We start from the raw sequence: 60,948 nt of genomic DNA on the forward strand, positions 1-60,948 counted from the left end.
TCCTTTGCTTAAATATGAGGCGACTTATTCTTTCGTAATAAAATGCCATGATTGCCAGTAAAAGCTATCAAATTTTGAAAATATTCCTCAATATTACCCAAATAATGATTCTGAAACAAAGTAAGTCTAATGGTACAAAATTATTAGCAGATTTCGTAAGAATTTGAAAATCGCTACTGCGCCAGTCATGTTTATATACATATGTATGTGTGTAGAAAGAATCTTTCGTTCGCTCTACCGGACACAAATCTTTAACGATTTTGACGAAACCTGGGTGACGTTAAACCATATTGGGGATAGAGCCCTATTGATTTCCAAGCGAATGAATTTACAGAAACTGGAGTTACAGCTAAAAAAACGAGGTTTTTGGAACATTTTCAGCTTTCTGTCGTTCTACTAGGCTAAATTTTTAACCGATTTTAATGAAACTTGGTAGGAAGGTGTAAATCTAGTAGAAATAGAATCGTCTTGGTTTTTTAAGCGAATCCGTTTACAGGAACCAGAGTTAGTAGCAAAAAACTGAGTTTTTTTATACGTTTTCAAGGTTAATCAAATAGGAATTTTACCCTCCTGACGCACTTACTGTCACAGAGTTTTTTATTATTTTTAAAAATTAACAAGAATGGAAATGTTATTTTTCTTCGTTTTTTTGTTTTTTTTTTAAATATAATATTGTCATTTAAATGATTAAATAAACCAGAAAAGTATAGGTTTAAATCTAGTATATTAACATTTTTTGTTTTAACTTTCTACTAAAAAAAATGCCACAACTCAAATTAACTGTTTTTTTTTTCAAAATCTGAAAACTAAAACAGAAATAACGATATCAATCAATAAATAAAAATGTATGATAAAAATATGTGGATTGTGTGTATGTGTGCGTATTATGCTCGCGTTAAAAAAATAAATAATTTTATAGTTTACAGCTATATTAATTATTTCTTCATTTTTTATCCTATTGGCATCCGGTAAACTAAGGAAACAATTACGAAATTAAAACCGATCTTTATAGAGGAATAGTAGCGTCTTAGCCTTTCATACGGAAGGTCTCAGTTAGTCATGGTGTTTTTCATACATTATAAATGTCTACTCCATATTCCTACGCACTAGCTTCAAGTTTATATGATAATTAATCGTAAAAAAAAAGTTCAACAGCCAGAAAAAATAATTTTTGACAAAAATTTACGAAACAGCACAAATCGAAAAATTTGTTTAAAAACAAATTATTGAAGAAAATTTCAAGAATTAGATGAATTTTTGTCAAAATTAGAATTAAGTATAAAGAGAGAATACATCAGATGACGTAGATATCGCAGTAGGCATGTATTAAAAAAAAACTTCAGACTCGCTACGAACCTCTAAGCCGTATAATAAACGTACATTAAAGAATTATCGTGTTTAGCTTTATGTTTTTAAACCTGTAATAGTATGTAAATATAGTTGTGGTAATATGTAAATTCTAAGAGTAATCCATCAGCGCTTAGTTAGTGGCCCTTTTATCTAGAATGCACAGCTGCGCTCGTGGTTTTTAGTAAAAAGAAGTACAAAATGCTAACTAGTATGAAAAAGATAATACGACAGTTTAATAGTTGTATAAATAATACATTAAGCTTCAACAATTAACTTCAACGATTTTTTTTTTGTCAAACTTAATAGAAGTGGGTTATTATTTAAGAATAAGCGACTCTTTCTTTCAATAAAGACTGTACATTCATAAATAAAAACACATAACTAAATTCTTATAAGTAATTAAAAATTTAAAACAACTCATCACATTGGAATTACTAGAACATGTTTTTTTAGACAAAATACATCTTCCAATGTATGAAAATGCTAACATCGAGTTATATTAGAATCATGCTTTTGGTTCCAGTTTGATAAATCACCTCCTTGGTTATGTCTTTTATCTTTTCCTGATACACCAAGATCTTCATAAAAAAAAATTTTTATTGTTTATTTTACCTATATATGGAAACTTATGGGACAGTCTGTAGAAAAAAACACATTGGTCCGGAAAAGCTTCATTTACATGGTATTTCTCGCAAAAAAATTTTGCCTTAACGTCTGGTTCAATGGTAAAATGAAGTGCTTAAGTTCACATGCTAAAGTTCTTAGAACTGAAGTTAACCGGTAATGTTGATGGTTTTATCAGTAAATACTAGTAAATGGCGCGTGATGATAATAATAAAAAACGAAAATAGTTTTGAAAAATTGTGATTTCACAACTTCACTATTTAAAAATACGCGGTTCGAAAACTACAACTTACCACACGAAAAAATATGTCGGTTTGCAGGGTTTTAAATCACCTCCACAGGATCTTCTGTCCAGAAAATTAAAAATATCGAGTAGACGAAAATAGGCTCGAGTTCTTATTTACACCAAGTTTGCATCCACAGCGTTATTCAAAATAGTGTAAAATTGGGAAGTCCCATTAAGATAGTTCAGATCTATGAGGCAAAAATCGTGAGAAAAGGTATAATGAGGGATGAATTATTCAGAATAAATGCATATCGACATTCCGAGGTATTACTTAGCATTATCAAGAAACATATTGGCACCGCAATAAATAGTGAATGTTCGCGTTCATATAATTGCCTAAATACGGAAGATTTCGTTCAATCGACATCGTGACCCCGTAGGGGAAGACACTTACCATGTGACAGTTGCGGTCGCCATGCCACCCCTCAGTACCTAGCCCTTATGGGCTTTACCGGAGGTCATCTTCAAAACCTCGGCGAAAGGCATCAATCAGCCGGGTTCTTGCGTCGATGCCAACAATGTAAACATCTGACGTTAGTCTCAAACAAGACTGAGAAAATAAGAAAAGGGAACTGAAATCCACTACCTACCCGAAGGTAAAAGAAATGAGTTCAACACGCAGCACAATAAAACAAAACGAAAACAATGAAACTACAGAAAAGAAATAGTTGATCGCACTTAAAATTTCGTCGATCCGCAGATGATTAAGGATTTACGGTCTGAAGTAGGTCAAAACTGTCTCGAGTTGGTAACCGGAGACATCATTTTACCGGGCACCTCGATATTTCAACCACTATGCTAGTATACATAAAATTTTCGTCGCAATTTCTTAACTATACAATTCCGAAACGACTGCCGCACAGCAGGCCAGGCAAGGTCATTTACTTTTCGCCAGACACCGACGTCTCATCTCATCAGACTAACCAATAAGTACAAATTTTTGGGTCCACTCCGTTATATCCCAACCATTAGTAACTTGAATTTAATAGCTGTTATACGTTTTATAGTGTGTAATTAATCGATTAAATTGTTCGTTTTTAAAATCTTTTTTTTACTAAAATTTTCTTGTTATCTGTTACTGTTACAATATACTAGAGCAAAGACCATGTTTACAATGCATTCTAATTTCCTATTCCTTCTAGTCTGGTGATCGCATTAGTTACTGTACCGATCGATATTTTTAATTATGGCCAATTTCAAAAACACTTTTGAAGTTATGTTTTTTATGAGCAGAACTCAATTTAGCCAATACAAAAATATAATAGCATACACCGCACGAGATGGGGTCCGCATAAACAAAATATGGCGTTAGCATTTTCTGATAGAACAACTGCACGTTGGAGATTCTGTGTACGTCAGTGTAATTATTTTGAGGTTGGTGTTGACGAAATACGCGGCTTCATCAATCTCGAATCGCGTTCGACAAATTACTTTTGTTCAAATATCAGTTAGTCCGTTGAAATGTCATCAATACTATTTTGCTAACGCGAACTTGGCCTAAATCACATCACTGCGATCGATTGGAATAATTATCTTTCTGAGGTTTGGGGGTGGACAAAGAACAAGAAGACCCTTTAATAGGCCGGGTCAAAAAGTTGAAACTGATGAATCGATGTTTATGCGACGAGAGTACGATGTAGGTAGGTCTAATGCCTAAACATCAGTGGTTTTTTGGCGATACTTGCCGTAAAACAAAAAGAAACCGTTTTCTGGTAGTCGTTGAAGATAGAAAACACGCAACTTTTACGTTTATAATTAATTACAAATCTAACAGAACAAAGTGAGAAGAAATGTAATCAAATAGAAAGGATGTGGGCAAGTGCGAAAAAATTTTTCAGGAAACATCAAACATTCATTTCACCATCATTCGAAACCTAACTATGTGAATTTATGCGACATGCTAGACACCCATCTCCAATTAACCAACATGAAATTCTTCACGATAATACTACGTTTTCACTGCTCTAATCGTTAACTCACTACAGATAAGGTTTAATATTTTTATTTTCGTTGAAAACCCTACTATTGTATTATATTATCGAACAATTTAATATTTTCTATACACAGCAACATTTTATAAAAACGAGAAAATAATGGACTGGACCCAAATTTTGTTATTATTCTTTTCGACCACCAAAATTGTACTAAATAACGAAAAAAGATTATGTTTTCAAAATATATTTAAATTTGAAAAGTATCGTATTTAAGGTACGTAATAACAATTACCTTAACTTTAAATAGCATACATTCTGGTATTAAGAAATAAACGAAATGTTAATATTAAATACAGTAAATATTTACAGTACTTAAAAGAAACCGACGATTTTAGGGCATTGTAACCGATAGTCACAATAACCAGGTAGCTTAGTGGTAGTACTTTAATATGCCATCTACACGGGTATTGTAATACAGTAAAATAATAATCATTAAAATTAATAAGGTACTTACCTGGTCGACCTGAGATTGTTCAAGACTACACTTCACTTACACTCAGTCATACCTAACGGTGATTCCCAGAGACTTCACAGGAATAAAAAAATAGTGAACTCAATTAGAAAGCTGTAACAATATTTCACTATGAATTAACCCCGCAGATAAATAAAATTAACTAATAAAACCAATAACTATTATTCAATACAAGACTTCGCTGAAAAAAAAAATTAAGTCATACTTGGTAATGTTGCTATAAAGTCACTGCAACAAACACAAAAAAAACAGTCATACAAATAATTTTATAACCTCTATCGTGTTTGTTATTTAATAAACAAAGATATACAAATTTGCTTTAACATTAACGATTCCATAAAATAGAAACAATAAAATTAAATGTTTATACTTTTAACATAAATAAAAATCATATAAAACAATCGAAATAATCTATCGACATCAGATGTCGAACAAACAACATATTAAACGTACGTAACTAATCCACTACTGTTGACTAATAAAGGCTGTCGTTTTGTATATTCTCGCACAGCCTGTAGCTACTAGGTTAACTACGCGTCGTCGAGATGCATCAGGTGAATGCAGTATGACGTTTTACATGTAATCCAGGCAGCATCGCTACGGAAAGCAGTCAACTACAAATAATGTTTAAACTGTAAAATAAAATATGTACTGAAGAGACATGTTTTCTCTTTCATCATAAACAAGCTTATATTTAAGTTAAATTGGATTAATCTATAAAATAATTATTTGACCTACGTTATATTTAATCGTAATAGATATTTTAACAGATTTTTACCGAATTAAATCATAAAATGAATTTAATTCTACTAAACTGGCAAACATATCGGCTCTGTTTATGCATCTGGTAACAATTTACGTAATTTCACTCTAAAGTAGTAATGTATATATAAAAAATAAATTTTCACACCAGTAAGGGATACATAAATTGGTTATTTTTTTTTTCACGAACTATCCCAAATTTTCTTGTAGGTGCAATATTTTTAAAGGATTTGAAATACAAATATAACTAGTTACAGTTCCTTTACATGAGACGAATGATATTCACTAGGATTATATATCCTATATATATATATATATATAATCCCTGTGTTGAAAAGATTAAAGGTACCTTTGATAAAATTGAATTCTCCTGTATTTCAATAGGCTTGACAGTGATATGCAACAGAATATTCATCATGGTACTAGGACAATAGAAAACCTTATCATTTTCCCTATTTTGCCATAGGATGCTTGTTTTTAATGAGAACAGCTATGCCAATTTTTATGAGTAATTTTGTTATCCACAATGAGTCATCTATAACTGTAAGGTTTTTTGAATGATCAGTCATTTGGATGATACTTTTCCCTAATTACTTCTGTCCCGTGAAAATCTTTTAACTCAAACATAGTTACTACATTCCACATACTATTCGATTAAATGTTTTAAATATTCTAATTTTTGTTTTATTCTGCAGTTTTTACCTTCTACAATTCTTTACTACCCAAATTATCTTCAACTCTTTACTAGATTCTCCCATAAATTTCTCTTCTGTTAACCTGCCCTCTTCATTTTATATCTTATCTATCCGCCTAATTTTAAGCATCATATAACACCATATGTCAAAGGCCTTTATTTTATTTTCCTTTCTGCTTTTGCTATGATTCATATTTCATTACCATAAAAAGCCTAATTCTATACAAATATTTTTTTTTTGATTCTCCAATTCTTAGATTTATATATGATACTAGCAGGCTTTTTTTCACAAAAACACTCTTTCTTGTGTTAATTTGCTTTTGATTTTCATCAAGCATTGTTCATCCTTTCTAATTTTACTACCTAAATAACAAACTTTTCTCAAGTCTTGGTATTTTGTGTTATCTTACCGTACTATCCGGTTCCTCATCATCCTCACTCCTCTAATATTATAATCTTTGCTTTACTTATTTACAAACTTAATTTTTCTTCTTACAATGAACCCGTGCTTTCAAAATTTCTTTTACTTAATTTTTTGTTACTGCTTAAATAACAATGTAAATCTCAATATATTTATTTTTATTCTTGGATAGAATTTACTTCAAGCTCAAATTTACCCTCCAATTCCTGCATTACTTCTTCTGTACACAAGTTAGAAAGCAATGGAAGCAGAAGATTTAGTCTAATATATAATCGCCCGTCACTCCTTTCTGAATTACAGCCTGTCTTCCTCATTTTCTATTATTATCACTGCTCTTTTACAGATTGCATAACAATCTTTCTCTCTCTAAAATTTAGCCTTACTTTCTTTAGAATGTTAAACAATTCATTCAATTCTATATTACTAAATGCTTTCTCTACATATAGAATGTAGATCTACCCTTCTTAATTCTGTGTTTTAAGATCATTTGGAACGCCAAAACTGCCTACCTTTTATCCATGTGTAACCTTATGGTAAATACTTGACTTACATCAGTTACAACTTTTGTAAATCTAGATTTAATAAAATAAATCTTTTAGTAAAATCCTTTGATTCAAGACAAAAATCAAAGAATAGTTTTACTTTAACATGATACCTTCTCGTATCATAAAAGTAAAACAATTTCTTTAGATTTGCTATAAAACTAGTCAAAATTTGCAGAAGATGTTACTGCAATTTCCCTGAATATGATAAAGCTTAAATTTTAATCCTTTCCATAATAACAAAATTTTAAATTCTCATTACCTTTCCTTTCTTATGAATATTTTCTTATAAAAAAAATTCAGCATTTAAAAGAAACAAAATTTAGAAAAAATGTAATTCTTTGTTAACATTCTGTCTTGAACTAGTGCATAACATAGTTTAAAATATCAATATTAATTATTATTTAGATAGATATTAATTTTTAAGTGATTAATTTGTAAAAATTTAATTAAAAAAAACTAATATGATACAATCGTATTCATACTCAATTTTTTAATGTTTTTTTTTTTTTTAAGTACATCTATTGAATGAATAAATAAATTATTTTTATTATAAAGAGAGTAATTAAAAATTCAATTTAACAATAAAATTTTCTATAATAATTTTATCAAGCATGGCCCGTTGGTACGATTATACAATTCATAATTAAAAAATCCATTTGCCAACAATTTTTTTTATGTGTTAAAGCACTTTTGGAATCAAATTCCATCAACAGGAACTTAAAAATGTATATTATATTCTTAATAAAACTAAAAATTTGTTGTCATATGTAAAGTATATAAAACATAACAGTGGTCATCATGTGTTATATTACTTTACATAAACAACTTTACATATGACAATTAAGTTTTAATTTTATTAAGAATATAATATACATTTCTAAGTTCCTGATGATGGAATTCTATTCTGAAAGCGCTTGAACGCATAAAAAAAATTGTTGGTAAGTGGGTTCTTTTAGTTATTAATAAAATTTTCATTGTTACTATTCCTTTTGCTTCCAGAAATCTGATAACAGATAATCAATAAAATCCTGAGAATAGATTCTCTCGTCTAGAAATGACTAGCCTTAAATTAAATTATGTCTTAAAGTATCATTAGTTTTAAAGTATTAAATTATGTTGCATTAAGTTTTTTTTTTATTGGCGTGTACCCATTGAACTCAAAGTTCTTAGAAGAAGAGTTTAATATCTTATAAAAGAAAGTTATTTGTAAAAAATCAATCAACTAATAACTTGTTTTTTGATTTTTGCTTTATTTTCATATCAATTTATATCAGTCATTTCAAAATATCCCCTTTGGGTTGCTATTATTAAGGGAACACAGTACAGCAAAGGAGAATGGTGGCTGCCTTCAAACTTATTTGAGACAGTACTTTTAACTTAAATATTCAGATAAATAAATTAATGTATTGAAATTAAATCAACAATTTATCAGTTCATATTCAAACAGTTCTATAATAAAATCAGCATTTCAGATATATAAATTCATATGGCAAAATATGAAAGGTTGTGAACTTTGAATTGTTCTAATCAAACTTGTCTAAATACGCTTGACATAGGAATGATATGAGTAATCATATAAAATTTTAATTTAATACTTCTGTTTATAATTAAACACAAGTATTAATTATTCTTGTTATGAAAACATTACATTCTTTCAATAAGTCTAAAGCTTAATAAATAACACACTTCATAAAAATTCAAAAATTATCCTGAATCTTTAATCAGTTAACTACACAATTTCACTTTCATTACTAATTTTTTTATTTTTAAATCAGAAAAAACTAACAATAATCTTTAACTTAACACCACTTTACATCCATAAAGTGCACAAAAGGTTTTTTTAAATATTTCCTACTATGTGCTTAGTAACTTAATATTTTCTTAATGTCCCTAAATACTTCAGATCAGTGGTTTTCCAGTTATAAGCATCAGTTATGAATGGTTATTTATCATTTATCTAAATTAAAAAAACCTGTACGTTCATTTCAACAATTAAAAACCCTCAATAATCAAAATAATGGTTGTTTTAAAACGGAAAACACACATTATGATAAAACATTTTATTACAGTTATTTGACAGAAACTGGTCAGCTAGCACCTTGTTTATAAGAAGCAACTAACAATAGCAAAGAAGTCTACATTTGTTAAATGATCATTACAGTAGTTTCTGCTCTGCAAAAATTTTTAAAAGAAGTTTTTTAATTCAGACTCACTGATTAATAATTATTACTTTCAATTAACATGGTTGTTCAGAAGGTTCTTGGTCTGATACATAAATGACCATATAACTACCATGTTTGTCAACTGTGATCCTTTAGATAGTGTGTTGCAAAGTTTCAGACACATGTGTTTAGTTCTTTTTATTTTGTGCTAATTATAATTATAATCATTTTTGTGCTAAGTTTTGACTTTTTCTGGAAAATGAATAAAACTGAAGTTGGAGCTGTTATAAAGCGTTTATTTTAAAAGGTTTACCTAGTGGATTTACAAAAATTTTCCACTTTAAAGGATTCTTCTCCTTTTCGATGGTAAAAAAGTGGGCTGCTGAATTTAAATGTAATCAAACATCCACTCAAGAAGATAATGTCCAAAAACCATTAAGACCGATGAAATTATCTCAAAATCCATAATGCAGTATTAAATGATCAAGTTAAGTAAAAAGATATTGCTTAAAATGTATGTATTGGAAAAAATCATTCAATTAGACTTAACAAACTGAAAAAACAAAAACATGCAAAAAATAGGAACAAGACTTATTGGCTCAAAAAGACCTTGATTCATCACTATGAGAATGAAATCTAAATGACAAAGCATAGAGTGGAAGCTTCCCAATTTTGTCCAATCAGGAAACAATTCCAGACCCAACCAGTAAAAATGATACTATTGATCAATCAAATTGCTAGAAGTTCAATTTTCTGTAATTTTGGATAGGCTAACCAATTACCCTCCTGTTGGCTATTAGTAGTGAACTGCTAACAACATGCTTTGAAAATTATGTGATACCCATGACACAGGAAACAGTGTGAATTTTCAACTGGTTAATCCACACAATGCACAATCAACACTTTTTTCAAGAGCCTTCCATTACATCCACCTTACAGTCTTAAGGTGGATTTAAAAAAACAAATTATGTTGAGACTGTTTCTGGACTGTTTTTTTATTCCTCAAGGAATCACTACAATCAAGGAATCAAGTATAACATCAACTAAGATTTGAATATGCATACTGACACAAAATTCAAGACAAAGAAATTTTGTTGCTGGTATAAAATAATAAACAAGAAAAGTAATGGGAGAGGTAAATGTAGATGAAGATTATTTCAAAAAATAACTTTGTAGCTAAATTATTTAAAAAACGTTTGTCTCTGTATGTATTGAATGGTTGTATAAGTAACGCATTTTATCAGTAATATGCACCGACCTAATCCATCAGATGTCTCCCATCACTGCAGTGAAGATCCAAATGAAATTTTGAGAAGAAGTTGTAGATATTTTTGTCAACTGCAGACAAACCAAAATACTTCTTTTTAGAACAAAAAGATTGAAACTAATCATCCAACTCTAGCTGCCTAATTAAGGCCAAAGCAGTTCTTTAAAGAACCACTACAGATTAAAGATCTGAAACCTGCCTCAGTCATCACTGCTGATCTCTCTTTAACTGATCTACTTAACAACCCTTTATTGGGTCATCAATATTCAAAATGCCTAGTCACTCATTTAAAGAAATAATACACAAATCATGCTAATAAATCTTTTTAAACATAACAACACATGACAATGTAATATAGATTTTATTTGTTTTATAAGGATTAACCACCTCATTACACAGGTAAGTAATTACACAAACCTTCTCTTCTGTAGATGATTATTGTAATGGGAAAGATCAATTTTTTTTATTAAAGAACTTTTTACTTTATAATGGATTCTATTTAGCAAATAAAATCCTTCATGAGCAAGTTACTACATGCTATATAAAATACTTTTATAATTCTTGTTATCATTAAGTTATGACATTCTACAATTTAAAAATTATTTAATGCATCAATTTAATAGTTTATACTAGCACAATTTATTTGCAAAATTAATCGTTTTTATCGCTTAAAGAAAAGATTAAGATTAAGTATATTTTTCTTAAAATACTTTTTTTATTTATTTTAAGTTATTTTTTTTTTTATTAAAATATTTAAGTATAAAATTCTAACAAAATTTTACACAATATTGCAAGAGATATAAGTGCACATGCATCTATTTCAAATACTCTTTAATGCTATGTCAGCTATAAAAGAGGTAATATAAAAGTTGCACCATATATGAAACCAGACGAGTTATCTCTTTTTTTTACCCATCATTTAAGTATAGTACATGTTATTTTATTATAACTAACTAAATTTTTATTAAATCTCTTAAATACTTTTTGTCAAGCAGCAGGCTGAGTGGAAGAATGGTTGGTTAGTTGAGATAAGAAAAGGTTATATAGAGAATGAATAACGTCATTTCCCCCTCTTATCCTTATTGTAAAAAGGAAAAGAGGGTACCGCTACACCTCACTTGCTCTTACTTTGCTTACATCCTCTTCTGTCAGCTCTAGGTTGCCATCCGCTTCTCTTGATTATCAGACAGTAAGGTTTAATCTTGAACTGTTCACTACTATAATACTGTGTGTGCTTGCTGTTTTTCATTACAGATCTTTAACCAGAGCAACACAAATTACACTGAAGTACACCTTTAGCATTAATCCATTGTCCTTACACTTTGTAAGTATTAAAATTTAAATTTAAATAACTGTTATACACACATAATCAAATATTCTCAAAAAATAAGTAACAGTAGCATTAAAAATAATGAAATAGTTCTTCAATCAGTGTTTTATTTAATAAATTTTATTTAAATTTAATCAAATGTATAAAGTTATTTTTCCATTTAGAAGCGATATAGATATTATTAAAATCAAACAATTTATTTTTTAAAAAATCACATATAATATATATATTTCTAACAAATATAATGTTGGTACTTCATATGCAGTTGGTAGAAATTATCAGCTACTTTAAAATAGGTTTAATTATTAGTGTAAACTTGCCATTTTTCATCTGCTATTTATTAAAAACAATAAAATAATGTTTTCAAATTCAGAAAAAAAACAAACTTTTTAAATAGAACTTTTTCAAATCTTAAATTTCAACTTTTCAAAAAACCCATATCAAAGAATTACTAGTACTTAATCTGATAAGGACTTATAAGTTATAATTTCTAGTGTTTAATGAAATTGTTTTTTTTGTTTTTCAGAAATATAATGGTTTCTGCAGCTCAGTTAGTAGATATACTGGTTGATATTTAATAGATCCAGACAATTAAACTTTAAAAAAAAATAATAGAATAGAATTAAAAAATAAGCATTTTTCAAATCTTATTATCAAATTAAAAATAAACAACCATTACCAACTTACTAACCTTTAATTTTGGAATAATAATTCCATAGAAAGATTTTTGTATCTTTTTCATAAATTTGGGGATGGCTACTGACATTATGCTTAAGAATTATATATTGTACAAATATAAAGAAAGAATTTAAGAAAACAGGACTCACTAATTATGAATAATATCAAGTAGAAATAGGGAGTGCTGCAGTTCCACAGTGCCTATACACGAGCCGCTAATGATTCTTATTCGACTTATTACTGCATATTAAATTACAAATGCATATTACTTATAATTACTATAACTCGCATTCCTTTAATGTTCTAGTACTGTAAAATTTAACAGTAATGTACAGTTTTTATTAGCACTGAAATTATTAATATGACACACATTAACATTCAAATTCTCTTTTATTCTCTGAAGGTGGAGCGTAAAACAAAAAAAATTTTATAATTTTTTTTTCTTCAGAGAAAAGTTTACTATAATTTAACAGAATGTTAAAGACAATACTGAAATAATTCTTTGGCAAATAATCTCAAGAAATTAGAATTAAAATCAGGTTTTCATAAGAAAATCAGTCATTGCAACTGTTGCGTTTGTATTTTTATAGCAATTTTATAGAAAATTAAGAAGTCTAGCTTTAACGAATAAGCATTCAGACAATCTTACTGTCATTGGAAAGAAATATTGTTCCATAATAATAGTCCAAAGGCAGCCTTCTCACGACTTCAAACCACTGATATTTTAGTTCGAAAGGTTCAAGTCAACTCCTACAAAACCCTAAATTCAGAATAACAGACCAAAGAGATACAGCACGCAAGGTAATTGTAACATGAGTAAAAATACATCAAGGCAGTGGAAGCACTGAATTTCTCAGTTGATGGGGCATAACCAAGACAGGATTCCTGATACTCTGAAAGACACCTTGTGATGATTATGGTCATACCACCCTCCCTCTCCGTTCCTTTCTCATATATATTCCAGCCAATTACTGAACAAATATCTTAAATTATCATCTAGGCCTTAGTCAGGTTGCCACCAAACATCCAAATGGACATTTCCATCTGATTTTCTTTCCCCTAACATCTTCTTTATCATGTAACCCTCATTGTTTAAACAGCTCACAGAAGTGCAAACTCCTGTGCCTAGTACTAAAATCTAATTCAGAGTTATTATTCACACCTTACAACTTCCTCTTTGCTACATTGCATATTAATTCTTGTTGAGTTGACTTACCTCATACTCTACAACAATTTCATCCATTTATCCAAAATGAGTGCAAAAAATTACTGATCATCAATTGTAAATTGACCAGCATAAATATAGAAACCCAGCATAGGGTTTTTTATAGAAATAATTTAGAACAGCTCTGGAACTATAATTTCATATGTAAGTACTTAACCATTTAATTAGACCCATACTACAGTTAATTTCAAATTGTTAATGAGCAATTGGAGCGTAATATTTAAAGAAAATTATAATTTTTTTTTTTCTGATTGGTGACTAGCCAAAAAAAAACATTTTATATTATGGAAATGAATGTACTTATGACAGTTATGATTTTTTTTAAAAGCACAGCACAAGAAATTCCACAGATTAGTGATAAGAGATGTTTGATTCTTCTGTAGTTATTTCATAACTGGTATCAGAATAAAAATTTCTTAAAAATAAAAGATTAAAGATTAAACAGTTACAATTTTTTTTTAAATGTAAAAAAACTGTTTATCTCACCCAAACACCAAGATTGTACTCGGTTAAAGGTTTCAAATCATGGAAACTTTATGGATGCTGTTCACAGCTTTTTTTTTATGCATAAAGGTAATCATGTCTCATGCAATTTTTAAGATCATAATTTTTTTTCTGTCAAATATTACCAGCATACTAAAAAATGCCACTTAGAAATAAAAAATGTCTAAAAAAAGTAAGACATGTTCATTTTTATTTAATTAAATAAATCACTGTTATTAAATTTAGTTTGTTATTCTTATAAACAGTAATTTTAATTTAATTAATGATTATCAGAAATAAAAATATTGCTATATATAAGATCCTGAACAGAATAGTTCAGGATCTGTGTAGCCTTATACAGTTCTATTATGTAAACTTACTTTAACTGTATGCTTTGCCAAAGAGTGCGTAAAACTCTCAGTTTATTTAAAATTACAGGGAGGAAATGAGTCAATGATCTTGGGGGATGAGTACCAATGGAGGTGGAGATTTAACTACACAGCACTGTATGCAAATTCTTTATAGTTTATAAACAATAAAAACCTAACATGAAATAACAATAAAAAGATACTTCATTAACATTAAATACATTATTCATTATAATTAATTATATATTCCATTCACATTATGGTTATTCAAAGTGTATCTTATCCAAATTAAATTTGAACAGAAAAAAAGATCTTTAATGCACCATTCTAATGTACAATATTATGTTACTAAATAAAGTACAGAACTTTTTACTTTTAAATTCTAAAGTTTAAAAACTAATTAAAATGAGTGCTTTTTGATTTAAATAAATAAATATTCTTTTCTACTTTCTTTACTTATTAATGGTAATTTAGAAGAGATATTTTAAAATGTACTACCTCATTTACAAACATACATGTGTACACAAGCACACACACACATGCATGCGCACACACACAGGAGTGAAGAGAGTGAAACCCATATATTGAAGACTCACCTTCATACACATTTTTTTATTAAATCTAGTTGCATTTTTTATTTCAGAATTAAGAAAGAACCTGGAACTGATCCCTACAGTTATATAAAATGTTCAGTATGCACAGTCTCATGACTCAATTTAACATTGTTTCAACACAAAAAAAAAATTTCAATGATAATAATTACTATATAAGTAAAAATAAGTACAAACTTTGTCCATCTTAAATACAAACTAAAAATAAATAAGTCGTAAAAAAAAAAATTAAATACCTACAGATAAATAGAAAGACCCAGTAGCAAGGGACTGATGTCCAGGCTCTGCAATAAATAGGGAGATAAAACATTCCCTAACATTCCTGCATTCTGTTCCATTCCAGACAGATAGAAATGTTACAGAAGAATAAAAAATGTAAACACTGGCCCAATATTAAATGGTATAAGGTGAAAATAAAGACAAAAAATTATTTTTTATTATTGTGTGTGTTTCTCTTTTTAAAAGGCCTTAAACCATAAACAGCAAACCCTAATATGTAGAAGGGATCCAAAAATAACCAGAATATGGTAGTTTTCTTCTCAGTCATAAAATTTGTTCATACCTCCAAATAAAATTTTTATTTGGTTCATCAGTTTGACAAGACAGAATGTGTTCTCCCTCCCACAAGAATCTAACCTAGTCACATCATAAATCAAGTCAATAACAATCTACCTTACAACACAGTTAAACATAAAACGAACACAGCAAACAAATGAATAAAGACATAAGCATTTCTTTTACATCATATTATTATTCCGAAATAAAGTAGAAATTATGATACCCAATACAAGTACGTCTTTTACTACTAGCTGTAACAATTCTACAAACTTCTGAATCCTAAATTTTCTTATTTTCTGATCAAACCTTTAATTGTTTTTAACGGTTTTTATGCCAGGCATGGCATTTCTCATATGCTACAAAATTCCATTGCCACATCCCACGCACATGCTTCAACAAAAAAAATCAAATGTTTTCTGATGAATATTTTAAAGTAAAAATATAGATATAAATTAAAATATAAATATAAAATTAAAGATTAATAAATGACTAGGTGAATAATCCATTATATAAAGAATAATGAAAAATTCACTTCAAGCTCAATGTTTTAAAGTTTTATATAAAAAAATTGCAACATTCTAAATGTTACGAAAAATTTCAAGAAAAATTACTTTATTTGCCAATGAATGCTTCAAAACTCAACTAACTTTCTCTGAGGGATGCTTGAGCCCTTCACCAGTGTCAGAATTATCAGTAACATGATGTTTAAAAATAAATAAAATGCTGATCCTGAAATTATTACATAAATGTAACTAATGATAAATATACAAAAAAGTTATTTAAAAAATTCAGCTATACCAATATAACACAAATTACTGTTTTCTGTTTGTTACATAACAAAAGGTTAAAAAATATACTTTTCTTCATCACAACATTTAACCACAGTTAACATTGTATTGATACTCATTCAGACACTAAAAAAGTTTATTTTTCATAAAAAATAATAGTAGTTTCAATAATAGTAGTACATTCTACTACCATCCCACATTATCGCAAGTGCAACATACATCACAGTTACCAGTTAGTACACAATTACACAGTTAGTAGTGTCTAGGATTGCTCGAAAGGATTACAAGCTGTCGGGCTGTCATTTGTACATGGTGTACAGAGAGGTGTCTTCGAACGTATGGCCTCTTATGATGCGTCCATTTGGGCGCATAGGTTGGATAGAAATAGAACGCTTGTTCAGAATTTAAGGAGTGCCCAGCTCAGAGCATTAATAGTATGCAGTGATGTTTTTAACGAGACTACCACCATATTGGGAAAGGCTCTCCCAATCAATTTAGTGGTGGAAGTTGCAAAGAGGCAGGGAGACCAAGGTATTTGGGATGCGGTTTCGAGCTGGGCCTGTAACGGAGCTGAATGGTGATCACAATGCACCAGTTCTAAATTTTGTTCAGTTGCCCAGCTCCCGCCTAAAGAGGAGGCTTTACAGTCTCGCAATGGATGCATGGCAGCAAGAATGGCACACCACGACTAAGAGAGGGTGCTTGTATAGATTTATACAGGACTTGGGGGATGGTATGCCTCGCCAGGTGCCCAGGTGCTCTCCAACCATGTGAACTTAAACCAGTATTTGTTTCAGTTCCGCCTGGCAGCTGATGAGCTGTGCGTCTGCAGGGAGGTCTACTCGAATGAACATATGATGTTTGACTGTCCGGCTCTTGGGGGGGCCAGAACTCAGGCCACCCTGGAACTTAGAGGTCAAGGGGAAAATTGACCACTCATAAGCAGCGAGTCAATGTGGTGTGAGCCGCATTGTCGGACCGCGTGGGTGTTCCTTGATGTCATTGCTTTGTTAAACCGGCATCAGTAGTTTATTAAAGGAAAGATTCCTACCTCACTGCTGTAGGAAGCTACTTGAGAATTATGGCTAGCCACCAGCCAATTAAAGCTCCAAGCACTTTAATATTGGTGGACAGGTACTTGCTGGCATTCAGCAACCTAGGCGTAGCAGTAAATTGCTGTTTTGATGTGATAAATTCAATTTATTGAATATCATACATTTTGGTAGTTGACGGGATGCACCTACCCATTTTAGTAAATATATGACAAATGAGTGGTGGGACACAAAGTGGTGTGTAGCACCATGCTTAGTTCACTCATGCAATTAGGTTAGCTCTAAGAGCTAGTTAGGATACTGGTCACTAAACTGATTCGAGACTCAGTAGCTGTTTGTGGCACAGACATTTGGTCTTACGCTTAAGGGTGACCAAATGGGGTGGTGGCGGGAGAAATGCCATGTAAATCAATCAATACATCACAGTTATAAACATGAATAAAAGTAAACCGCAATCATTTATGTTATAAATTACAATTCATGAAAATCAAAATAAATTAATTGAAATGTAATTGTAATCTGTAATAACTTTACAATAAATTCTGAAATATAAAAAATCCACGGAAAAGATATATAAATTACTATAACATGTGAATGTGTTATTTAATTATTATAGTGTTAAGATTCAGGTTTCATTTCCTCCTCTTTTATTTGCAAAAATAAAAATTTTCACTTTTTTTACTCTATAAATTTTCACTCTTTCTTTTACTCTTTATAAATTCTCACTTTTTTTGTTACTCTTATTAAACGAATTTGTTTAATGCTTTATTTAGTTAGTCTTGTTTCATCCTTCAAAGACTCAATTAATTAATACAATAATGTTATATATATATATGAATTACAAGTTCAAAGATTATTAAAAAAAAAATTATTTATATTATAAACAAAATAAATACTTATTTATTTGAATGAACCAGCAAATAAAATATTTAGAATAATTAAACGTAACTGAGGTATTGGACCAAGGTGACACATTATTCAACATTTTTTGTTCTCCTGTGGCAGGAGTAATCTGCAACTTTGAAATTGCAGATATAATCTAACATTTTCAAGAATCTTAATGTTCCAACAAATTACTATAATAAAAGGGCTTGCAGCAATTTGATCTACAACGCCATTTAAGTAATATCTTTTTTATTTATTATTACATTTAATTTACATTGTCTCATCATTTATGTAATAACATTTGATTCAAATCATATTTAATTTACTTTATTAATTCAGATTGTTAATTTAAGTTATTACTATTAATATGGATACTGAACAATTAATTAGACAAAAAGGGTTAATAAAGGCTGTTATAACTTGGACTGCACATTTACTAACAATTATGATCCTTCACAAGGTGATATTCCCACCTTACATATTAAAATAACAAATCTTCTTCAATTGCAATATGAAACCATTTAATCAGAAATTGAATTGGAATGTTTTGATCAGGTTTTAGCTTCGGATTGTATACAAGTCAAAAAAGACTTGTGTATTGTAGAGTCCAAATTACAACATTTAATAAAAGTAAAAAATCATCTAACCAAAAATTTAGTTTAAATACAACATTTAAACAAACAACTACAACCCATTAATATACTTTTATTACAGTTGATTTATTAGGCTTTTATTAATAGAGAAGATTTATCTAATATTAAAAAATTACACTATTTACATTCCTCTTTGAAGGGTGAAGCCTTAACTATTATTAAAAATCTACCAATAACAAATGAAAATTATATTAATGCTCTAGAATTATTAAAAAAAACACAATTTGATAAAAAATATATAATTGCATTTCATAATGCCGAGCGCATTTTAAGGTCAGATTCTATAAAAAGAGAATCTGTATAGATACTTTATCCAAATTTATTAGTGAAATTTTGTCTTATGTGGATTTATTTGAACCAATGCAACTTCCTGTAAACACAATGAATTTATTGTCGTCAAATTGGACTACATACCTCAAGATTATGGAAAGAAAAGTTGTCAAATCAAAGGTTTCCTATCTTTAAAGACTTTGTTAAATTTCTTAATTCCAGACAACTTCTAGAAAATATTAACACACTTTACCTTGAATCATAACAAGCAATTTAAAGGAAATAATGTCAGTTTTTATTCAAAATTTAAGTCTAAGCAATGTTTATTTTGTAAATCAAAACCATTATTTACAACAATGTAAAGAATTTTTAAATTTGTCCATTAATGAACGCAGACTTTTTGAGGCATAATAATTGTTTTATTTGTTTAAATAAAGGCCATTCTATTAATGAGTATTACTTAAAAAATCTATGTATGATTTGTACAAAAAAACATAATACACTCATTCATATGTATAAAATTAATCATTCTAATTTAGATGGCAATACCTATTGTTCGTTTAATGATTAGTCAAACGAAAATAAACTTTATCAACAGCCATATGTAACACCAGTGATATATATGGTAATTACCATTCATGTAGAATCTTATTAGATTCTGGTAGCCAGGAAAAGTTTTGCACATATAAATTTACCCAAAAATTAGGACTTATTACCCAAAATTTATTAAAAATTATTTATGCCCATTTCAGGCATAAATAACTCATCTCAATCCAAATACAGTGTTACTTAAATTACACTCCAATAAGAACTTTTCATTCAAAGTGTAATGTGCTGTTTTGACATTTCTAATCTTAATCTTCCTCGTAATATATTTCTAGCAGATCCCAACAAATAACAATGACAAACTGATTGGAGCTCAATTCTATTTGAATTTTATATTGCTCGAGAAATTCATTTGAAATTCCAGATATCCTATTATTCAGGAAACTAAATTATAGATACTGTCATATCTTTTCTTGCTTGTAACACTCTATACTACAGAATTTCTGGAAAATTGAATTAATTAATACTGATGCTTCAGTTACTGAAATCTCTAAATGTGTAAAACATTTTCAATCCAACACTACTTGAAATAATCTAAGACAAATTTGTAGTGTTGTTACCACGCAAAGATAACATTCAACTAGGTGATTCTGTTGCTAATGCTAAAAATAGATTATCTTTAGAAAGAAAACTAGTCAACAATGCCAACCTTAAAAAGGACTACTCCTCTTTCATTCAGAAATACTTAGAATTAGGTCACATGTCATTACACAATTCCAATGATTTGTTAATTTAATCATATGTGTGCTATTTACCCCACTATCCAGTATTCAAGCCTTCCAGTCTACTAAAATTCAAGTTAATGATACTTTATTAGTCGAACCTGTAGTCCAAGACCTATTTTCCATATTGCTTAAGACTCAGAATCCATTATTATGTCTGAAGTAGCTAAAATGTGTCGTCAGGTATTAGTTAAACCTAGTGATTCCAATTTACATCATATTCTTTGGCGTAAAACTCCAAATCAAGAAATAAAACACTTCGCATTCTGAACTGTAACATATGGGACCGCTTGTGCACCATATTTAACCATCAGATGTCTAATTCAAATAGCTAATGAAAATGATAATGATTTTCCACAATCCTCTAAGCCATTCTAAATAATTTTTATTTTTTATGTTGGTCTCGTAACAAGTTCAACAATATGATTTTCCACTCCATAAATAGCTTACCAATAATAGCACCATTTCTTCGTAACACAATTTTTCCATTCCTACAAATCAAGAACAGAATTTACACACTTTAGGAGAATTATTCCAAAGAATTATTCGCTACTTTTCCGAATTACTCATTCTAATGATTCTAAAAAACACACTAAAAGAAATATTCTGTCCATTATAACAAGTGTGTTTGATCCTTTAGGATTCATTGGTCCTATTGTTTTCTCACATAAACATTTTATGCAATTGTGGCAACTTAAAATTAATTGGGATGAAATATTACCCAACATGTTACTAACACAATGGCTCAATTTATACAACCAGTTGCATTTAATTGAATCAATTACAATAAATCATTCCATCAAACCTAACATTGAAAGTATTATTAATTCTACTCAATAAATTTCTCCAGTGCCTCTAAAAAAGGTTATGGCTGTTGCAATTACATACAAGTTGTATACACCAACAATACAACTTCTAATTTACTTTGTCCTAAATCAAAATTAGCACCCTTAAAACAAATTGCACTACCAAAACTTTAAATTAAGGTAGTTGTTACTGCCTTTAGCATACATTTTGATGAGGTATACCCAGATTCTACAATAGCACAACATTGGATTCATGAACAACCATCTAATTGGAAACTATTTGTCAGCAATAGAATTTTTGGGACTCAGAAAAATACTTCAAATGCCTCTGATAATCCAGCAGACATCATCTAGAGGTTGTACACCAAGTAAATTACTTGACATGTCACTTTGGTGGCATGGTCCTCAATGACTTTCACAATCTTTCCATTGGCCAAAAGACAATATTACTTTAACTGTAATATGAATTCTGAATGTTTAATAGAAAAATGCAAAAATATAGTAATATTTGTATCTACTGTTATATTAAATTGCACAGAACAACTGTTTTAAATGTTTACATAATGCTAAATCAATTAAAATGGAACAAATCATTGGTTCCCTAACTACAAAGGAATTTTTTATTAAATCGCAATATATGCATTTTAGTAACAAAATAAATATTATTAGAAATCACATTTCTAATCATAGCAATCTTATCACTTGAATTTAGGCTTACTTCATGTAGGAGGCAGATTATAACACTCTGTATTATATTACCATGTTAAACATCCACAAATTCAAATGCAAATATTACACAAAACTGATGCTGAGCATTTGCGTCTATTGCATTTGGATGTTCAATCAATACATCATTCTTTGCATCAGAAATATTGGATTATAAATAGCAAGAGAATTATTTCTTTTTATCATTCGTACATACAAGATATGCTTTCAAAATAATGCAAAAAGCCAGGTGTACAACAGCGTTTTCTTCCCAACCATTCTCTACATGCATAGTAGACTACGGGCAGTCCAATTTTGAGTTTCTGATAATGGTCCTAACTACCATTGCGCCAAAAATATACTTTTATAATTTCTATCAATTTTTAAATTCAGAAAACTAAAATCATACATTCAAGCATTCACAACTACACAAGGTATATAACCTGTCATTTATTCCTCCCTCTTAACCCCATTTTGGTGGTTTATAGGAAAGCGCAATTAAAGGCATTAATTTCTTATGAGTCATGTAATTTGATAATCAATCCTTAATTTTGAGGAATTTATTATACAGTTTTAACACAAATTGAAGCCTGTCTCAATTCCCGTCCTATCTTCGCTATTAGAACAGATCATAGAAATCCAGAATTCATATCTCCAGGACACTCATAGGATGTCCACTCACTTCCTTGCCTGAACCCAACTACATAATTTACAACACAAATATTAAAATACTTCTTTTGTAATTCCAATTAATTTATATTCTTATATGGATTAGGTTATAAATATTAATGCAATATTTATGAGCATGTTAATTTACATATTTGTATTATGATTCTACATTTTATTAAACCATGACAATGTATCGACTTGTATGATCTTGAGGATTAGGGTTACCTAGATTTATTTATAATAGATATATTATTTACTAATATAGATAAAATATTCAATTGTATTTAACCAATATGCTGATTATTCAAAATACTAAAAAAAATACATGAAGAAACCATACAATTTTTGGTATTAGAAAATTTTATAAATCTTCGAAGGAAATATTCCATATCTCTTCCCATGAGTAAGTATTCCAAGAGTTCTAATTTGCAACAATGATATGGCACATTATCAAGAACTACTACAGAATTTGGTTCCAATCTTCCCAAAAAGTTTTTGGAAACTTTAGCAGTCAGTTTATGTCAATAAGGCATTTGTAATAAACCCTTTTTTTCCTATAGCATTTGTAATAAACCCTTTTTTTCCTATAGCATTTGTAACAAACCCATCTTTTCCTATGGCATGAATTATGATGGCAGCAGTTTAAACCTTTGTTCTTACTGAAGAACTTATGCCTGAAGTGCTTTAATGAAAAAAGTAAAGTAACAATGTTCTTTCAATTCTGTACATTGTGGAGTGGCTGAAATTATATATTATACAATTACTGCATAATTTTCTAAAATCAAATTATTAAATTATTGGATTAATTTATTTCACAATGAACATATGCATAAATTTTGTAATTTAAATCACAAACATCATTATAAATGATTTTATTATGTAAATATAATAAAATACCTTGATATTTAGATAAATTATGTCTTATTTTCAAATTGTAGTAGAAAATCATCCTCAAACATACACATTTATTGATTGCCAGATTTATACGCACTGATGAGAGTGCTAAATGAAATTGATTAAAATTAATGGTCAATGAAGCTTCAAAAGTACTTGAAGGTAGGGGAGTTTTACGTTAAGTTACTAAGCGGTAAAATGCATCATACAGCCCCTATGCAAAGCAATCATATTCACAGTCAATTAAACAATTAAGTTGTTCCAGATATTTTTAATGGAGTTTTCAAAAAAGAAAAAATACAACACTAGTTGAATTTAAAATTGTAAACAAATGAATTTTTCATACATGACTTTTTTTTCATTTACATAAGCCGCAGCTACTAATTATTTAACAGAATTTTTACTTTTAATTTCACATGAATTAGAGATATTTTTCCTACACATCCAATCAACAGTAGACACTGAGGAAATATGACAGACAAAAATAATCATGACAAAATTTAAAGGAGTTAGACGAAACATTACTGGAAAATAGGACTTGTACGCTGAATCTTGAGATATTGGATAATTACAAAACATTTTATCCACAATAATATGGAAATGAGATGCTCTTATTAAGCTAACAGAAAATGTTTCTACTGTAAAAACTATTAACACTAACTAAAAATTCTATTTATGTTGATAGCATTTCAAATAAAGCAAACCAAAGTTACAAAATAGGACTTACAAACTGAATCTTAAGATATATTGGATAATTACAAAACATTTTATCCACAATAATATGAAAATATGATGCTCTTATTAAGCTAACAGAAAATGTTTCTACTAAAAAAACTATCAACACTAACTAAAAATTCTATTTATGTTGATAGCATTTCAAATAAAGCAAACCAAAGTTACCCATATTTATTTATTTTCTGTGCATATATCTTTTCATATATCACTTTCTGAATAAAGTGACTGGTAAAGGTTCACCTACAAAAGAAAGTCCCACTACACAGTACTACTAGCCAAGGAGTAATATCTGGTTAACTGATGAGACTGGTTAACTGATAGAGACTGGTTAACTATGAGACTGCTCATTCAATGAGCTGCTAACTTATTCTTACAGTTCCTACAAACATCAAATAGGAATTTCTTATAAATAAAAAATAAGATTCATAATGTATAAAAAAATTAAATTACTCAATGAATAAAAAAATTACAGAAAACACATTTAATTTTCAAAATTACAATTTTTGATAATGCAATGGTATATGAAAAAAAAATTAATATTTAAAAGTTCAAAATGAATATTTCACCAGAATAATTTTATCTTCACCAGAATAATTTCATCAGAATAAATCAACTGGATCTTTGTCATAGGAAGAGACAATTACTTCAACTTTATTATTTAATTTTCTTTTAAGGAAATCGGCAAATACTTTAAGAAATCCACGTTCACTGTCACTATGATTAGTCATAATTACTGAAGAATTATTATGTACGGCAGCTAATATATCATGATGAAGCATTTCTCCAGTCACATAAAGATCTGCCTTGACGTTTGCCAAAACTTTTGCACCAGAACCAGGACAAACTGCTGCTGTGCTCACCAAAGTATCTACATAAAAAAAATGTAATTACACACATTAATGTATTAATATTACATTAAATTATATATATAAAGTATAAAGCACTGGAAGGGCAACTAGTAGGGCTTTTATTTATCTGGTCAGTCAGACTTTTGTCAAGAGTTTCAATTTCAGGATAAGAAAAGTCACAGACTCAAATCAGGTGAATAAGGGATTGAGGAACTGTAGGAATGAGTTTTGGTCAAAATTCTTTGATGGAAATGGCTGTTGTGACACAGGGTATTGTCATGATGAAGCATCCACTTTTTTATTCTTTATGCACAATACCCCTACTGTCAAAAAAAAAAAACAAATCAGCATGGTTTTGATCTTGCTCATTGATATTTATGGTTTTGATCTTGATATTTTATCTTAAGAGTATTTGCAAGTCCAAATTAGTGAATGTGGTTTAGTATAGTCAGAAATTCACTTTGACCCCTTTCAAGATTTTCAAAAAATTCGACCTTGAATTTTTTGAAGGTCTACATGAAGATTACCACAACAAAGTTGTGGTAAAAATCATTTATGGTGTACTTACACCATAAAACGAATGTATATTACAAATTTTCATTAAATTTGTGTGACAACATATACACCATATCCAAAACATGCAATATTGCATTTTGAATTCTGTGAAGCTTCTCTTAGAAAAGTAATGATTTTTATCTAATTATTTAGAAAAACAGCTAAAAATGACGAATGTGCTACTGTGTTAGCTGGTGCTACCATGGTCCTGCAATACCGGTGTGCTGATAAGGTTTTAATGTATCAAGTAAAATTCATTCCTGGCCAATGGATGAATTTTGATTGACAGTATGATACTCTATCCTCTACCTTTTCTCCTTTTGGGTCGGGGTCAAAGTGGTGCATGCAACACTCAAAGTGGTGCATGCAACTGAAAAAGTTAATTTGATTTGTTCATTCAGTGATTTATTAATGTGAATAACTTATTTCTTTTGATTTATGAACCTACCAGTCATCCATTTGAGAAATAATTTTATTGCGATATTTAAAAATCTATAATTAAAGCTAAACCCTAGTTTTTCTTTAAATCAACACCTTGAAAATAAACCTAAGCCTAATTTTGATAAATGAGAACTAATGAGAACAGTTTGGTAAAAACTGTTTAGCGAGTCAAATATAAACCAGACTAATATAAACCAGTATCAATACTGAAAATATAAAACATTTACTGCTTTTCTATGTAGCTTGTGAATCTCCTCAAAAAACATTTGTGGACAAACTGCATTTTATTGTCACTCAATCAATGGCCCAAAAAAGAAAATCAAGTGGATAAATATGAATTGTATGGGGATGTTCTAAGGTTTCTCAATTATGTCCAGTCCCAAGAGCTTATAGCAGAGTTAATTCTGATGTCAGCCAATTTCTGAACAAGGAATACCTTTCTAGCCCAAAAGACAGTTGAGGTGACTTTCAGTCAAGACATATTTTTGCCTTTACAGAGCAAAGCTCTACCTCTATTAATACTACTTTACTATTACTAATACTACACACCAGCCTACACATTCATACAGGCAAAAATCCTAAAATTATTTACAATTTATTATCTTAAAATTATAAGAAAATGATTACAAGAAATAGAATTTTACAAAGCATTGGAAAAGTTAGTATGTATGTTAACGGTCCAGTTTAACACCTACATTATTACTTACCCAATTTACAACCAACTGCTAAAGCAACTCTACAATACTTTACACCAGTGTGTTTCTTAACTCTCTCAATGGCTTCCTTGATAGTAATAGGATTGTTAAACTTGCACAGTCTTCCAATCCCAGTATTACGCACAGGAACCTGAAAATTCATACAATATAAATCACTTCAGAATAATTGTAATTTTGTATTTCATATGACAAAGGTCACATTTAAAAAATGACCTTTAAAAAATGGTTTCTAGTGGTTAGCATGTTGCTGGGTACTAGATCAGTATATAAAAGTATTTTGTTATCACGTTTTCTGGTACAAGCAGACAAAGAAATTTGTTAATTTCAATTAAATAACAGTCGCCCATCATTCCAGGATCCCACCTGATCTACTTTAGTCACTACTGACTGCAAGTTATTGTTTTTAGTCATATCTGCAACACGTTGCAGATATGACTATACGACTGCAAGTTAATTTTTGTTGACTGCATTAGCCTTGAATGGATGGCTGTTTCTTACCATTGAAACAGCCAATGTTTCTTACAATTGGCAGTTTCTTTCTAGTCAAAGATGTCTTCAGGAATATGCTGAATTCCAAGCTCTCATCAGACCATTGACATCAGTACCTCTCCATGTGGTACCAGCTTTAGAGCTGAGAATACATTGTATATTTTACAAATAAAATAAGGATAAATAGATCCTGCAAAGAAGAAACGATAAAGGAAAAGCCTAATCAATGATAAGTATCTTCATATTGATATAAACTGAACATAATTAACAATACAACAAGAGGTGAATCTGAAAAAAGAAAATTGCATGAAATGATAAAACTGGTATTTTCTTAAGAAATAATCTTACTTTTGGCAATGTGATCATGGTATGATAAAGTACGAATGTATATTATACTATATTATAATGTATATTATTTTTATACTAGTTAAAACATGCTTTAAAAGATGGGAAGACCATACATTTATAAGAAAACAAGGATGATCAATAACATTTTAATCATAAAAATGCATGAAAACATACTTACAGGCACTCTATTGTAGATTTCAAAACTAGTATCTGGCTGCTGCTTCAAGAACGCATAAAGCTGCGGTAAAATCTCCTTTTTGCAAGAACCTACATACTCATTTACTATTCCACTAAAATTAAAAAAAAAAATTTTATTAACATTGTTATTTTATTGTTTTATTTATTTTATTGATGGCTACGCAAGCTGAAGTCTCAAGCTTATTCCACACTATATAAAAACAGATTCCATTACATAATGTGTAGATATAGCAACACACTTTGATAAACTTACATTTGTGATAATACAACAAATAGTTACAAACTATTGTTACTTGTGGGCTCCCAAAAAAATTCCTACTTTAATAATCTATAAATACTGCAAACTTATTTACAGAATTTTAATATTTAATATACAATATGTTTTTTAAATATTAAAAAACAAAAAATGAATTATTCTAGAACTGAAGCATGCCACTTGCCCATGTGAAACTAGTCAATCCCAGCAACTTGACTTCACATTGCTGTGTTGCAATTATGAACAGCCGAAGCAATGCCATGAGAGCTTACTCTAGCCAAAAGTTTTTCCTGTTCCACCAGAAGCACCACAAAGAACACTTCCTGAATTTGATTCAATGCTGTGTACAACTTGAACAATGTTCTGTTTACAATCTGTCAAAGATGGTTCGTTCAGACAAACTCATTTAAAGCCATAACATCTTAATTGGTTTCCCTCAAATATTCGTAAGACTAGTACACTTTTATATGATTTCGATTATCAAAGTACTAGTCTTACTAGTACTATATTTCATCTTCCGTTCTAAAGTACTGGTGCTTAATATCCTTTGAAAGATTGTCTTTGTACTTACTCCAAATAATAAGACAATATCAACATTAAGACATATGATTTGTTGACATATGAGCAAAGTCAACCCAATGATCAGCCATGTACGAAAGAACTTTCATACCACCTGGTACACCATTCTTCATCATTGAAGTGAAAAGCAAGTGCTTGGAACAGGCATGCACCACCTCCTTAACATGACAGTTTATCTTTTTGAAACACTACACTAACCTGTTGACTAAGCAACACCAACAAATAGAGCCAGAAGAAAGAAAATGCTTAAATGTTAATATTTAAATATATTGTTTTAAATTATAAAACAAATTTCCCTTAAAACTCAAAATTTCATAAATCCTTTCTTGGTGCATGCCTAGTTAAGATACGAAGATACCCTGAAAAATAACTACCTGTAATTAATAGTTTTGGCTGTACATTGATTATGAGTCAGGACATTATAATGAAATTTTTAATGTTGACAAGACCTCACAATCTACAATCGTGACTGTAGATTGTAACAGTTTAACGTGAACAACTGTTACATTTATTTGTATATGTAATGTATATTGTAATATATATTACAATATACAATTATAATTGTAATTGTTCATAATGAACAACAATTGTAATAACATGAACAACAGTTTTCAACTGTTATTCCAGCCCCTTTGTTTCAATCACACTTTACTACCCACACATTACCTGTATCACCATATAAATGTATCACCACACTATTAGAAACTTACATCCAGTTATAAATCAAAAACATTAACAAACTGTTAGTGATATTTAAAAATGCAATTAATTATACATACTGTTCATCAAGGTATGTTTTATTGACTCCAAAACTGTCTAAAATTTGACATATATTTTTATTCCTTTCCTCAAACATAACAACAACAGAATAACTATGATCTGGTGGATCGTACGAATAATACGACTGTAATGGCTCACTGGTAGCAACATCTGAAAACAAGTAAGAATTATGAAATCAAAAACTTTCCATCAATGAAATCATTGAGCTGAAAGCATAAAAATAAACATTAAGAATACATCAATTTTATTTTACATAAAGTACTCTGCTCTCCTAAATGAGAGTGCTATCAGCAGTACCAATTCAAGTTAAGGCATTTTGAATACCAGCGCAATTGCCAAACAATGACATTACATTGTTAATGGCATAATCCATGTTTTTTATTTAAATAAGAAACAAAGAAAAATGTTCATATGAAAGCAATGTAATCACTGTTGGCTGCAGTGATGTTATCGTATTGAGAATCAGAATTCATTTAACTGAATTTTTATAAAAATGAATTTTATATAAAAACTGAATTTTTATAAAGATAATATTGTAAATACTCAAAAATTTGCGGAATTTTTCCAGACAAAGATTGCTTTGATAAAAAACTTATTTAGAATTTCCCTATTTTTTTTTCTTCAATACATGTAATATTTATTAATTACAATTTTACTAATCCAATTTTTTTTTTAAGATACAAAAGTAAATAGTGAGCATTGTAAATGATGAGCATTATAGTATTATAGTATTTATTACTATTGCAATAAATTTCAAAGTTTACCAAATGCTGAAGTAAGCCAATCACCAATTCCACCAGGGATGGAATCCCACGTCGTATGCGGTGTAAATACAGCTATTCGGTTCTCCAAACAGCATTGAATAACCTTTTCCTAAAAAAAAAAAAAAAACAATTTTCCATAAACCCGTAAAAAAATTTTTGGTAAAAAAATTAAATTTTTGGTGTTAAAATAAATAATTAAGCTATTCAGATATTTTACCAGGATGGTGCCACATGCAATAGTTACTGAAACTACTCAGTTGTTGCATCAAACATTTGGAGATGCATGCTTGAATCTCCAAATAATTTCACAAAATGTCACCAAAATTTTTTTTTTTTTTTTTTTTTTTGAAATGTAAGAAAATCATTTTCTTACATAATTTACAACTACATTCCATCAGTGGTGAATATTGTATCTTTAATTATTGTGGTGATCTTTCCTTGATCCACCAGCCTCACTGACTCATTCATTCACCTTCTTTTGGTTCTTCTAACCAGCCACTGGTCGACTAATAACCACTAACTGTTCAACCACTGATCAGCCTTGATATTCACTTCATTTTCTATCTAAACTTTACTCTGCTTATGTACCCACAGTACTAATCAACAGTTTCAGCTGCGTTCACTTTTTCAGCAGTTAAAAATGAGAGTGCAGAAGTCAGCGAGTCTTGGAATAAAGGGAAATGAAACTTTTTGGATGAATGGTGATTGGTGTGGTGGACTGTAAAATTGTTAGTATTGTGGGCTCAGCTCAAGAACACACAGAACATAATTAAGAAAAACAAATTATGCATTTTACAGTCTCATCCATGGCCCCACCTTGGAAGCTTCAAAATACCACACACACAAATTATGACAAAGGGAAATTGGCAATACAGTTTGGTCTCTTCAATACACCACTTGAAGTCTTGGCAATGACAACCTGAAATACAGGTATTTTTCATTGTAAAGGGGGAAGAGTCTTCCTACATTTTCACATTGTGAAAATTTTCTGGCAATCAAATCAGTAAATGTATGAGTTAAATCTGGATGCTGTAATCTTTCTTTCACCAACTTTTTTATTATTGTTTTGTCTAAGAATGGACTTACCCTGTTAGTCAATCTTCTAATTGAAGCTAAGTAACCAGAAACTCACTGGTTACTTAAGTTGAGTATTAAAATTATAATTGATAATTGAAAATTGATAACTGATCCACTACAAGATACAATTAAATTTTTTGTTACAAATCCAATTTATAAATCCAATTTATCAAGCCCAGTTGGTCAACTATGCAATTGTGTTTTAACTTTTTTTTCAATTTTTAATTGAAAAATTAAAAAATTAAAAATTAAAAATTAAACTATAGTTTCAATGTGCAGACAATTTAAATATGTTAGTAATTAACTGATTTTAATTCATAATGCTTACCGTCCATGTTTTTAAACTAAATTTCTTAATTGGAGCAAATATTGGAGGATGGTACGAAATAATCATATCAGTATTCTTATTCATACATTCATTCATAACATTAACAGAAAGATCATTTGTCAACATAATCCTTCTAACATCTCTTTTGGTAAATGGTTCAATAAGAAGACCCACGTTATCCCATGATTCAGCCAATGAAAGAGGAGCATAGTTAGTGAGGACATCAACAATTTCGTTTAATGACAGTCCCTTTTCTTTAATTAATTTCTTCTCACACCTTTCAATACTAGCCGCTTCTCCACTCATTATGTACCTCGGTAACATAAAAATAACATTCATTTGATAATTGTTATAACTAATCTCATTTATATCTACACCAATTCGTCTACTTAAGATTCCAATATTTCTCAATTTCAGCATCTTATCTTTGCAGTTAAGTTATCTGTGTAGAAAGAGAAAAATACATAAAATGCCAAAGTAAAACAATATTTCTGATTGACACAAGTGAACTATTATAGGAGGATGCTGAGAGGATGGTAAAAAAAGAGTATCCTGGAAGTTTACTAGTACAAATATTACTTTAATATAGTCTAGTCAACAAATGAGTGTTTGCTTAGAACCAAAGTTACTGCAATTTATACTAGTCTAAATATACTACTAAATAAAACCAGATACTGGAGCCATATCCAGTTACACATTTAGCTATGTCTTTTACACATTTAACACTGAATAATGCTTTAAAAATGGATTGCAGTGAATGAGTAATTACGAAAAAATTTACAATGACTCAGTAAATGCATTCATGATTAATTTTCTACAATGAAGCAGTTTCTCTGCGAGTTCCTTTCCAGTTTTCCTAATCAATAATCTACCATGGAAACTGTCTGAACCACAACAGTCACTTAGCCAGTAAGAGAGTGGAACAGCATGAACTTTAAAATTGGATACTCCATAACCCATTTAAGAGGTTATAGAATGCTAAGAGGTTGTAGAATTTAAGAGGTTGTAGAAAGAATGCTAAATTGGTAGCCTATTAATATACAGGTGGGTCTCCTAAAATTTTCAAGTACTCTGCATATCTAGCAAATAAATGTAAGTAGGACATTATATAACTTCATACAGAAAGCTTACATATACAGCAATGTTTTATCATACAAATTAATTTAGTGCATTAAATTTATGTTACTGTAACCATTCCTATGCAGTTTCCTTCATATAAAGATGTTAATAATATGTATTCATAATATGTCACCATAATAACCAACCATACAGAGCACATTTACGAATGTTTAGGGGGTCAATATTTTCGCTGACCTCTGTGATGAAATGAAATGATGAAATCTGTCTGTTACCTCATAAGCGAGACATGTAAAATTTCTCCACAGGCAGGTTTTTCTTTTAGTTATCCTAAAATTAAACTGCAATCTTGTGAGGTTTTAGTTCAACTAAGAATAATTGCTGCAATACAAACCAAGTAAATAGTATTTAAGCATTTACATACATAAAGCATTTACCTTATTTTTAAATAAATTACACAGTTGTGATGTGCTCAGACATCCCAAATTAATATCAAACAGCAATCAGCTAGCATGTTTGTATTCCATTTCCCTTTATAGTGGCTTTCCATCACAAATATCTTTGTAGTAACGTTCATGTTTGGGAGAAAATCCAGAGAATGGAGGAAATGTCACATCCCATAGCTCTGGATGAAGTAGAAGTTATCAAGGTAATTTTTTGGGGATTTTTATTTGAGAACAAACAAATATTCCTTTTTTTCCTTCATACATTCAGGAATTTGTCTGATTCTTACCTAGCTTGTTATAGAGGGGGTAAATATTTTTTCGGGTTCAATTAAGGGCTGGCTCATGAATAACACTTTTTCCATGTGGAGTTATTCCCATATCTTTGTGTAGAACCACTTTTATACTATACGAGGATAAGTTTATCCGCAATTAATTATAAATTTTATTACAATACAAACAGGAAACTAGCATGTACATCATTGCACAACCTTCCTGATGCCCTCATAAAAGAAGGTTTTCGGTTGAGCTGCAAGCCAGGAATGCACCACTTCTTTCACTTTTGTCCAAGGTAAATCGACAGCCCCTTAATGCCTGAGTGGACCAAACAAGTGGTCAGAAGGAGCAAGGTCAGGACTAATGAGCCAGTGTGGACTGACTGTCTTGCAACACCACCTTTCGGCAGACCTTTCTCACTAACATGTTCCAGTACTGGGCCTTAAGTCCCAAAAATCTAAGCATCAGTTTTCCTGCACGGTGAATTTGGATGTTTCCATTCCATACTTGGTCGTTTACTCTGGCTTGTAATGATGGATCCATGTTTTGTCACCAGTGATTGGTGATAGCAATTCAATGGTTTTGGCAGATGTCCAAGCACATTTGTTTGTGCAACTGAGTTGTTTTTGAGACCCATCTTACACAGACTATGAAACCCAACTCGTGGATGTTTCATATGCAGAACCATATGTGCCACTTCAATAGTTCACTAAAATGCTCAATGTTTTCCTCATTTGTGGTGATACTCATTTCCATTTGTAGGCACTCAATATGAATTTTGCCCCCTGATACACCTCAGACATGAAACCTCAAACAAAAAGTGGAACAGCCATGGTTAACGGCAAAGCTAGGTTAACTAACCTAGCAGCATCAAACCTGCACATACATAAACCACATGCATCATCTACACAACACGACAGTACTACCAACAAACAAAATTAAATTGCAGATAACTTACCCTCATACTTAGACGAATCTATGAAAAGATGCCAGTCCTTAGGTTTATGAACCTGTCTTGAGTGCAAGATAAGCTCATCAATATTTAGTTTATTTTTATTTTTATAATATTTGTAGCACAAATTGTTTTTATCAATGAAGTACTGAAAGTTTGCTTCAAAAGCCCAAAATTTTTATTTTTTTGAAGTAAATTCCAACCTTGCAGTCCTGATCCTAACAGTTCAGCTTGATTTTTTGATAAATTTAAATCAAGTCTATTTAAGATATGGCTACAGTACTGCATGATTCTTCATCGCTACTTTGACATTCGCAGGTGGCTCGAACTGGAATCATTGTGAGCTACGGCCTGATGCAAATTGCATCTTAACTATTTGTCTAGTTAAGATTTTTTAGAAATTTGAAATCACACCAAACTATAGGTACACCAAATTCAAAGCCTTCCATGTACCTTTCAGCCATCCTCTTATATAGCCCATGTCTTATATACTGATCAATTTTGCATTCAAGTAGAAATGATGAGAAAGTGTACATAAACATTACAGGTGTAATGTTTTTTTTTCTTTGATTTTATGATAAACTCAACCCACATACATAAAAGGCATCCACGTCATTTACACAATTTCAGCAATGAGGCTGAACAAAATTAATTCACTCCTAAATCCAGTGCTTAATACACACACCTGTGTTTTCAGCTACATGTTTTGACCTGCACAGACAATCTTGATACATAATGTGACTATGGTATGCTTTGTCTATAATATAGGAGCATAAAATGCTGCTAACTACATTTAAAAAATCCTAAAATTTTTTTTAAAAAAGGTGGGGCGATTTTGAGTACATCTGTTTCCAGCATCAAAACAGATTAAATCATATATCGCATGATAGGAAACAAAGATTATGGTGTTAACTGAGCTCATTAAAATTAAATATCACTTATGTTCCATGGCACTACAGTTAGTGACAATATATAGTCAAAATTGATAAAAGAAAAGCTGTGCACAAACATAAATACATTATTATATTCCACTATGATCCAATTCACTAAATGGATCAGTTACTGCAACATTTCTGATATTCTGAATAATAAATTTAAGCAAATAAGGTAATATTAAAGTAATAAGGTAATAAGGTAAGTAATAAGGTAATTTTAAGCAAATAAGGTGGCTCTTCCCCTTAATAGTGTGCATTAAGTAATGCAAGATTGTAGAATGGCACAAAATAAAAAAATCTCATGCCAAACATATTAGAGAGGTGGTTTCCTACTCAAAGAATCCAATGTAATTCGATGTAGAAAACATTCATCAGTATAATATGTAACTTCCATTTATCAAAGAATAAATTGAAAAATTTACTTTAAACTGACTGAAAAATTAACCTACACCTTAGTTAACCTTTCACATTGATAAATATATACTTGTGCACTACAATAACAGCGATTTGCCTACCTTAAACAGAAAAATGAACAATTTCAACAAAAAGTAAATGAAACAACCATCAGATAACATTTAATTCTTTACTAGAAATCTAATACATTTACATTACATTTTATTCTTTCAAAGCAATATGAATTGCTATGATTTGATACCATATTTTTTGTACAGATAACTGGTAATACTTAAATTGATAATTTAATACTCCTGTAAGTTCCATACATTAATTCGAGAATCGTCACTACAAGAAGCAAGTAGTCCTGGAATTACAGGGTTCCATGCAACAGCATTAACATCTTGTGTGTGTGCTCTATTAACCACAACCAAGATTTCAAACATAGGTTGATTAGGATCAGAATCAGATGTTTCTCTAAATATTCTTATAGCATCATCAGCACAAGCAGTTGCAATAAGGTCTGTTAAATGGCACCATGCAATATCATAAATTGTTCTGGAGTGGTATCCACTTAGAGTACATATGCACTTCCAGGTAGGATCATTACCACTTGTAACAACACCTTCTAAATTACCTGGTAAATATTCTTTCCATATTTTAATAGATTTATCATCACTACAACTTGCCAATCTTGTACCACTTTTATCAAAAGCTATGCTCCAAACAGTTGATTCATGTGAACTTAATGTCGCAAAACAAACCCAGTCATTATCAACAGGATCTTCCTTAAAAAGTTTTATAGTATTATCATAACTTGCTGATGCAAGAATATCTAGATGAGGATGCCAAATAACCTTTTTGACATCCTGTGTATGGGCGTTTATAACTGCTGCACACTCATATTCATCATCTTCACCAACTTCCCAAATCCAAACAGACTTATCTCTACTACATGTAGCAAGTAAATTACCAGATTTTGCCCAACAAACTGATTTAACTTCATTTTCATGACCCTCTAATGTAGCGTTGCATTCAAACTCACCCGTTTTTTTATCCCATATTGCAGTTGTACCATCAAAACTTGATGATGCTAAAAAATTTCCACACGGTGACCATGCAGTTTCTCGTATTGTACGCTGATGACCATCGGCTAAAACAGTTTTATTAACCCAATGACCACCTGCCTGTCCCCATAAGCGAACAGTTTTATCTTCACCACAAGTAGCTAACATTCGGCCATCTGGATGCCAAACTACATCCCATACACGACCATGATGACCTGATAAGCTTTCTATTAATTCCAATCTACACGCCATTCTGAAAATTAACAATACTATGAATTATGAACAAATATATAATATTAAAGGACATACTTCAATGAAGAAACTGAATAACACTAACACTGAAACTACCATGAAAAAACTGAATAACACTACCACCTACTTCACAACCACACAAAAAGAAAACCCACAAAACAGAAAATCCAGTGAGAATAAATGCCTATCACAGAACAAATGTGTAATTTACATGTTACTAGTGTGTTATACAGCCTAAGCAAGCAAAGTTTGTCTCCATTTTAATCAAGTAAAGTTACTAAATCATTAAATCACTTTCTACATCAACCTGAGATATTCAAATTTCTTAGACCAAAAACCATAAGAAAGTACCAAATTTACCACTATTTGTACCCCAAGAATAAGGTTACAGGAGCAGAAAGCAGGGTTAAATGTTTCACAAGCCAAAACATCTTATTTTTGACAAAATATTCTAAAAGATTAAATTTTGTTCAATTTTGATTGTTCAATTTTCAATCACCCTGCATACAAATGTTTTTTGTTCAAAAAATTTTTTTATCAAAAAAAATTTTTGAATAATTTTTTTTTTCAAAAAATTTTTTTTTGAATAATTTCTTTACAACATTCTGGTAATTTACATGAATTACAGATTTAATTGAATTTAAATGAAAAAATTAGCACCAAAAACCACTTTTGTCTAAGGTACAGAAATATAAAGTATTAATTCTTAACTTTATTAAGAAAAACGTAATGTTTTCAGTTTTCTGCTAGTGTTGCACCGAAAGTTATGTATAAAATTTTTTTTGCTCAAAAATATGGATCCATAAGCTATACTTTTACATTAGAAGTCATTTAAAATTTAGCAAATGGGATACTTCACACACAACTAAATTTTTCAGTGACAGTCCAAGGGATACTTAATCTACTTAATTATTGATAAACATTAACTTAATGTTTATCATTACTTAGTGATAAACATATGATATGAGTTGATTAAAAAATGAAAACGACACTATTTTAAAACTATCACCACTTTTTTTAAAACAACCACAAAGCCTTGTGGCAAATCTCAGAAAGAACAGTTGGAAGTGACAATGACAGCTGTAACAGGCAAGTAACACGGCCAAAATTACCATCTGCTTGACGAAGACTGCCACTACCAGCCACACAAGGCTTGATCACACAATTACCCAGGTCGAAAGTATCTGGGGATATGGCTGGACCATGAAGGTTGGTCTGGAAAAGCTGGAGACAGTGCGAGCTCTCAGACTACTAGGAAACTGAACAGGCCTCAAGCTCTACAGCCACATCATCAACTCCATTTTAGTCTATGGGGTGTCAGTATGGAAGGGAAGACCTTAGGGATAGGTAAGCATAGGCATGTACTAGGAGTGCAGCAACAGATCACTCTACGAGTAGTCTCCCTGCATACTTTTGGCTGGCATGCCTCAACAGATGGCCCACAGTGGCAAGGGCGATGGGACCAATCTTCAACAGGGCAATGGAATCATTTCTTTATACCGTAGATTGACCTGTGGGTCAACTGTAAGTTCGGAGAACTGAACTATTGGTATTCAGGGCTTACCTGTACACAAGAAAGTCAGAAAATGACCTCTGTCATTACTGTGGAGAAACAGACACCCCTGAACATGGTCATGTTCGACTTAACAGTGGAAAGACAAGCATCATCTGCACTCAAATAACCTTTCACAGCTGACACTAATTGAAACTATGCTGAACAACGAGGAGAGTTTAAAGTCACTGCAGGGCTTACTACACAAATCTCACAGCAGAAGGCCAGGGAGGACGAAATGGCAAGGGGTGGGGGATAGCCCTACAGACAACACTAGAGAAGAGAGATTCCAAACCCCTTGCAAGAAAAAGTAAGACCCAGACCCACCACAGCACTAGGGAGTGTTCATGCTAGGCATGAGGCACAAAGACAGACCTGGCCTTTGTGGGGAGGGGGGGTGAGGCCCAGGAAGGTTAGAGGCAGGCGAAAATAAAAGAAACCAGCAAGCTAAGCTTAATCCTGCAGTATTCAGCTTGTTACCCAATAGCAGTAAAAGTATAAGCAATTTGAAATGTTTTATTCATAGATTCAGTCATTCAAAAGATCAGAAAAGTGCAAAGGAAAAATTATATTTTCCTGTTCATGAAATATAACTGATAAATATAGGTACAAATGGTGTCTAAACCCAAAAGGGGCAAGAGAAAAAATGATAAAGTTATTATATCCAATTGCTAGATTGGATACTAAGAAAGGTACCAAACACCTCTAAAGGTACTGGAGAATCTAGGAAATCGTTTTAAGGTCCTGCTTTTATAGTGAAGGCAAAATCGTGATATTCACCTCCTCATGATAGAGAGGAGGCAATGATTGTATACATTAACAGCTGATAGTATACACAAGCAGTTAAATGAGCAGTTAAGTGGATGAGAAGTAATAGCTGCAGTACACAGCAGTAGAGATGGGAAACGATATTAGAATACAGAAGGCAACAAAATCACTATATTGAAAATCCTAGTAATAAATCTTTATGCTGGCTTCTGTAAAATGATTTAAAATTAAGCTTCACATTCACAAGCAACAAAAGATGTTAAGGACCAATTGCATACATAAGAACATGTATCAGAAAAGGACTGCTGCAAGACACTGTTGGGAGACAAATGCTGTGGTCATAGAAGGTGAAGGAACTGGAACTGAAGTAGGAAAATTTACCTAGGGGTAAGGACTGGAAGATGGAATGAAAAAAATTATAACCAATACTTTGTTTGAAAAACCACACTAGAAAGTATGTGAATGTAGAAAAGGCAATTCAAGATAGCACACAAAAAGGAAACTGAGAACAATGAGGGGCATTTAATGAAAATGAAAAATGCTAACATAACAGGAAACATAGGCTATTATGAGGAAAATAGAGCCAAAAAATTATAGGTAACAGAAACTTACTTTCAGAAAGAAAGAAAGTAGTAGGAATAAGAACAACATTCTTATGTTATTGTTTCCCTCCTTGAGTTAAGGAGGTAAACAAAAAGCTAGGGAAAGTTGGTTGAAGAAAGAATCCAATGATATTGAGAATCCAAAAACATGTAAGTATAGGAAAATGAGTTATTGGGATAAAATAATCAAAGTGAAATATATTGAAAGATAAGGATGGTAAAATGCTCCATGAGAAAAGAACCACCTGTATTGACAGATAAAGAGGTTGCTGAAGAGTACAGGACTTGACAGTGTGAAAAGCAATTAAAGAATTAAGAATTGACTAGAATATTTGAACTAATTTTATAAAAGCTTAAACGAGGAAGTGGAAGAAATAATAGAATAAAAAAAGTAAAAATTTACAGAACTTTTTCTTACAAAATTACAATAGTTTATATAGTAGAAATTTACCACAATCATTTTATAACTTAAAAAATTACCATTCTTCCTATTAATTACATAATAGTAGAGGACTTAAGTTGGACAATAAGTTTAATTTTGAAGTGCCTATTCTGTAATCCTTTTATTAATCCTTTAATTATTTTATTCCAATTTTACTTAACCATGCAAAAATAAGATCCTCTGATTCATTAGTGCAGTTATAATTACTGCAGCAATTAGCTCAAATTGATCCTAAAAATTTTTTTTTTTTTTAGATACATGAAAAATTTATAATTAACACATCTTAATTAAATATTGCTTAATGTAAATATATATCACGGAAATTTGTACTATAAAAAAGGTTTTACTATAAATGAAAGCATTAATAAAAATGCTATTATATTCAAAATACCTTTGTTTTTATTATGACTAAGATGGAATATTTTTTATGTGAAATATATTCAGCACCACTTCAACTGCAAACAAACGCCCACAAAATAGAACCTGAAATGAAAAATCAAAACTTCTTTAAAAATAAATATAAGTGTGATAGCTAATAAAAATATTTTATTTAGTAATGTACTTAAATAGCTCTACCTTAAACTGGTCTGTAATTAGACAGACCATCTTTGCAACAAAGACAACAGTAAAAATAATGATTTACAAGAAAAATTCATTGAACAGCTGCTAGTCTTAAGAAAAATAATTCTTTGTTTTTTAATGTATTCATCTGGAGTATATAAGTCAGCCCAAAGGTAGCTCACCTTGCTATATCACCCAAGATTGTTGGTCTCAGCACCACTAGTATGGAGGATCTAGCAGATATTCTCTTCTGTAATCAAAAAAGCTTCCTTACTGGAACAAGTACACTAAGTGTACTGTAAGGGTATTATCACAAGACAAATTGCACAAGAATGTACAAATAACCTTATTTTAGTCAAAAACACAGCATTACAATTCCAGTTTATATTTGACCCATTTTATAACAATATAATACTGAACAGTGCATATATAATAAAATAAATTAATAAATAAAAAGCAAACAATTTTAATATATGATATAAATTTTATATTAATAATATTGGCATATTACTGGCATATTTTGCATGCTACAATTTAGGCATATTTGCAATCAACACAAAATGTCAAATCCTCTATCAGTCGGAATAATAGTTTCATCTTAATTATGAATTATGATTAATTTGTTTTTAAATTCTATAAATCCACATTAATATAGTAATTTACACTAATAGGTTAAATTAAAATTAATATAATTAAAATTAATATAATTAAACTAATAATGTAACAGTACTGAAATTAACTAACCTAATAACTTGTTGTCTCCTTACACGAATACTCTTCTTCTTTTCTGATATTTAAAACACGAGTAAAATCTTTTTTATTTACAGAAAATTTAATTTTATTTTTTAAAAACTTAAAAAACAATAAATATGTAAATTGAGATGGCATAAGATAAATTAATTACCTTGATACACCTACAATGTATCAGCAAGTGGTATCCTGAAAATTAAGAGTGAATATGTAAACCGCTAAAGCCATGCTTAATAAACCAGTTCCCATAATTTTCATGTTTTATCATTGTTATGTAACAAAACAATTGGTGCAGTACTATATACTGATAGCATTTATTAATAGCTATGACCATAGCAAGCAAAATTTATTAAAAAATAAAGCTTTAAGTTAAAATGCTTGTCATCTAATTACTCTTAGTTTACATGTTATTGTAGAATTTGAGAACTAGTCACAAACTAATATTTCAATCATAATATTTCATCATATATTGTATACTAATTGTATACAATAATTCTACATTTTTGGTAAATATCTAAATTGCTAAAAAGTTTTTACTTTTTTAATTAATGGTGTTAAAATAATTAACACCATTAATAATTATGAGTCATCCACCAAAGTTATATGGCACTTTGTAATGTATATGGCACTTTGATTTGATGTATAACTTTACATCAAATCAAAAATCTGATTTGTAAAAACCAATATTTTGAGCAGCAAAGTACTGTTGTGATATTTCAGTTCACTTTTAGTGCCTTCTCTCATTAATGTAAAATCTTAGACTATATGACATGACTATCAGAATTCATTCCCTTATATAAATTTATGTGTATAAGATAATTTTATATGGTGCAGCACTCTTGCCCTGATATTAAGCAATAAAAAAAATAAATAGCAAATTCATGTTAAAAAATAATGGTAATGATAATGTACTTAATTTCTCAACACCCAGTTTTCACAAAGGAACGTAGTATACAGTTTTAAATCAAACAATACAGAAAAATGACTGCTGTAATCAATGTAATATTCAATTCACTGTTGGGACTTGTTTTCATAGGAATAGATATGAGAATGAAATGATGTTCAAATGAACAATTGTGTCCATTATTTGTTTTGGAACTTAAATTTTATGTGCTTTAGCACAAAATAAATGTTCATAATACATGTCAGAAATGCCATATCTGCAATAAGCAAAACAAGGCAATGTGAATATCTTAAAACAAGACAAATTCAGCTCAATGTGCAATAATTTTTTTTTTTATTTTTTTAGCCAACAATAAAATTCAAAACAAAATAATGAGAACATTCAAGAAACCCTAAACCATCCACCTCATAAACTAGACATTCTTGTTACCTCAAACACATTCATTTTACCTGTTTAACAGACAGAACAAAGTACTTTTGTTAACACTTAAAAAAAACAAGAGAAAATAGCTCAAATTCAAAAATACTGTTAACATGTATTCTGTAGAAAAAATAATATAATTATCAAATATTTTGCCAAACTGCAAAATAACTTTTCATTGGGCAAACAAGCAACAGCTCTAAAAACATTCACTCAAATTTCTATAAAAGCACAACATTATATGCTGTATAACTACTAATATTGTAACATAGTGATAACTAACCATTTAATTAAAATTAACAAATCCCTACATACTAGAGTATGTAGGGTTAATACATTCAAACATTACTAAATAACTACACAAACTAAGTGAACAAACAATTCAAATCAACAAATTTGACATTTGGCTCTTCCTAACTTAAAAAAAGGGCACAAAAAATAATAGCCAACTCCACAATCAAAGCAATAGTACTAGTCACTGAAGTTACTCAAATACACATAAGCACACCATTCTCTGCAACCAAAATATTCAAATTAGTTTGTAAAAAATTTCAAACATTGTACCATTTACTGTTATTTCACGAAAATTAAAGAAATAAGGTTTGTTTCGGTTGATCAAAATTGGATAGTAAGTAATTAACAGCAAAAGTTCAAGCACACCATTCATGACAGACCTACGTTGATACAAACAATTCTAAACAGCGTTAAACAAGCAGCAAAATATATTACAAAAGTCCTTGGTAATTTGTATGGACGTTCAAAAATCCTCGAATCAATTTCTCAACTACAAAATAGATATAAGCGGGGCAAGGCAAAAAGGTACCTACGTTCACGAACCCTTTCTACTTACAATAAAATTTGACCAACAACTTATAAAGGATGTATGTCTAAGCCGGGATAGGGTATGTACATATTCTCCTGATAATACACTAGATTTTAAAGTTACAATATCTTACAAACAAAATGTTTAAATCAGAATAAATACCTACTAAGAAATATTAGACAACCGTAAGGAGCAAATTACACTCACAAAATTCAAATTAAAATAAATCAAAATCGTACTCCTCACAATAATTCTCACAACAATGCATATTTTAATCGAGTTACAGCTGACATATTTTCCAACTTAAACTAAATAGGCGAATTAACAAAATAATTTCACCAAGAGAAGAATGATGAATTTTATAATTTTACCTATAAAATTTAGTACTTACAAAAAATAATAATAAAATAAATAGTACTTTAGAAATAACATTCCTGCTTGATATAATTCTAATTACATAACTACTGATAAGGGAATTATCCAGTCCATAAATATCGTGCAACAGAAAAATTCATAAACAATCTATGAAAATATTACATGAGTAGTTTTTTATTTTGTTACTAAAATGTTTTAATAAAATTACCTAAGGTGTTGAATATTAGGCTAGTAATAGAATATTCACTTTATGCCACGTCCAATGTTGGCAGCAGTGGGCTTCCTCTGTTAATATTTTTCGTTGTGTTGCACGTGTGGTGAAAAGTTGTACGTATAATTTCATTAAGAATAATTACGAATAATAATTTTTGTAACTCTGGTTACATTAGAATTTTTATACAATTATCTTTTTCCCCAGATCAATTATGGAGAACGATGCAGGAGAATTTGTGGATCTGTATTGCCCAAGGAAATGGTACGTATTTTTAGGTTAAACACGTTTATTCATATTGGCTGTGAACTTATATTATTAAGCTGTATAAGGTTTTATCCTTATTTCCAAAGTTTAAACGCTAGGGAGAAGTTATACAGCAACAAATGAATGGCGTTAACTAAGAGTTTTTTATTTGTAGGAAACGTCAGAAATTATTTTTTTGCGCGTTACGGTGATTTAATAATTACGACTGTTTTTTCTGCTCTTTTTTTCCTAACTCAATATTTAATTTTTAAAAATCGTTTATAATGAATTAACCTGAATCTACAAGTTAAGATTCATGAATCCATCTTCAGTATATATTATATGAAGACATATAGTACACTAAAAAACATAATGTGGCTGACGCTCACCGAATTAAGAAACGTTCATCCATCTTAAAGAACTTTTACTCAAATTTTTTTATGCTGATTATAAAATAGAAAATGTTTTGTTAATATATTCCAATAACTATATATATGATGTTAAAGTTGTAAATAACTGACATACTTGTTCAAGCTCACTTTGTTTTATTTTTTGAAACAGCTCGGCAAGCAATAGAATAATCCATGCCAAAGATCATGCATCAATCCAGTTAAATATTGCTGATGTTGATTCTGCTACTGGTCGTATGGTTGAAACATCAAAAATGTATGCAATTTGTGGAGCGATTAGAAGAATGGTGAGTTAAACTTATTTTATATTGGTTTCATAATTGTCTGGTTTCCACATTGCTGAGGTTTATGTTCATATTTTAATCTACATAGAACTAACAGAAAGTTATTCTGTTTTGTTCCCTCTCTGAATAAGCTATTTGCTTCACAACCAAAGTGGGGTTATCAGAGTTCATCATTATTCATGTAGAACTGTGGTTCATCAATTTTTATTAAACCACATTACTGGTTCTCTCGAATTCTAGCACTAACAAGCCTGTGATTCTATAGTTATATTAACTCTTCCAGGCACAGAAACTTCTAAACTTTCTTCCTATTTTTATTTGTGACTTCTTTTACTATATAAGTGCAAGAAGCATTTTTTTATTCTTTTAGTCCTTGAAAGTCATTCCATGTCAAATCAAAAAGCCTCACAACTTGACTATCACCAATCTCAACAAAATTCATAGTATTGATTACATCTATAGTAATGCAAAAAAAAAATATTTTTTTAGTCACAGTTTTTTGTGTAGGGCCATATAAAAATTGCAAAAAGCAAGTTTCAGAAAAAAAAATTTCTCAGCTCCTATAAGAGCTAGAGAGCTCAATTTGGTGTCATTTTAAAGCTCTGGGAATGGGCTTTCATGTGATATAACTTGGCAAGATTTTGTGACATTAATAGTTCAAGGCAACCAAAACATTTATTTGACCTTGAATATATCCAAAAGTGGTTTGTTTTAATGTATTTTTTGCTTCCTAAATGTGTTGTACATATGGTAAACATTTTATAATAGGATCATGGTGGATGTACTCACTACTTAATTGCAATTTGTATAGCTTCCAAGATATTTACAGTAAAATTACACAAGATACACTTTTTTTTACAACTTCTGGTTAGCATTGTCCACTTTGCTTTCAGAGGTTATAAACACTTCCTGTTGGATTTACCCTGGGATCTACTTTTGAAGTAGCATCACTCCTATGTACATTAAGAACATCCTCAAAATATGGGAAGGTGAAGAGGTCCTTGTGGATAGAACTTCATCTTCACTGTTTGATTTTCTGAATTCAGTCTAGAACACACCCCAACCACCAGTGTCCATCATATCTGCAGATCAATAACACAACCATTTCTGTGAATTCAAGATCATCCTCAATATTTGTTCTGCTTGCTACTGTTGAGTTGTTAAAAAATGAAAACACCCTCACTTGTATCTGATTCTTGTTCAGTAGATCAAAAGTGTGGGAGTTTCTGAGTGCCTGTTGTGGTTCTTGCTGTCATTGTTCTACTCTTCCCCTTTATGCTGTTCAGTTGTACTGTAATTGGAAATGTGTTCATTTGCCCAGTCATACAACTGTTGTGGAGTCATGATCTGATAATTGTAAATCATTTGAAGTCTTGCTGTAGCTGCAAGTATTTTAACAGTCCCACCCACGCCATCACATGCACTTTTGCCATGAGATGTGGCAAAAAATGCCGTTCTGTTCTGATCCCAAAATCTGATACATGGTAACAGAGTTTGAAAAAATTGAGTTTGTTTTTGTACTGAGAGACACCACCAACACTGTAGTAATAAATCACGCTTGGTTTTGTGGTAAAATTGTTAAGCATGAAACCAATTAAATATTTATGAAAAAGGTGCACTGCTATTTTGTCATGTGTGAAACAGTCAGAAATTATGACAGATATATGCATCAGTTGTTGGATCTTTGAAATAGATTGTGAAGGGGTGAACTTGTTGCCTGCGTATTGTTCCATAGGAAAGCTTGGGCTGCATCCTGGAGAATGAATGAATAGTTCTCAGCGAAGTTTCAGATAACAAGATGTTTACCATTTTTCAGATGGTGAAATAACTGGACTGTTGACTAGAAAGAAATGAGTGTTGAACAAGTTTCGGAAGTTTTTCAAAAACTATACTGATGAATTCTTCAGTAGGTTTGACTAATGTCTCAAGAGATGCCCTTTTTTCAACTTAAATCCATTGTTTGTAGGTGATATTTTCAATCCAGTTGAGCTCGAAAGCTTCCTCAATCCCTCCCTTGACTTTTTCAAACCCAGGACAATTTTTGCCATTTCCAAAGCAGCAAGCTTCAATTGGATTAGCACACACTACATATGTCATATTTTTGGTCTATCACCTTCTATCAGTTCTTTCATTCTACAATGCATAACCTTATGTTTTGCGTTTTGATGTGTTGTACATACACAAACACTGTAGGTTCCACTTGCACCTGCAAAAACGCAGTACTTAGGCCTAAGTTCATTGAACTTTGAAAAACCCTATTTTCAGCAATGAATACCTCTGTTTAAACAATGCAAAAGCTTCACAGAGATTACACAGTTCATTTTTTCTGAACATGCCCTTGTCTTCCATTTTCTTAACAGAATTTTTTTTTTTCTGGTCATCATTCGACTTAACTTCCACACTCATATAAATTTGTTACTTTTCTGCTGTTTCAAAATTGTCTTTAAAAGTTTCAAATGTCTTTAAAAGTCCAGCTTTTAGGGAGCATTGTCAATATTTGCATACTGATGCTCTCATCTGTAGTATTAAATTTTTCCTTCAATTGGTTTATAATTCCACGGTCAGAGGAGAGAGGAATAGCATGTTTCTGAAACCATGTTCAATATTTTTTGCTTTTGAAAACTACTGCTTTCTTAAGCTTTTCCTGAAGGTATTTTCGCTTGCATAGTCATTTTTCTGAGTACGTGATCATTTAAAACAATCAAACTTTTGTTCAGAGCATTTACAGCTTCATCTTTTTCTGGGGAACACGAAGAATCTAACTGTTGAAATTCTTCATCAGAAGTAGATTCTTCAGCATTATATTTAGCAGATGCTTCTAACTGTTGGTGGCAAGTATCACAAATTTTGTAACCTTTTTTAAGAAAAGTAAACGTTTGCACCAAGTTCTTGCTTGCACTTCTCAGGTTTTTCTTAAAGGAATTATGACTTGAATTTTCAAATCGATTGCAACAGTACATTTTACTTAAAGCTGTAGAAGTTGATGGTTGCTTGCTGGTTACTGTATTCTGGTCCAAGACCACAATTAATTAGTCATAAAACTGCAAACCATAGATAAAGGCAAGCCCAGTTAACAGAGTGACTGAAAAATCTGACAAAAATATTTTTATTTTTTTTTCATCACTTTATAGATATGGTCAATCCTCTTGGGGAGTACACCACTGAACCAAGAGATGATCCAGATTGAATATTATTTTATTTGTCTCAACAGGATAAAGCATGTACATTCTTTTGCTGGCACTAGGAGTGCATGTCATGACATGCTACTCTTCTGCCTCATCAAATGACCCAGACTGGAAGGAGAGAGTTTTCATTGATGAATATCAATTAGCAATTGCCACATAGGGGGAACAATTGGAATATTCTGCTGTATCTAATTATTAAAAATTAATTTTTAACGTGATCCCATTGCAATCCCATTATGAAATGTTTACCACATATACAACATATTAGGAAGCAAAAAAAAATTTTTTTATTTTTTTATTTTAAATACAGTTTTGGATATATTCAAACCAAATAATGTTGGTACTTTTCAAGATTCCTGCAGCCAATCTATAGTCAGTCAGTTGTCGTTATAGTTCATTGTTAGATGGCGCCACTGAAAGGAGAAAATAAATAAATAGTACTTTTTTTTTCTTTTTAAATACATTGTACTGTAATATCATTAAAATAATACAATGATACTGTAATAATAAAATGAAGTACAGTATTTTTTGAGTATAGTAATTTATTGTATAACTTAACAAGAACCTAATGTGTGTTTCTAATGTGTGTTTAAAATAATGTATTAAATATCATTAAAATAATACGATACTGTAGTAATAAAATAGTAAAATAAAGAACAGTATTTTTTGAGTACAGTAATTTACATATATCATTTATTGTATAACTTAACAAGAACCTAACCTGTATTTCTGCATTAACTGTGAGTCAATTTACATGATTTCATTATACACGGAAATGTAAATTGAAGGTGCACTGTGCAATAAATTTATATAAATAATTAAATAAATGTATTTATAAATTTATATAATAAACAAATCTAAAAGTATAAATATAATCAAACCAAACTTAACCTTTGCTCAATAGTCAAGGTTAGCGAGCGTAGGTTAAGTTTGCTTAGAATATATTTATAATTATATTTCTCTATTATATAAAGTTAGATTTATTTTCGCCTTTCAGTGGCTCCATCTAACAACTAACTACAACGACAGCTGACTAACTACAGATCGGCTTCGGGCATCTCGAAAAGTACCATAATGTTTTTCTGACCTTGAACTATTAAATCGCAAAACCTTGCCAACTGTTATGTCGTATAAAAGCTCATTACAAGAGCTTTAAAATGAGCTCTCTATCTCTTATAGGCGCTGAAAATATTATTCTTTTGTAATTACCCAAACCTTGCTTTTTGCATTTTACCCAAACCTTACATTTTTACAGGATCCTACGCAAAAAAAAAATTGAGTGACTGAAAAATATGAAAAATATTTTTTGCTTCACTTCGTGGGTAGAGCCAAACTTGTAAATTTTATTTAAATTACCGAACATGAATCTGAGAGGTGCATTTATTTTCGTTGATTTGATGTGGAGTGGCCCTTAATTGATCCCAGTCCTGTGAAATTAACCCACCGGGTTGGTCTAGTGGTTAACGCGTCTTCCCAAATCAGCTGATTTGGAAGTCGAGAGTTACAGCGTTCAAGTCCTAGTAAAGCCAGATATTTTTACATGTATTTGAATACTAGATCGTGGATACCAGTGTTCTTTGGTGGTTGGGTTTCAATTAACCACACATCTCAGGAATGGTCGAACTGAGAATGTACAAGACTACACTTCATTTACATTCATACATATCATCCTCATTCATCTTCTGAAGAATTATAGTTACCGGAGGCTAAACAGGAAAAATAAAAAAAAGTCCTGTGAAATTGTCAGTGCAGTTAATGTTAACAAAGTTAATTGTACGTAGAATTCTGCTACCTTTTAAATTTTAATCTATAGTAACATTTCTTATACAGTATGACATGTTAAAGTATAACTTTAATTTTTTTATCCATATTACTGTGCATTTCCTAAAGCTCCAATTGCAAATTACTCTGTACTTAATGTTCCTTATTCTTTGTTTCTCTAATTCTTTGTTTCTCTAAAATCGTAATAATGTTTTGTACAATAAATATTAAAAGTTTTCATCATTATATTAAAAATCTTGTAAAACAGTTTTCTCAGATTTGAATTCATAACTCAGGAAAAAATATATAACGAATACTATGAACTACTATAATATTAGTCATAATAGTGCAAGAATGCTGTGATTGAAAGTATAGTGAACTTTTTTTTAATCTAGTAATTTAAACAATTTAATAAAAAAAAAAAATTTAATTCTATTATCAACAGATGTTTTTGATTTGAGTGTTATTTTCTGCCCTTCCTAGCATTTGTAGTCCACTCTAACATAATTTAGCCCAACATTTGTAGTTTATGTATTTCAGAGTACCTTTACATTTAGCACTCTAGTGCTAAAAGTAGTTTTGAGAATGGAAGTTTTCCGAAATGCGTCCACTACAAATGTTAGTGACAATGCTGTGAAGAACAGAAAATAGTAAAAGTATAGAATGTAATTTGAAAGAGTAATAATACAAATTGCCCTCAACTTTATACATAACTAATGTAGAATGCACTTACAAAATGACTACCAGATGAAAATTTGTCAAAGAGTATGAGTATAATTTGCATTTGAAATAAGATTTACGACTATTTTTACAGTTACACTTGTGATTTTGCTAGTTAAAGACTACTAGTTTGGCAAGGTTCTAATGGCATAAGTCTGTAAGACCAAACCCGGTTAATGTAATTGAAAGAAATAATGAAATTCTTTCTTCTATTATTTACTTAAATGCTGATATAAGTTCTGTTCATTTAAAATATTTTTAAAAAAGCACTGCTTTCTCTGGAGTTTCCCTTTGTTGAATAATAATAATAATTCTTTGTTGAATATTGATTAATATTTACATTACTGGCAGAGCATATATGTAGAATATTTCAGACTTTTTTTAATAATGTACTTTATTGAGTAATAAAAATTATTTTTATTTCTTATTTCAGGGTGAATCTGATGATTGTATCAACAGGCTAGTTAAAAAGGATGGTATACTTCCTAAGTAAGTCATATTTAAATTCTTACATTTCAAACATTATAGTTGTTATTAGTTTAGTCTTAAAGAGGAAGATATTAAGGAATAGCCTCCTCAAGTAAAGATGAAAAATTTCATCTGTTTAGTGTTTATGTGTGGTTAATATTTTCACTATCACCAGTTATAATAAACAAAGTTTAATGAAGAAGAAATTTATTAAAAAAATCTGGTTTCAAATTATTATTATTATGACATTTAGAAAGGTGGTTTAATATTTTGTTGAATTAAAATTAATTTGCAATCATACTGTACATTAAGAAATTCTTTGTACAAAATTCTGCTTAAATTATTTGTATATTATAAACTGTTACGTATTATATATTTATTATATTTCACAAATTTAATAGGATTACATAGTAATATTAATAATAGACATTAATCTCTTATTTTCCTACAATCTTTATATACATAATAGATTTATATTAAAGTTCTAGTAGAGAAATAAATTTGGTACTTTACTAAAGTAAGACCTGAGATAATCTCAAAATTTTGTCATTTTTCACTTAATTTAATCTTGACTGTACATTTATTTCATGTTTATTATAGCATTTACATTAGTATTTGATAATGTTTAATTTCTTTGTCTAACAAACTTAATGTAAATTTATATAATGATTGTTGTATTTCTGTTGCAGGAACTTTTAAATTTGGATCTTGATTTCAATCAATATTTAAGTTTTATATTGAAATAAAAATTTAAAAAAATTTAAAAGCCTTTTTCCTTTTTTGCTTTATTTGTCATCAAATTACATTATCAAGAAAAATTTCTATTCATTTATTTACTTTTACTTAGATTTATGGAATAGCTTGTGTAATAAATTGTATTACAAATCCGCTCTCAAGCAGAACCTTATGCAGAGAACAAGCAAAAATGTAATAATATGGAAATTCTGAATATTATATAAACAATACAAACAAAAGAAAAGCTTACATTAATGATAATGATAGAAAATGCCCATCAATATAAATTATTTAAAAATTAGTTCTGTGATACATAACAAATCTTCAAAGGAGAATCCTTTAATACACCTGTAGAATTAAAAGTTTTGAAGTCTGTGTTAATGCTCATAACAATCTGTAAGTAGTGTTAATAATTGCTGTTTTTTTTTCCTCTAATTATCAAAATTGAATTGGGATAAAGCCATTCAGTAGTGTACAAATATGGTTTATATTGGTCCTCGACAGTTCTAAAGCTTATGTTACCGTTTATTAATTTTACTATACATTTATTACATCAGATCAAAAGTAATTGAAACTATGATGCTTTGTTTTGTTCAGAATTTAAAAAATATATCAGTATATGACGAGGAAAGGTAAGACGCTATCAAAATTATACTAAAATAGCACGAAAGTAGTATCTTTTGAAAAATAGCTCAGTATGCGAGACAAATAACAATTAATAAATTTACTCTACAGAAAAAATAACATATTCATTATTTTTGTGTTTTTTAAAGTAATCTTAACATCTACATATTCACTCAAATCAGTGATTGCAACCAAACATTTTCATATCCAGTAACTTTAGTTTAATACCACTCTTGTTCTTAATTGCAGTTTGCTTGTTGTCATTATTTGTTATTTCTGGTCTTGTAAAATTATATTCCAACTGACTCTTTGTCATACTCTGGGAAGTTGAGATACTTAATATAATTGACAAATAATTTAATGTTTCAAAATATTTTTGGTTCAGTTCAATACTTTTTGATCGTTTATCTGTAAAAATTGTCAGAAAAAGAAATTAGGCATTTTTAGCAATTAAAAAATATGTGGACACCACATGACTTCCTTGTATGCCTATTAAATTACACAAACACTTTTTTAAAATGAAAGTACATAAAATTTTATTTTATTAATAACTTATAGTTTGTTTTTTTGTTATTATTGAATTATTATTTATTGTAAAAATCTTTTTACAATTAGAGGTTAATTATTAATAAATCTATTTAAAAAAAGGAGATGAAGTCAGATTTGAACCAATGTGCCTTCCTCTTGTAAGATCCAAATATTATATTAATTAAAATTATATTTGGTTATAACTGGAACCAATGAAAATAAGTACCACTATATGTCGTTGAAAAGCCATCTTATTACTGCAGTTAAGAAAAAGTCCAAAATTCAAATTTTTTTGGACACTGTCCAGTCGATTGCAATCAAAAGGGGAGGTGCACAACTAGATGATACAACAGTTCTAAATCCAAAATTTCAACATTCTATGGCCAATCATTTTTGAGTTATGTGAGATTCATGTGTGCACACAGAGATTACGCCGAAACTAGTCAAATTGGATATTTCCAATGAAATCTGAAAACCTAAATTTTTCACAATCACTAGAATTCCTTTACTTCATAAAATCTTGTGAGATAGTTGATGAAGATTACCCAGTAAATGTTACACAAAAAAAAATTAGTATTTTTTTATTTAAAAAATTGCAGTTTTATTTATTTTAAAGTAATTCTGCTATACCAGTTTTCACAAAAACAAAAAAATTTATTTAAATATAAATATCTTTTATTAAAATAAACTAATTTTTTTGCATTTCCTGTAAAATTACAGTTTTGCAGGTTACCTCAAATTGCCCAGAAAATATCGCATAGATAGATTATCCCCAAATTATGTAAAAGCCAGCACCAAACGTTGTTTGCAGATTTAACATTACATTTTCCATAGTAATTCATTTATGGCTTTTAAACTCAACAAGGCTTTTTCAACTCTTTTACTGTCATTTAATATTATCCTGGTTCTTCTTTTATGTATAGTATTTTTGGCAATTAATAACAAGCGACTAATATAATTAAACTGAATATTAACTTTTTTCTGCTTCTTGTTACTTTACGAAGGGTGAATCAAATAAAAATTGTAATTTTTTTATAGATTTATTGATTAATAATTACACAATTCATACCTTCATCATTTCTCTGTATAGTCTCCTGCATGATCTACACACTTTTTTGCAAACGATTTGTAAGCTTGAATATTCCTTGTTCATAAAAAGTTTTAGATCAAGTCGTCAACCAATTGCGCATGTGCTTCCCGACTTCATTACTTTGAATCGTTCCCCTCCAAGAGATTTCTTTCAAGTGCACAAACAAAAAATAGTCACGGCAGCTTTTGTTGACTGTAGCAGCTGACAATAGTAAGCTGCATCCACCATTACTTGATTGTGGAGAAAATCAATGAGTAAAACTCCCCTTAGTCATGAAAAATTGTTGCAAGAACTTTTCTGGCTGACAGATTGACTTCCTTTGCCATTTTTGATGCATCATCACATGTGATGATGCGTCTCAAGAAATCATCCCCTTGCTGAAATTGACTCTGAAGTCTTTCGCAGATCTCCAATCTGACCTGTTTTTTATTTTTGGTCAACAACCTTGGAACCCTTTGAGCACTAATTTTTCAAAAGCCAAGATGATCGGTGATAATAGATTGAGCACTCCCATACCTGAGCTCCCTAACAGCATGGATGTTGTCAGCTGTAAAGCTTGGCTTTGGGTGTTGATCATGACTTTCTTGTACACCTTCAAATTTCTGGCTAGCATATACACTTGGTCCTGGAACAGTGAAGCATCCCCAAATTGTACCTTTAAACAAGTTAAAATATCTGCTGGTTAAAAACTTTATGATTATAGATTGTGCAACAGACAACATAACCTCTTGCTTACTCGTGGCTATACTGATGACAGAACAGAGCGGTGAAGTTAACCAATCTGGTTCCCCCTCTCTAACACACTGCACATTAACCCCCCACTCACCATCCAACTTGGAACTGCTTGCTGAGTAGAATAGCAAAATTATTTAAATTTGATTCACCCTTGTACACCAGAGGTACTAGCCATAATGTTTTTACTTTATTTAATTTAATTTCTTAAGAAAGAAACAGGTGTATATGGTGTAAGTTGTCCTTAGTCAACAGGACTACTAAACAGAATTAAGTGTAGTTCCCTGCTCAAGGATAAATCTACCTTACTCAATTTTTATGTGAGGAATTAATTATCTCAGATTAACAATTTTATTTTGACTGAGAAATGTATTGTTACAATAAATTTTTTAGGTTTATTTAAGTGAAAAAATACATAAATTTTGGAACTGTTATCAGCATTTTAACAATATCAAAAGTATTGAAGATTTTTTTTTTGTAATTGCATTCTATTTATAAAACTTGTTTTAATTTACATTCAGTCACACAATATATTTACTGTTTGCAGTGTATGTAGAACTAACACAAATATAACAAACCTGCAAAGTTTGGTTGGGGAATGTTTTTTAACTTTTTATAATTGATTCCTATGTATTTTTTAGCGCTGAATCTGTAAATAACCATAATTTTTTACATCGCATCAGGATTTTTTTGCAAATTTCAAATTTGTAAAAGTTGAAAAATTGCGAAAATGGAATACTATGACAAATCTTTTTTGGAATAATTGATATAAAATAGTAGGAGTTTTTAAAATAAGTACAGTTTTGAAATTAAAAAAAAACTAATACACAATTGTAAACAATTTCATTTTTATGTGAAAGCCTGTACTTTAATCTACTTTTCTACATATTAAGGCACTTTTATTTAGCAATCAGCTTTTTAACACCGTCGTCATAGAAGTCTGCCGCCGGACTTTATAACCACTGCAACACGGTTTTCACAATTTCATAGACACAAGTGTTTCATAAACATTTATTGAAACTTTAGGAAATTCTTCAGATAACGAAGAAATCGTAAAGTGTCTGTTCTCTCACTTTTTCGTCAACTTTCTGCACCGAATCTTAAGTAATGACAGAAGGTCGTCCATTCAGTTCATTATGGCGGCCATCTTTAAAAGCTCTAACCCATTCCATCGCTCATAGTGTTTTCTCCATACACTTCACTGATCTGACGATGAATTTCAGCCGCTCTCACGCCTGTAGCAGCAGGAAAATTAATCGTCCCTCGTATTTCACAGTCGGCGGGATTCTGGATCAGCGGAGGCATTTTAAATACTCGCAACAAATGTAAAAACAGTCGAATATTTCCGTAATAGCGTCTGTAGTTTGCCAACAGTGCGTATGTGTGGATTGCCGACCGTAGCATAACAGCAGCGGAATTTCAAACGATTCTTTAAAAACATGCCTCATAAACTTTTTTGGCTTATATTATGCATTCTTATAGCAGAACAGTTGAGTTGTCTGAAGTGGATGACGGGGGGGGGGATATATGAAAACCAAGGGAGTTGAACATGACGAGACTGTGGGAGAGCTTGGCCAACAGGTTGTGACTAGACTTAAGATGTAACCTATTGACAGGCAGCCACCCACGTCATTGTGCAACTATTATCAGTGCTGCTTCAACTATCAGCATGCATAAATCGAGTTTTTTTCTGCCCTCCGTGATCAAACACATTTTTGTCGGTGGAAAATATATTTTCAGCCCATAAAGTAAACTTTCCATTTTCAAGAGGCTGCAGAAATTCTGCTGATTCTTTTTTTTACATTTGTAGTTAGTTTTTGGTGGAACGGAAAAAAAGAAATAAGTTTCGTTCAACAAGTGTACCTCACGTATTTGGGAGTGAAAATAGGTGATCAAGAAAAAACTTGGGTACTCCACGACGTTTGTTGCACATGTGTTAAAGGACTTAGACACTAGTCAAAGAGTGAACAAGAAACGTTCAGATTTGGAGTTCCAATGGTGTGGCGAGAGCCATAAAATCACACCAATGATGGTTACTTTTGCTCGACTAATATTCACGATTTCAATTTGAAGAATAAAAAAAGAACTTTCTATCCAATTATGCCATCCGTTACGGCTGGTTCCTCATGGTCCAGACGTACCAGTGCCTATTCCGCCGTAAAATTTACCTGAAATAGAATGTCCCACAAGTGACTTAAATGAAGATAACATCAAGGAGTACGAACCCGGAGATAGCTGTGCACCAGAGCTTTATTCACAGTCTGAACGATTTGGTTCGAGACTTGCATTCGACCAAAGAAAATTCAGAATTGCTTGATTCGAGGCTTAAAGGGAAGAACGTGCTAGTCGCTGGCACCTCATTTTCCTGGTTTAGGTATAGAGAAAAGGATAATTAGTCTTCTGCACTGATATTCGTGGACTTCCGACTTGATTTAACATTCTGTACGAAAGTACTGATTGGAGACTGTTCATTGAGTCATCCAAAAGAAGCCTCAAAGTTGCCCTTCACAATGGGAATATGTATCCGTCGATGATTCTGTCCATTTAAAAGAGGGTTACAATAATTTTGAATTCGTTCTCGATAAAATTAAATATATGACAATCATAAATGGATTACGTGCGGCAATCTCAAAATAATATCAATGCTCCTAGACATCCCAACCCCGTAGGGGAAGATATCCGCCTTGTGACGCTTCCGGTCGCCACACCCCCCCACCGTTCATGGCCCCGATGGGCTTTAACGGAGCCGTCTTTCGCCCTCTAACTTGTTACATCTCACAGTAATAGGTCAGGCCTCGTTGGGATGCCACCGATGTAAATGTCTTTGTAGACAATTGCATCGGTGATTTTAGAACTCAGCTTTTGCCTTCGCTGTAGGCCTCGTCCGGACATCCAAACCCCGTAGGGAAAGACACCCGCCTAGTGACGTTCCGGTCGCCACACCAACCCCCTCTTGAATGTCCTACATCGTTTCCCTCTGAACTAGCTAACCGAGTTCGCGGAGCACGAACCCCGCGCCTAGTTCTACTTTTATGAGCCAATTTCGAGTAAATGTCTGGAATTCGAGGCAATTTAACAACAACATACCACCAAAAAGTGTTGTTCGCAACAACGAAATTTAGTTCTAATTCCCTTAATAAACTCAACTTCAGTTCATACCCCAGAATTACGGATTCCAGTCTGATCTACCAGGGAGAGGCGGACAGACCTCCTACTACCACTCAGCTCCATCGCAGAGTTCCGCGTGACATTTAGTTGCTTTCAACCAGCGTCGAGATGCCGCTACACCTCACATGTTCCTAGGACAAGAAACCGTTTGTTGCCCCATAATTTGGAAAGACGCAGTGATTCGAAGAGCCTTTGACAACTCTACCGAGCGAACCAAATGGGGGCATCGGGAGTCTTCGCAGGCTGCTAGAAGGCCATGTGACAACACTGTACTGAACAGATCTGCCTAAGTTAATTGAACGATCAATGTTCAGTTGTGCCGTCATCTTACACACACTTCCATGCTCCTAGAACAGCAAGAAGGATATACAAAGTTTCCTTGTTTTTTGTGTGAATGGGATAGCAGAGATATAAAATCATTGGATAAGAAAAGATTAGCCAAAAAGAGCTTCATCAGAACCTGGGAACAAAAATGTATTCCAAAAAGCTCTTGTAGTTCTGAATAAAGTTCTCCTTCCACCTTTGCATATCAAGTAAAGCTTGATGAAGCAATTTGTCAAAGCCTTACCAAAAGAAAGTAAATGTTTTAAATACATCAGTGAAAATTTTCCAGTCTTATCAACCGCCAAACTAAAACAGGGTGTCTTTACTGATCCTGACCTTAGAAAACTTTTCAACTTTTCAAAGATGGTAATTTTGAGAAACAAATTGAAGTTGCAGAGAAGGAAGCCTGGGGAGCCTTTAAAGACGTAGGAAGCAAGTTTCTGGGCAATAAGAAGTATCCGAACTTCAAATCAATCATTGAGAACATGCTGCAGAAGTGCAAAATTTTAGGCTGTTCCATGAGCATGAAGTCTAGTTCCATCTCCTAAATTCACATGTGGACTATTTTCCTGATTTTCAGGAAGCTGTTAGTGAAGAGATGGGTGAGAGATTTCAATAGGACATGAAAGAAATGGAAAGGAGGTATCAAGGAAAATAGACTACTATGATGATGACAGACTATTGCTGGATGTTACACCAAGGTGAACCCTAAAGAAAACATAGAAAGAAAAGTGCAAAGCAGAGAGCATAAGCCATCCAAAGAAACTTCAATACATGGAATAAAATTGTAAGTATTTTACATACTTCATCGTTGTGAGTAGGTGAAGAGGGGCAGTGGTAAGGCATGAGGTCCTCATAAAAATTAATTAATTAATTTTAAAATGCACTGTAATAGAAATAAGACCTATTTTGTGGCTATTTTCATTAGAAATTACAGGGGCAATGACCCCCCCACCCATCTCTTCACACCACTCAACTGTTTAGCTATAAGAATGCATAGTGTAAGCCAAAAAGTGATTAATTTATTACTAAAAAATTTTTATATCTTATTTTATTATATCACATTTTTGCAATTTTTCAACTTTTTATAAATTTTGCGATTTGCAAAAAACCTTGACTTGATGGAAAAAATGAAGGTTATTTTTGGATTCAGCAGTAAAAAATATCTATTATCAGTTCTCTTCAGAAAATTTATTATCAAAAACTAAAAAACACAACCATTGCAGGCTTGTGTATTTTGTAATGTGGTATAAATGTTTTACTGAACTGAGTTGCTTTGTGGATTTTGAACTGATTTATGTTATGTTTGTTACTGATTTTATTTTTTGCTTCAATAGCCTTTTCTATTTTATTTGTCTTATCATTCTAATTCATTATTACTAATAGAATGGGTGGTAAATTTATTTTGGACACTAAATAGATATACCACTCTCCATTATATAGACCCTATGTACCATTAATGTAGTTCAAAATACCTGTTCATGTAGCCTCTGTTTAAAATACATCCTATAGTGCTTAAGCAGGCTGCATGTATTAATGAAACTAACTGAAAGGAAATGTCACTAATCATTATTTTATTGTCCCTTCAGATCTCAAAATAAAATTAAACATTTGTAAATAGATAGATAGTCATGCAAACTCAACATAAAAGTGTCACTTGATTATTCTCTTTGAAAAAATTCATCCAACCTGCAATGCCATTTTCGTTTTAATACGATCAATGAAATTTGCACAAATTTTCAACTCCCACTTGACTGCCTTCACTTGCTTCCTGCATAAAAAACTGTTGAGTCTGAATAAATTTTTTTCATCTTCAATGGTAATTTGTATTTCTGGTTCAACTCCTTCATTACTGGCTTCAGCCATTGTGCTGGAA

General features: G+C 30.7%; 3 protein-coding genes across 17 annotated transcripts in view; 1 reads left to right on the forward strand and 2 right to left on the reverse strand.

Annotated features, from left to right (window-relative positions):
* LOC142324143 (uncharacterized) overlaps nucleotides 1-4,992 on the reverse strand; it is a 616,229-nt gene extending 611,237 nt beyond the window's left edge. The window contains exon 1 of the mRNA XM_075364836.1: nucleotides 4,709-4,992. The gene's annotated coding sequence lies outside the window, so the exon portion shown is untranslated. The remainder of the gene's footprint in view (nucleotides 1-4,708) is intronic.
* A 20,081-nt stretch (nucleotides 4,993-25,073) lies between these two features.
* On the reverse strand, nucleotides 25,074-44,683 carry Ciao1 (cytosolic iron-sulfur assembly component 1). 14 transcript variants are annotated; one of them, XM_075364840.1, is made up of 8 exons: nucleotides 44,378-44,530; nucleotides 41,145-41,236; nucleotides 31,995-32,307; nucleotides 30,590-30,698; nucleotides 29,825-29,975; nucleotides 28,191-28,302; nucleotides 27,167-27,305; nucleotides 25,074-25,483 (listed from the first exon to the last, which is right to left on the reverse strand). In XM_075364840.1, the coding sequence occupies exons 3-8, from the start codon at nucleotides 32,298-32,300 to the stop codon at nucleotides 25,215-25,217; spliced, it is 1,086 nt and encodes a 361-aa protein (XP_075220955.1). In that variant the 5' UTR covers nucleotides 32,301-32,307; nucleotides 41,145-41,236; nucleotides 44,378-44,530; the 3' UTR covers nucleotides 25,074-25,214. The 14 variants fall into 14 exon arrangements, with proteins under 14 accessions (XP_075220955.1, XP_075220957.1, XP_075220958.1 ...); XM_075364842.1 differs by having other exon boundaries at nucleotides 44,374-44,526; XM_075364843.1 differs by lacking the exon at nucleotides 41,145-41,236 and adding an exon at nucleotides 42,219-42,253 and having other exon boundaries at nucleotides 44,378-44,522.
* Nucleotides 44,684-44,812: 129 nt separating this feature from the next.
* RpS21 (ribosomal protein S21) lies at nucleotides 44,813-52,637 on the forward strand. Of its 2 annotated transcripts, XM_075364853.1 has the most exons (5): nucleotides 44,813-44,913; nucleotides 45,005-45,061; nucleotides 45,605-45,740; nucleotides 51,837-51,892; nucleotides 52,561-52,637. In XM_075364853.1, exons 2-5 carry the CDS (start codon nucleotides 45,012-45,014, stop codon nucleotides 52,568-52,570), a joined length of 252 nt encoding a protein of 83 aa, XP_075220968.1. In that variant the 5' UTR covers nucleotides 44,813-44,913; nucleotides 45,005-45,011; the 3' UTR covers nucleotides 52,571-52,637. The 2 variants fall into 2 exon arrangements, with proteins under 2 accessions (XP_075220968.1, XP_075220967.1); XM_075364852.1 differs by having other exon boundaries at nucleotides 44,851-45,061.
* Nucleotides 52,638-60,948: the final 8,311 nt, after the last annotated feature.

Source organism: Lycorma delicatula, chromosome 4 (assembly GCF_047948215.1).
Source record: "Lycorma delicatula isolate Av1 chromosome 4, ASM4794821v1, whole genome shotgun sequence".
Taxonomy (NCBI): domain Eukaryota; kingdom Metazoa; phylum Arthropoda; class Insecta; order Hemiptera; family Fulgoridae; genus Lycorma; species Lycorma delicatula.

Bases quoted from the DNA above. Each gene is read 5' to 3' on its own strand.
- RpS21 (XM_075364853.1), top strand. From the start codon at position 45,012: ATGGAGAACGATGCAGGAGAATTTGTGGATCTGTATTGCCCAAGGAAA. The intron at 45,062-45,604 runs GTACGTATTTTT...TTTTTGAAACAG, and splicing joins CTGTATTGCCCAAGGAAATG to CTCGGCAAGCAATAGAATAA. The intron at 45,741-51,836 runs GTGAGTTAAACT...TTCTTATTTCAG, and splicing joins GTGGAGCGATTAGAAGAATG to GGTGAATCTGATGATTGTAT.
- Ciao1 (XM_075364837.1), bottom strand. From the start codon at position 32,414: ATGCTGAAATTGAGAAATATTGGAATCTTAAGTAGACGAATTGGTGTA. The intron at 30,699-31,994 runs GTAAGCATTATG...TTTTTTTTTTAG, and splicing joins TTAGTTTAAAAACATGGACG to GAAAAGGTTATTCAATGCTG. The intron at 27,306-28,190 runs GTAAGTATGTTT...ATGAATTTTCAG, and splicing joins AAATCTACAATAGAGTGCCT to GTTCCTGTGCGTAATACTGG.